The sequence below is a fragment of the Lynx canadensis genome, chromosome B3 (assembly GCF_007474595.2).
Source record: "Lynx canadensis isolate LIC74 chromosome B3, mLynCan4.pri.v2, whole genome shotgun sequence".
NCBI classification, from domain to species: domain Eukaryota; kingdom Metazoa; phylum Chordata; class Mammalia; order Carnivora; family Felidae; genus Lynx; species Lynx canadensis.
This window is the reverse complement of record NC_044308.2, coordinates 21,787,699-21,859,787: the sequence shown is the minus strand read 5'-3', so window position 1 is coordinate 21,859,787 and position 72,089 is coordinate 21,787,699.

The window sequence follows — 72,089 nt, the reverse complement described above, 5'->3', positions numbered from 1 at the left end:
AGATCACGACTCGAACTTAACTGATTGAGCCACCCAAGTGCCCCAAAGTCTACTTTTAGATTGTTTTAAGATTTTTGTAAAAATAAATCTCTACACCTAATGTGGGGCTTGACTTACAACCCCGAGACCAAGAGTCACATGCTCTACTGATTGAGCCAGCCAGGTGCCCAAAAAGTAGATTGTGTAATGTAAACTATCTCCCTCCCTCCTTCCCTCCCTCCCCCCTCTCTCCTCACTCTGCTGTGCGTGGTACACACAATGCTACCCTGGCTGATGCCTCAATGGGGGTAAAGCTAAAGGATATCTGGAAGTACCATGAGAAAAGAATTTGTTGTTTCTCTATCAAAATATCACCCTACAGCACATGTAAATATTTGAATGCCATCTGGAAAGGGCTTTTTGCATCTAACAGATTCATTGGAGGTGCTAATGATGGCTGAATTGTGAATTGTTGAAGACCACAGGCTGGGGTACCTTAGGAGACATGATTCACCAGGAGCTGTTGGAGAACACTGTGATGTGGTCTCTGGAGTGCTCAGTGCTGTGGTGGCTTCTCTGAGGACTCCTCCAGCACCATGGTGGAGGAAATCTACTTGGAAGAGAATGGGAGACTTGGAAAAACTTGGCTTGGGGATTTAATCACACAGCATGAGTACATTTGTCATTTGTCTCCCTCCTTATCCTGCCATAACGCAAAGGAGAAAATAAGCAGTGTGGAGGTCAAAGGGCATTCTAGGAGCCTCCTTTCTCTGGACACTCTCCACACAGGGCTTCCAGAAACTGGTGCAGACAGTGCTAGGGACAATGGCTGATTTATCTGGATACAAGTCTTCTTAACCTCCTCACTCTGCCCACATATATGCAGCCCCCAGCCCTCCACTCCCTTCAAATAAAGATATGAATGTTGATCTGTCTTTTTATTCCTTCAGAGCTAAACTGATACAAGAACTTAAGCTGGATTGTTTCCAGTTTAACTACAACTCTTCCAGGTTGGGATTGAATCTTCATCTTGGAATGTTGGAGTTTCCTCACCACACCTAAGGAAGGAATTTCTACTGCAGTCAGTAGGGGGTATTCTGGGCTCTGCCCTCAAGTCACATACCACCTCCTCTGTGCTTTTTCAGGATGGCAGTGAATGGTTAAAATCACCACGCTTCTCCATACAAAAGGAAAAGGGAAATAGAGAAGGTGGGTGCTAATGAGCCAGGCTTGATGGTTTCTGGGCTAACAAAGTCTAATATTTGGAAGGAATGTATAGGAGCAAGAAAAGTGTGGATGAAGTTACGGAATTTGGTATATATCAAAAGTACTTAGAATATTAAAAACAAACAAACAAAAACCTGGGTCTGTAATGTGAGTTTTCAGAGGCAGAGCATCCCCATGTCTCTGGGGCATTATGTGTGACCATCTGTACCTCACACATTAATCTGTTGTTACAAAGCACCACCACAACATATCGGTTCTGCTGTGTTTCCTCTAGCAGCTTGGTTCTGGGGCTTTTGACTTGGACTCAAGAAGTCTCTTAAAGACAGTGTCCATGCTGGTTCCTGTGGCAGAAAATGTCACTTTCAGATATCCTACTCTGTACTCACTTGCTCCAGAGAACCCTGGGCCATCACTGTTCAGATAGGACACTCGGCAAAGTGAGAAAAATGGTTTCCAAACACAGTTTCCCAAAGGTGTGATGAATATTTTTTTCTGGAGTTTGGAGGGATGATTGAACTGCCAGATTTTCAACAAGATGTTGACATTAGTTAGTTCTGTGTAGTCAAGTGATCTGAACTGATGACAGAGCCAAACATCTCCAATCTACAAAATGTTAGATTTTGGAAAGGACTGCAGAAATCATTTATTCTGACTCTTTTTTGGTGTTGAGAACTGTATAAGTCTGCTTGGGTTGCCATAACAAAGTGCTGTAGACTGAGTGCCTTAAACAACAAACATCTATTTTTTTCACAGTTCTGGAGGCTGGGAGTACAGGATTGAGATGTCAGCATGGTTGTTTCTCCTGAGGCCTCTCTCTCTGGCTTGTTTCTCCTTGGTCACTTTCCCAGTGTGTCCTAATGTGGCCTTTTCCTCGTGTGTCCATAACTGGTATTTCTCTCTCTTCTTATAAGGATACTAGTCACACTGGATTGGGGCCTTACCCTATGACCTCTTTAACTTTAATTACCTCTCTAAAGGCACTACATCCTAATATAACTATATTGAGGTTAGGGCTTCAACACAGGAATTTGGTGGGGCAAGGGGGCACAGTGCATTTCATAACAATGACCCATTCTGCTAGTGCAAGACTTAAAATAAGAAAGCATTACATTATCTTCTGGCTCTAACATAATCAAGAGTGTGAATATAATGGGCTAGACAGTACAGTGAAAATATTCAGGAATGAAATCAGACACATCCGGGTTGAAGCAGGCCTCTGTAACCCACTGGCTGAGACAAAGCAAGTCACTTCGCCTCCCTGAGTGTCTATTCCTTTATTTGGAAAATAGGAGAAATGATATATATCCTGCAAGGAGGGAGTTTTAGAAATCATTTTTGCAACATGAGTACTCACAGAAGGGTGGCCATTATTGTGAACCATTGGCATCATTCTGAACATTCCATAGGATCCCAAGGTGCAGGTAAGCTCTCGGCCTCCCTGTGAGAAGCATTTATCTGAAGAGTTCCTGCACATCATGCTATTAGACTGTGTAACCCTGAATACATCAGACTTGACACCTGAACCAAAGGCCAGACACATTCAAGGGCCTGACACACACTACTTCTCCTGTGAGAACATTATGGAAACTTTCTATGGATCCTAAATGAACATCTGACTTCCCACGAGGACTGGATCTGCTGCTGAGCATGTACTCCATGCTTCACCACATCTGCCAATATCCTAACACAAACTTCTTCACATGTGATCTCCTGAACAAACTCTTTCTGTACCTTACAGTCTGGAAAAAAATCATTTAAAAATAAATAGATGATAGATAGATAGATAGATAATAGATACCTTCCATAACAATAGAAAGGGCTACATAAGGGACTTACTCAAGATTGTAAACTAGAACATGGATTTTTATGGTACTACATTGAAATTCCTATCACTGGGGGAATGTTATACCAGGATGACAGGGTGAAGAAGGAGGCCAAGCAGAAAGGAGGAAGCTGGGGTGACTGGTAACAATGACAAAGGAAGCTACACAATGGGGAAGGAAGAACTATCTCTGGAAATAAAATCAGTGAACCTAAGCTTCCAGACAAAATAGAACAAAAGTCTATACATTCACTCTCATGCTTGAAACAACTGAATTTTTTTAAATAGACAAAAAAATGTAACAATGGTTTTATGTCACTAGACATGAGACAGCAAAGGATAGTGACCCCTGAGAGATGGGAAACGAAAGGAGCAGTCCATACAATTGCCTTGTGTTTCCAGTCTACAACACAGAGAGGTGCAACTAAGTCAGAGCCCAGAAGATTGTTTGAATGGAGGAGACAGAACTGATGTTTCAGGAGAACAAGGCACATAGAGTACACACCACAGAGTACCAGAGAAGAGAGAGCTGCAAAAAGTCCTTCTTGAGCGGTCAGTGCAATATGATCAAGGCAGGCATATGAAGAAACTACCAGAGGCTGTAGAAAGAGCCTCCTAAAATGATCAAAGGGAACAGTGAGTGCATTCGCATGGGCCAAAAATCATATCTGTTCCTCCCACCAGACTGATGGATAATTTATAGGGTATTAGGTAGAATCCTAAGAACAGACTGCCTCACTTATAGGTGATAATTATCCCCATATTAAACACTAGGTCCTGTCTAGAAAATCTTAAAAGTAGGGCCCTAAAGGATCAAACTGTTTCCATGTAACCTAATGGCAAACTGAACTCAATAATATTTGTAGGGGTGCCTAGCTGGCTCAGTCTGTAGAGCATGTGACTCTTGATCTTGGAGTTATGAGTTCAAGCCCCACTTTGGACATGGAGCCTACTTAGAAAAAAAAAAGAATATTTGTAGGAATACAAAAAAGTCAATCACATAACAAGATAAAATTCACAATGTCTGATAACAATTAAAAACAATCAGACATGCAAAAAAGCAGGAAAATGATCTTAACAGATACATTAGAATTAGCAGAAAAGAACATTACAATTGTTATTACAACTCTATTCCAGATGTTCAAAAATTTAGAGACATAACCCAAATAAAATTTCTAAAACTGTAAATGACAAGTTTGAGATGAAAAATGCAATACACTACATAAATTAAGGGCATGTTAGACATTGGAGGAAAACAGATTTATAAATTTGAAGACAAAATAAACCATCCAAGAACAAACACATAGAGAAAAAACAACCTTAATGCATGAAAAGAGTACCAGTGAGCTGTAGAACAAAATTTTAAGTGGTCTAAGATGTGTGTGATTGGTATTCATAGAGGGGGGAGGTATCTGAAGAAATAATAGCCAAAAACATTACAAATATGATAAAATCATAAACCCAAAGGTAAAAGATATTTAACAAATTCTAAGCACAGGCCACATGAAAAACAAACAAACAAAAAATTACACCAAGGCCCATCATAATCAAATTACTCCAAACCCCTGATAAAATCTTAAAAATAGCCATGAAAAAAAGACTTGTCATATAATGGGAACCAAAAGCAGGATGACAGTAAATTTCTCATTAAAAAACAAAAAAAAAACAAAACACACACACACACACACACAGACACACATAAACACCAAGGCAAGCAATAAGACAGGGGAAATCTTCAAAGCACTGAAAGAAATAAAAGCTGTCAACCTAGATTCCTATATCCAGAGAAAATGCTTTTCAAAAGTGAAGATAAAATAAAAACATTTTCTGACATATAAAGTCAAAATAATTCATTATCATATAACAAGAAGTCTAATAGGCAGAAGAAATATAGAAATATAGATCTACACAAGTAATAAATGGACCAGAAATGGTAACTACATTGGGTACACATGCAAGATTATTTATTATTTAATTCTCTTAAAAGAAAATTGTTTAAATAATAGTAATGTACTGTAGAGTTTATAAAAAATATAAAATCATATGGATGACAGTAATAGCACAAAGGCCAGGATAACTAAAAAATATATGGCTGTATGGTTCTTATGTTATATTTGAAGTGTATAACATCACTTGAAGATATTCTATGATAGATTAAAGAGGTATTCTATAAATCCTAAAGCAACCACTGAATAATAAGGACCTATAACTGATAATCCAATGGGTGTTAAAGTGTATCATAAATCACGCTCATTTTAATTACGACAGAAGAAATAGAAAAAAGAGGAACAAAGTACAGAAGAGAAAAACAGAAAAAAATAGCAAGATTTAAAGCTAATTATATCAATCATCAGAGTAATTTTAAAGTGTCTAACCACTCTGATTAAAAGTTAGGGATTGTCAGATTAGATCAAATATTTAAGACCCAAATATATGCTGTCTACAAAAACAGGGAGAAAGAGAGAAAGAGAGAGACCACATTTTACATATAAAGATGTACATCGTTTAAAAGAAAAAGGATAAATGATTACATACCATATTAAAAATAATCTAAATAATACTATATTTTTCAATTAATATCAGAAGCAGTTTATTTTAGACCACATAATATTGCTACCAAAAATAAGCTTAATTCACAATGATAATGGGGTCAATTCAAGAGGAAATGACAATCTTAAAAATGTATGTAACCACCAATGCAGCCTCAAAATACTTGAAGCAAACACTGATAGAACTGACTGCAGAGAGTAATAGACAAATCCACAATTACAGTCAGAGATTTAAATAATAATTAATATTTATTAATTCTTAGGAATTAATAGAACAAGTAACAGGAACTCAGTAAGGATATGAAGAATTTAATAACACTATTAACCAACTTTTGCTAATACAAAATACAAAACATTTCCTAATACAAAACATTCCAATAACCAACATCAGAATATTTTTTCATGTGCAGTGGAAAGAGAATATTAACCAAGATAGATTGTATTCTGGGCCCTAAAACAAGACTCAATAAATTCAGAAAGATTTAAGTCAAACAAAGTATGTCCTCTAGCCATAAACAATTAAACTAGAAATCAATAATAGAAATATCTCTGAGGGAAAAATCCCTAAATACTGGTACTAATTTACACATTTATAAATAACACATAGGTCAAAGAAAAAATAAGAATGGAAATTAGAAAGTATTATAAACTAAATGCAAATGAAAATTCAACATGTAAATTTTTAGGCTTCCACTTCAATTGTGTTCCAAAGGAAAAGGTCTCAAATCAATGGCCACAGAGTCCATCAGAAAGAAAAAAGAGCAAACAAAATGGAATATATACAGAAGAAATGGAATTAAAAAGTAGAAACTAATGTAACAGAAAACCAACCTAAAGAAAACAAATCAATGAAATCAAAAGTCAGTTATTTTAGAAACTCAATAAACTGATAAACCTCTAACCAGATTGATCAGAAAAAAAGAAAGTGCAGGTTACTAGCATCACAGATGAAACATGTGACATTGCTACAGATTCTATAAAGAAACACATGGATTATTAACAATTTTATATCAATAAATTAGACAAGAGGTGAAATGGGCAAATTTTTGAAATATTTGAAATATTTGAAACTAGAAAGTTCACTCAAGAAAAAGTAGGTAACATGAATTGTCCTCTATCAAGGAAACTGAAATTATACTTGACATCCTTGAAAAGCAAAAAACAAAATAATGCCTTCCAGACCTAAATATCTTCACTGAGGAATTTAAGCATTAAATAATATTAATTCTACACAAACTACAAACTCTTACATAAAATTAAAGAGGAAGGAATACTTCCCAATTCATTCCATGTGACCAGAATTACTCTGATGCGAAAACCAGGTGAAGACATTACAAGAAAACTACAGACCAATGTCTTTCATGAATATGAACACAAAATCCCTTGACAAAAACAAGAAAACTGAACTTAGCAACATGGAAAAGAGAGCAGATGCATAGCCAGTTTGGACTTATCCTACCAATACACAGTTGATTGCACATCTGAAAATCAAGCAATTAATACACCATGCATTCCAGTTATTTCACAGCTAGGTATTTATTTACCCAAGAGAAACCAAAGCATATATCCATATAAAAATCTGTACATAAATTTTCATAGCAGCTATATTTATAATAGCCAAAACCTGTAAAATCCCAAATTGTTACCAATAATTGAATAAACAGGCTGTGGTATATTCATACAAAGGATATACTTAGCAACAAAAAGGAACGAATTAATGATACATGAAACAACATAAATGCATCTCAAAATAATTATGCCAAGTAAAAGAAAGAGAATTTTATTTAAATTCTACAAAACACAAACTAGTGTATAGTGATAGCTGATCAGTGGTTGCCTGTGGATAGGGGCAGAATGAAGAGGTATGGGAGGGAATGATTACAAAGGGGCACGAAGCAATTCAGGGGAATGTAATATATATTTACAATCTTGATTGTGGTGCTAGTTTAATAGGCATATTCATAGTTAAAACATATCTTATTGCATACTTCAAATATATACATATTACTAGATTCCAATTATACCTCAAGAAATCTATTTTATAAAGAAAATAATAATAACCTTTAAAAAGAGGAAATAAAGCATTTGAATCAGAAGTTAAATATCTACTAATAGGGAAAATATATCACATGCACTCTGTTTCTATTTAGGATATAGAAAGTCACCAGAAATATAGAAAGTACAATGAAGAAACCAAATAACCTACAAAATCAGTTTCCAAAACCCATGAAAAAATTAAGAATGCAAAGAAACCTAAATCAACTAGAATCCAAATATTAACAAGCTCCTCTTCTAAGCCCCTCCTTGCAAAAGAGAGATAATTTTGTTAACATTTAATATTATCAGGATACCAAATATCCCTAAATTGATCTATAGATTTAACACAATTCCAAATAAAATTCTAGAAAGCTTTTTGAGAGAAATTGACAAGTTAATATTAAAATTTACATGAAAATGCAATAGACTTTTATAAAGATAAACAAGAAAAAATTTTGGAAAACTTTCTATCTGACTTCAAGTCTTCATATAAAGAATATTAATCAAGACAGTGTGGCATTGGCATCAAGATAGACAAACAGATAAATAGAAGAGTCTAGATTTGAGTTCTGACACTGGCTCCAAGGCAATTAAATGTGGAAAAATATTTTAAAATAAAGAATGCTGGAACAATTGGAAAGCCATTAGCAATAAAATGAACATCAACCATTACCTCACACCATAAAAACACTAACTCCAAATGGATCAGACACCTAAAGTGAAAATCCAAAGTTATAAAACTTCTAGAAGAAAACAGAAAATCTATGTAGTGTTGGGATAAGAGAAGTTTTCTTAGATACAACACAAAATGTCGAATTGTAAAATATAAATACATACATATATGCACAGAATTTCACCAAAATAAAAATGTTTTGCTCTTTCCATACTTTGGCTGATGAATGGATAAAGAAGATGTGGTGTATATATATACAATGGAGTATTACTCAGCAATCAAAAAGAATGAAATCTTGCCATTTGCAACTATGTGGATGGAACTGGAGGGTATTATGCTAAGTGAAATTAGTCAGAGAAAGACAAATATCATATGGCTTCACTTATATGAGGACTTTAAGAGACAAGAGAGATGAACATAGGGAAGGGAAACAAAAATAATATAAAAACAGGGAGGGAGACAAAACATAATTTTCTTTGCTTTTCAAAAAGCAAAGAAAATTATTAGGAAAATTAAAAAAGCAAGAGAGAAAATATTTGCAATAAATACATCAGACAAAAGACTTGTATTCAGAAAATAGAGTTTTTAAAAAACAGTAACAAAAAAACAAACTAATATAATGTAAGGAAAATATTTGAACAGGCACATCACAAATAAAAATATAAATAGCCAGTAAGTACATAAAAATCTGCCTAATAATATTACTTTTCAAGGAAATGTAAATTAAAACCATAGTAAGATACCACTCTATGACCATTAGAACCACTAAAATAGCAAATAATAATTAAAATTAAAAAAACTGACCTTACCAAGTGTTATGAGAACATGAATAAATTCGGATATACTCATATAGTGCTGGAGGGACTATAAAATGATACACCTTTGGAAAACAATTTGATGGTTTTCTAAAAATTTAAACGTACACCTACCATATGAGCCAACATACTACTTTTAGTTATTTAATGAAGAGGAATAAAATTATAAGTTCACACAAAGATCTACAGATAAATGTACATAACAGTTCTACCTGCAATAGCCAAGTAAATATTGGCAATAACTCAAATGCCCATCAACAAGTGAATGGATAATAAATTGTGGAGTATCTATACAATGGAATGTTAGTAACTTATGCATACAAATGAATCTCAAAATTATTAAGCTATGTGAAAAAGCAAATGTAAAAATGAATATTGTAAATGCATATATAAATTCAAGAAAATCCAAACTCACATGCAGTGACTGAATGAAATTAGTGGTTGCATGGGGGCAGTGGTGGATGGAGAATTTGTGGGGAGGTAATGGTTTCATAGGTGTACATATGTCAAAACTGACTTTAAGTAAATGTACTTTAGTAAACTTCAATTTCACTTTAAGTGCATGTATTTTAATATACTTCAATTATTCCTCATAAGAAAACAAAATTCTACTTATAAAAATAACACAAAGAGCTCCCAATGGCCAAAGGTTGGAACAATTAGGGAAACAAAATATTCTTGGATTATAGCCAATAGATAAAATGTGCCCATGTGTCTACACAGACATAAATAAATGACTAAATAAATTAATTATTGGAAGACAAGAGAAAAATATTCTGTGCAAAAGAATTCCAAATAAATTATGTAGATACTCTACCTTCAAAAAATAGCTCCCACTCCCTATGTGTAGGCTGTACATAGTAAATTTCTCCCAAACAGTATAGTACAGTATGGAGAGGGAGAAAAATAATAGTAACTTTTCAGTGGAGAAACCTAACAAAAACTAACTCAGCCAGGTGATCAAGGTCAACATTAACAGTGAGAAATCATGTTGATATTATGTACCCTTGACCAGATATAATAAAATTGGTGCTTTATCTCTGTGCCTTTTCTTTCAAAAATCCACAACTCCAGTCTATTCAGGATGGAAAATAAAAACAGAAAGCTTCCAATAGAGAATCATGCTATAAAATACTTGACCAGTGGTCAAAACTGTCAAAGTCATAAAAAACAAGTAAAGCCTGAGGAAATATCACAAGCAAGAGAAACCTAATGAGAACTGAAAATTAAATATAATGTGGCATCTTATAATCATGGGATCCTGGAACTAAAAGTAAATAAATAAACAATGGACTTCAATTAAAAATAATATATCAACATCTATTTATTTATAAGAAATGGTCTATATTAATGTAAGATGTTAATAATTGAGGAAACTGAGTTTGTAGTGTATGGGAACTATAGTAATATCTGTCTAAAATGAAATCAGGGGTGCCTGGGTAGCTCAGTTGGTTGAACATCTGACTCTTGATTTCAGCTCAGGTCATGATCTCAGGGTCATGGGATCAATCCCTACATCAGGCTGACAGTGAAGAGCCTGCTTGGGATTCTCTCTCCCTCTCTTTCTGGCCCTCCCCCACTTGCACTCACTGTCTCTCTCAAAATAAATAAACATTAAAAAAATAAAATGAAATCATAGCAGAAGTTAAGTTAATGATAATGATGTGGGGATTGCTGCTAAGGATGTACTTAGAAGAAGATGTATCTGTTTAAATATTTACATTACAAATGGTATCTTTTAATTACAAAAAAACCGAGTAAATAAAATATAAATTAGGTGGAAGGAAGGGAATAATAACAAGAGCAGAAATCAATGAAATAGAAAATGAACAATGGAAAAAGCTAACTCCATGAAAAGACTTTTAAAAATTATAACCCCTGTGGGATAGATCAAGACCAAAAAAGTGCAAAAACAAAAATTACTAGTATTAGTAAAGAAAGAGACATCACTATAGATTTTACAGACATGAAAGAGATAAGGAAATATTATAAACCTTAGTTTTTATTTTTCAACTGAGATGAAACTCTCTAAAGTAAAAAAAAAAATTACACAATAAGAAATATAAAGTCTGGAATTACTGGATTACATGGTGTTTCTATTTTTTTTTGAGGTATCTCCATATAAATATAGAGAACAAATTGATGATTTCCAGAGGGAAGGGAGGGATGGGTAAACAGAGTATGGCTTCATAAGAGCTAGAAAAGGCAAAATATATGTTTACCACTTTAATGCAGTATTATACTGAATCTCCAACCTAGTATATTAAGACAATAAAAATAAATAACATAAATAGTGGAAATAAAAAACTAAAATTGGGGCACCCAGGTGACTCAGTCAGTTAAGTGTCTGACTTGATTTCAGCTTGGGTCATGATATCATGTTTTTGGGGATCAAACCCCATGTCGGGCTCTGCGCTGCCAGCACGCACGCTCTGTCTCTCGTTCTCTCTGAAAATAAATAAACTTTAAAAAAAAACTTAAAATTGCCTTTACTCACAGGTGACATGATCACCTTTGTAGAAAATCCTAAGAAATCCATAACAAGAAGGAAAAAAAAACCACCTAATGAGTGATTTTAGCAAGGTTGCAGCAGTACACCAAGTCAATGTATAAAATCAAGTGTATTCTTTATACCAGCAACACTCAATTGAAAAATTAATGTTTACATACCATTCACAATAGTATTGTAAGTATATGTGTGTGTGTGTGTATATATATGTATATATATATATATATGTATATGACATATACTTTGAAAACTATATAGCATTTTTAAAATATATTGTCAAGTTGGTTTCCATACAACACCCAGTGCTCATCCCAACAAGTGCCCTCCTCAATGCCCATCATCCACTTTCCCCTCTCCCCCCCACCCTCCATCTACCCTTAGTTTGTTCTCAGTCCTTAAGGGTCTCTTATGGTTTGCCTCCCTCTCTCTTTGTAACTTTTTTTTTTCCCCCTTCCCCTCCTCCATGGTCTTCTGTTAAGTTTCTCAAGATCCACATATGAGTGAAAACACATGGTATCTGTCTTTCTCTGCCTGGCTTATTTCACTTAGCATAATACTCTCCAGTTCCATCCACACTGCTGCAAATGGCCAGATTTCATTCTTTCTAATTGCCAAGTATTATTCCATTGTATATATAAACCACATCTTCTTTGTCCATTCATCAGTTGATGGATATTTAGGCTCTTTCCATAATTTGGTTATTGTTGAAAGCACTGCTATAAACATTGGGGTACATGTGCCCCTATGCATCAGCACTCCTGTATCCTTTGGATAAATTCCAAGTAGTGCTATTGGTGGGTCCTAGGGTGGTTCTATTTTTAATTTTTTGAGGAGCCTCCACACTGTTTTCCAGAGCGGCTGCACCAGTTTGCATTCCCACCAGCAGTCCAAGAGGGTTCCCATTTCTCCATATCCTTGCCACCATCTATAGTCTCCTGATTTGTTCATTTTAGCCACTCTGACCAATGTGAGGTGATATCTCATTGTAGTTTTGATTTGTATCTCCCTGATGATGAGTGACATTGAGCATCTTTTCATGTGTCTGTTGGCCATCTGTATGTCTTCTTTGGAAGTATCTATATACCATTTTTAAGAGAAATTAAAGAAGACCTTAATAAATACATTGTATATCATATTAATGTGTTGGAATATTCCATATAGTTAAGATAACATTTTTTTCTTCCAAAGTAATCTATAGAATCAAAGGCAACTCTAGTAAAAATCCTAGCAGTCTTTTGGTAGAAATTAACAAACAGATTCTCAAATTATATAGAAATATGAAAGACCTCAGATTGGCAAAATAAAATCTTTAATTAGAAAAAAGAATTTTCAGGGAACATGGGTGGCTCAGTTGATTGGGATCTGACCTGAGTTCCCATAGACGCCCTGATATGTAGCAAGAGCCAGAAATATACAGCTGCATTTAAACTCTTGAGATTTTTATCCTCCTTTGTTATGCCATACAACCCAGCCTATCCTGATATCCTCCAACTAATTTTATGAATTCAGTATAACTTTGATACTGTAAACAGGGAGATCATAAGGAAGAAACATAGGCCAATCTCATCCATGAACATGGATGCCATTATCCTAAACAAAATGTTAACAAAAAAGATCTAACAGTTTATGGGTTAACATTAGAAAAACTATTACCTATTAAAGTAGAGAAAACAATTCAATGAAAACAGAAAAGGTATTTTTTTAATGTCAGCACCAGAAAGCAAACCAGTGTTTGCCTAGGGAAAGAAGAGGGAAGAGCAGGGAGGACATGAGGAAGAGACAACCAAGGGCCACAAGGAAATTGGGGATGATGGAAATATTCATCTTGGTCATGGTGATGGTTTCTTGAGTATATGCATATTTCAAAACTTGTCAAATTGTACTCTTCAAATATGTTCAATTATTTTATGTTAATCATACCTCAGTTAGACTGTTTTAAAAAGTCATGCATGATAAACACTCTTAGTACAAAAAGAAATAGAAGAAATTACCTTAAACTGTAGGTCACTTTTATCTTTCCTTCAATTCCACACATAGTTTCTAAAATTGCACTGGGTTATTATCTCTTGATAGATCACCCCCACCATTTCTGACACTGGTTTTTATGAGATTATCTTATGTCCTAAGTTAGTTGCACATATTGTTCAGGTGTTTTCAGTTTATGATCTTAGTTGCCCTGTTTTTATCAGGAGATTCAAGGAGGTTCCAAATCTATGCTGCTGACTTCTTCCCGGTCTCCTCTGCTCACCTGGCAGTTGTTATTGAGTGCCCAGCGTCAACGGGTCAAAGACACACTTGTCAATGGCATCTATACATGACCTCTCATATTCTGAGAATGACTACAATGCAGGGTCACATCTCTGTCCTTCCCAACACATTGAGGATGAGGAGAAGATATGTCTTGTTTTCTCACCCTCTGGGATATTTCACTCATATGAAATAACTTATTTCCATTCTTTTGAATTGGGGATTCTTTTACAATTCTTTTGGTCCTCCTTTCCTACCCCAGCCCCCAAGCAATACTACAACATTGTGGTGGTGACAGCAGAGGCAACTGAGGCCAGGCAAGCACCTAAAATGTTCATACAGGTGACTCTTTGACAAGAAGAGACATGTTCTCAAGAGTGTGTAGAAGGTCTCCGTTGCTACTTTTTTCTTTCTCTGTACTCCTGCAAGCTGGCTCTTAACGTAAATGTAGTTGTGGGAAGTATATGGCAGAAGAGGGAGATTAGAGTCCTAGTTTTATCACTGGAAGACCAAGAAGGAAGGCCCCAGAAAGTTGGACAGAGTAAACAAGATTGTGCAGAGAAGGGAGATCAAGAAGAGTAAACTCATAAAGTTGTATATGAATTCCTGAATAGTCCCATATCTACCTATAGCAAAAATGAATTTATAGCTAATTTAATTCTTGACAAGATTGGGTCCTCCAATCCATGGATATGAAATATCTATACATTTATTTATATCTTTTTTGAATTTTTCAACAATGTTTTATAACTTTCTGTATAAAAGTTCTGTACATATTTTATTAGAGTTATATGCAAATATTTTTTGGAGTTATTATAAATGATATTGTTTATTATTTTTAATTTTAACTGTTCATTGCTGGAATATAGGAAAGCAGTTGGCTCTTGTATATTAAGCTTGTATCATGTAACCATGTAATACTTGCTCCAGGAATATTTTTGATGATTCTTTGGAATTTTCTACATAGAATATTGTCATCTACTAATAGAGACAGTTTTATTTTTTCCTTTCCAATCTGTATATATTTTGTTTTCTTGTCCTATTGAACTAGCCAGGATTTATAGTATAATGTGGAATAGGGGTTATATAAGAGAATATCCTTGCCTTGTTCTTGATTTTAGGGGGGAAACATCCAGATCCTCACCATTAAGTATGATGTTAGCTATAGGTTTTCTGCACATATTCTTTACCAAATTGAGAAAGTTTCTATTTCTAGTTTCCTATTGTTGATAATGCTGCTATAAACATTGGGGTGCATATTTCCATTTGAATTAGTATTTTTGTATCCTTTGGGTAAATACCTTGTAGTTCAATTGCTGGCTCCTATGGTAGTTCTATTTATAACTTTTTGAGGAACCTCCATACTGTTTCCCATAGTGGCTGCACCAGTTTGCATTCCCACCAACAGTGTAAGAAGGTTCTCCTTTCCCCACATCCTTGCCACCACCTCTTAGTAATACTGGCCATTCTGACACGTATGATTTGACATCTCACTGTAGGTTTGATTTATATTACCCTGATGATCAGTGATACTGAGCATCTTTTCATGTGTCTGTTGGCCATCTGTATGTCTTCTTTGGAAACATGTCTATTCATGTCTTCTGCCTGTTTTTTTTAATTGGATTATTTGTTTTTTGGGGGTGTTAAGTTTTATAAGTTCTTTATATATTTTGGACAATAACCCTTTATCAGATATATCATTTCCAAATGTATTCTCCCATTCCATAGGTGGCCTTTTAGTTTTGTTGACTTTTTCCTTCACTGTCCAGAAGCTTTTACTTTGATGAAGTCTGAATAGTTTATTTTTGCTTTTTTTTCCCCCCATTGTCTCAGGAGAAATCTCCAGTAAGAAGTTGCTGCAGCTGATGTCAAAGAGGTTCCTGCCTGTGTTCTCCTCGAGGATTTTAATGATTTCCTGTCTCGCATTTAGGTCTTTAATCCATTTTGAATTTATTTTGGTGTATGGTGTAAGGAATATTACTCAGCCATAAAGAATAATGAAATCTTGCCATTGGCAATGACGTGGATGGCACTAGAGAGTATTATGCTAAGTGAAACCAGCCAGAGAAAGACAAATACCATATGATTTCAATCATATGTTGAATTTAAGAAACAAAACAAATGGACATAGGGAGAAAAAAGAAGAGAAAAACCAAGAAACAGACTCTTAACTATAGAGAACAAAGTGATGGTTAACAGGAGAATTGGTTGGGGGATGGGTTAAATAGGTAATGGGGATTAAGGACTGCAACTTGTTTTCATGAGCACCAGGTGTTGTACATAAGTGATGAATCACTAAACTCTACATATGAAACTAATATTGCACTATATGTTAATTAGCTGGAACTTAAAAAACTTGGGTGATAAGAAAAAGAGAGAGGCAAACCTAGATGCTGACTTTCACCTATAGAGAAGAAAATGATGGTTACCAGATGGGATGTGAGTGGGACCATGGGTTAAAAAAAAAAAAAAAAAAAGGAAAAAATGAAATGAAATGAAACACAGAAAAACAATAGAGAAAATTAACAAAAACAAAGCTGGTTCTTTTCAAAGGTCATTAAAATTTGTAAAACTGTGCCGGGCTTACCAAGGAAAAAAAGACATTGGGCATACTGTAACAATATCAGAAATGAAAGAGGGCTCATCCTTCTTGACTTCATGAACATTAAAAAAAAAAAAAAGAATTACAATGAACAATCTTATATCCATAAATTTGAATATCTCAAAGAAATAAACCAATTCCTTGAAAGACACAACTACCAAAATGTATGCAAGAACAAGTACTAAAACTAAATGAGTCTATTTTATAAAGAAATTGAAGCAATAATTAATGGCTTTCCAAAATGATCACAGCACCCAGATGGTTTCACCAGTGAATTTTACCAAACATTTAAGAAATAAATTTTACCAATTCTCTACAATCTCTTTCAGAGGTTAGAAGCAGAGGGATCACTTCCTAACTCATTCTATGAGTCTAGCATTACCCAGATATCAAAGCAAGATACAAATTTTACGAGAAAGGAAAACTACAAACCAATATCCCTCATTAACGTGAATACTAAAATCTTCAACAACATATCAGCAAATTGAATCCATCCAGCACTATCTAAAAACCATTATATACCACCACCAAGTAGGATTAATCCCAGGTATGTAAGATTGAATCAACATTCAAACATCAAACAAGTAATCCATCATATCAATAAGCTAAATAAGAAACATCATGTGATCATATCAATAGATGCAGAAAAAGCATCTAACAAAATTCAACACCTATTCATTAAAAAAAAGAAAAATTTGACAAACTAGAAATAGAAACTTCCTCAATTTAATAAAGAATATGCACAAAAAACCTATAGCTAACATACTTAATGGTGAGGAACTGGATGTTTCCCCCTAAAATCAAGAACAAGGCAAGAATATTCTCTTTTATGACTCCTATTCCACACTATACTGGAAGTACTGGCTAGTTAAATAGGACAAGAAAAGAAAAGAAAATCTATACTAATTGGAAAGGAAAAAATAAAACTGTCTCTATTAGTAGATGACAATATTCTATGTAGAAAATTCCAAAGAATCATCAAAAATACTCCCGGAGCAAGTATAGCATGGTTACATGATACAAAGTTAATATCCAAGAGCCAACTGCCTTCCTATATTCCAGCAATGAGCAGTTAAAATTAAAAATAATAAACAATATAACTTATAATAACTCCAAAAAACAAAATACTTACATATAACTCGAACAAAATATGTACAGAAATTTTATACAGAAAATTATAAAACATTGCTAAAAAATTCAAAGAAGATCTAAATAAATGTATAGATATTTCATATCCATGGATTGGAGGACCCAATCCTGTTAAGACATAAATTCTTCCAAACTTGATACACAATCAGTGGAATCTTAGTTAAAATCCAAACAAGCTATTTTGTAGGTATCTATAAATTGATTCTAAAATATATATGAAAAATCAAAAAAAGCAAGAATAGCCAACATAATACAGAAGAACAAAATCAGAAGAATGACACTACCCAACTTCAAGACTCACTAAAAGGCTATAAAAATCAAGACAGTGTGATGTTATTGGTCAAATAATAGACATATGGATCAGTGCAACAGAATAGACCAACACAAACATAGTCAGCTGATCTTTGACAAAGGAGCAAAAGTAATGCAGAAGACAATAGTTTTCTTAACAAATGATGATGGAGCAACTAAATATCCACATGCAATCATCATCATCATCATCATCATCATCATCATCATCATCATCTTGACACAGACCTTATACCTTCACAAAAATTAAGTAAAAACAGCTCATACACCTAAATGCAAAATGTAAAATTATAAAACTTCAAGAAGAAAACAGACTTAAATCTATGTGACCTTGCATTTGGTGATGTTTTAAGACAGAATACCAAATGTATGATTTTTCAAAGAAAAAAATTCTGTCAGGGTTTTATTAAAATTAAAAAGTTCTAGTCTGCAAAAGACACTGTTAAGAGAATCAAAAAACAAGGCTCACACTGGCAGAAAATATTTGCATAACACATATCATATAAAGCACTTCTATCCAAAATATACAAAGCACACTTAAAACTCAACAATAAAAAAATAAAAAAATAAAAAAACTTAAAGTGGGCAAAAGATGTGAACAGATACCTCCCAAAGAAGATATACAGCTAACGAATAAGCAAATGAAAAGATGCTCAACATTATTTTTACTAGGGGATTGAAAATTAAAATGACACTTAAGTACCTCTCCACAACTATGAAAATGCCACATATGCATATATACACATATATATTTGCTGTAAAAATTATACACATATACGTATCAAATACCAAGCAAGGATGCAGGAAAGTGAAACTCACACACTCCTGGTGGTTATGAAATAGGTATACACACTCTGGAAAACTGTAGCATTACTACAGTGTTGAACAATTTTTCCATTAGCACTCCAAGGTATTTACCCAACTAATTTGAAAACTTTTGTCCATACAAAACTCTGCATGCAACTGTTTGGAGAATATCTATTCACGATTGCCCAAAGCTGGAAATCACCCAAATATCTTTCAATGGATGAATAAACAAAATGTGATACAAATAATGGGATAGCATCCAACAATAAAAAGAACTATTGATATACACAACATGGGTGAATCTCAAAGGCATAATGGTGAATGAATAAAGTCATACTAAAAATGTTGTATATGGCAATTCCATATACATAACATTCTCAAAAATGCAACACTACAGCTACGTAGGCTAAACTATGTCACTGGTTGCATGTTAGGGTGTGGCTATAAAAAGGACCAGAGACAATTCTTGGGTATCCTAATTGTACCGGTGGCTACAAGAATCTAAACAAGTGTTTTAAACCCCTTCCTCCCAAAAAAGTCAATTTTACTGTATACTAATTCAAAAAGTCAAATAAATCACTAAACATTATTAAACATATACATAATGTTTAAAACTAAGCAAGTGGTCCTAAAGTAAGAGTAAAATAACAGTTGTCAAGAAACACAAGAGGATGGTACTAACCTGTAACAGAACGCACTAGTTGGAGGAGAGGGGTCTGATTACATACACCCTGAGAGTGATGTGAGAGTGAACAGAAAGCAGTGGGCAGGCCTTAGTATCAGTGACAGGAACCATTCGAAGTGGTGGCATGAAGTATTAAGAAGAAGGCAAGAAATGGGGAAAGGTCAGAACCCTAGTTTAGGAGGCAAAAGGAGCAATTTCGCATTAGAATGATGCATTGACCCCCAAGCAGGGCTTGGAAAAGGAGCCGAGACAGGATGGGTGAGAGAAAGTTTGGGAAGAGTGAGCAGGCGGTCAGAAATGAGAAAGGTGGACGCACACACTGGGAGGCCAGGGAAGGCAAAGGCAGGCTATTTAAGTAGCTCTTCCTGCAGTCCCCCAGGTGCCAAGGGGCAACGCAAAAGGCGAGCACATCGGCGAGGAGAAACCGTGCAACATTCCGGGAGGTCTAGCCCGGCGCGGACCGTTTCCGCGAGCACGCGCGCTCGGAGGACGGCGCCGGCGGGGCGGGGGCGGGGAGAGGCGCGCGCTCGTCCACGAGAGGCGGGGGCGGGGCGCGGCAGCGACCGGTGACGTCAGGGCAGGGCGCGCGCCGGCCGGCTGCGGGCGGAGCCGGGAGGCGGGCACTGCGCGCGGCCGCAGGCGGAGCGGAGGGGCGCGAGGGGCGGAGCGGAGCGCAGGAGAAGGCGGGGGAGGAGAGGCCCCCGGGACCGCGAGCGGCAGCTGGGGAGGGGGCCGCGGAGCCGGAGAGCGAGCAAAACAGCTGATCTGATTTTCCCTTAAAGCGAGAGAAAATGGAAGTCGGGTAGCGGCGACTGCGGCGCTGCAGGCTGGCGGAGCGGAGCGGCGCGGCAGGTGAGACGGCGCTGGCCGCGGTGCTGCTGGCGGCGGCGGGGCCGGGGCCGCGGACGCGGACGAGGCAGGTGCGCTGTTGGAGAGCGGGCGCCGGGTCCCTCCGCGCTTCGCGGAGAGGCAGGTGGGCGCAGGCACAGGGGGCGACCCTGGGGCCAAGGCGCAAAGGCACAGGGGGCGCGGGGGTCGCGGGCACCGCGCAGGGCTCGCGGCGCGCTGCATTGCGGGCTCCGCTCTGGACCCCGCGGGCGCCGGCTCCGGCCCGGCGCTCGTCTCCTAAGCAGGGCGCGGCGCTCCGGCTGGGTCGGGGCCGGCATCTCCTCGGGCCCCCTTAGCTGTCTGCACTGGAACGTGATGACAGGCGTGAAGGGACCGGCCCCTCAGTTCGTGTGGGCGCGCAGGGGGTCCCGCGGCGCCGGCAGACTCCCAGGCACGGTGGGGCCCCAGAGAAGCGCGTGAGGCCGCTAGCCGGGTGCCCGGGCTGTGGCTGCGTGGGCCACCGTGGCCCGGCGCACCGCCCGCTCGCTCGCTTGCTCCTCTGGGTCTGGCTGGACAGCAGGGGAACCGTTAATGCAATTTGGCTGTGAACCCCAGAGGCCTTCCCTAGTATCTTCTCACTGGAGGGGAAAAAAAATTGCCTCTGTTGTGCTTTAAGTGCTCCTTTAAATTTGAGAAATGTCAGTGATGTCATCATTAACAAAAACTTTCCTTCATTGGACACAACCTCTCAAGTGTACCCTCCTCCCGGTGCAGCTATTGCAGCCCTTTGAGAATCTTTGTAATAAAATGGATTTGCTTTTGCTTTCTAAACTCAACAGCATTACAGAAATGAAAACGGATTTTATTTTTATTTATTGGCTTGAGAATCAATAGATTTGAGAGTAGCTGAAAGGAAACTTGTTAGATCCTGGTGGATCTGGGAATCGCTTCATCCACACCACAAGGATCCACGGGAAAGTGTCATGCATGATACTTACATGCTTATTGCCTTGCCTTATCTCTGTAAATGAAAGTGAGCTGTGAGATGAAAAATTTTGTAAAAGATATTATATTTGATGTGGCAGATGATGTGTCCAGGAAAAGGTGGACAGTGTGGCCTAAATTTTTATAGGCCTTGATTGCTTCAGGAGAATCTGTAGGTTTTCTTCCTTCAGCACCCCCCCCCCCCACACACACACACACCCTCCAGGATGGGTCTGGGAGCAGCCTGCCCTGGGGAAAGGAGTGGCAGCTTCTGTAGGGTCCTCCCTGCCTTTCATTTTCTTACTATAGCAGCTGTGTGTCCCACCAGCCTCCAAGGCCAATTCAGCACCAGGGAGGGTGGAGAGAGTGCAGAGGCTGGAGACCTACCAGCCCAGCACACCAAATTTTGCGGGAATTTCCCCCCTAAATGCAAGCAATAGGCCATTATTCTTGTGTATGTGTGAGCATTCCATTAGTACTGGTTATTGTGGTAACAAAAGTAAGCAAGTTCCCCAGATAGTCTGCATATCTACTTAAGACTATCATATCGAAAGGATATTCAATAAGGGGCAAAATATTGACATTTTTGCATTTAATAATTAATGACTACCCCTAATTGCTTAAAATAAGCATGCCTTAAATTATTAGTGTGATCACGTTGGATCTGTAAAGAATTTAATACCATATGCCATGTAAAAGTTTGAGTCTGAGCAGGAATGTGAAGCTTTGAAACGCTGGATGGGAGTGAAGGAAATCAGGAAGCAGTGGTTTACTTTAGGGTGATGTTCAGGATGGCAGTGGAGAGAACCCATTGCTTCATGGAATCTTGCCAGGTGTGGGTCTCAGCCTGGATCTTATATGGCAGGTGTCCCTTTAGGAAGTGACTGCTGAGGACCTTAGCCCTAGTGGAGACTAGCAGTGGAATTGTCAAGAAGCTGAACTGTCTGTTCTCACCTTGTGGAGAAGGAAAGGAAGCAAGCAATGTGTCCATGGCCTCTCACCTCTTGGGAGTTGCCAAATGTATTCACAATGGCAAGGCCAGGTGAGACAGGAATGTAGCAGAATTGTCTCCTACTTTTAGGTGACTTTGGTCTCACTGCATGTAGCTGCTTTAGAACTTGAGCTCTTTGGTCATAGCTGAGTTTTTCCTATAATTGAAGTATTTCCAGTTATTACGTGGAATAGTATGAACATTTTTTTAGGCTCCGAGCTATGAACTCTTTAGAAATTGAGACTGTGAAACCATTTCTGTCCACATATCCATTGTTTTTAACCTGTAGACCTTGTGAAAATATTATATAATGTTGTTTTATGTAACTCACCACAGTATTTTAAAAATACAAATGTGTTTCCAACAATCATTAAGTATATGTCACTTATTTCTTAAAACATTTCAAAATCAAGCACTTTAAAGCATTTTACATCCCATTTGTATGCTTTAGAGTATCACGTGTTCTGTTTCAAAGAAGCCAAATTGCCTTGCTTTTCTTTTTGCTCCCTTTGGATCTTAAGTCATTTACTCCTGTGTTAGGCCCACAGAATAAGGCTGAGGTCAGCTCCTGCAGGACCAGCAGGGGGCGTGCTAAATGCAGGTTGGCAAACCTCTACCTGAGCTACCTTGGGAGAGGATCTGGGATGACCAGGTTGGGGGTGTGTGTGGGTGTGTGCATGTGAGTGTGCGCCTGTGTGCACCGCCACTCCGTGTGCCTGTAGCCTAAGGGATGGAGATTAAAGGAAGGATGGGCAAATTACTTGAATAGCCAGAATTTGTGGCCTTCCAAAACACAGGCCTCCCTCAAAGAGGCAGAGAGATTGCTTTAACTGTAAGTGCTTCTGATCTTTGGAGGGTGGCAGTTGGTTCTAGTCTGAAGATTCAGTGCCTTCTCAGACCGCAGAAGGGAGAGTGTTGGCTTGGGGAGGATCTGCTGGCCTCCTAGAACTGCTGGCCTGCATCATGGTCCTGGTGAGCACGTTAGTGCCAGCCAGGACAGCAGGTGGAAATGCCACCAACTCCCTGTAAAGTTTCCTCTTGGGTTTGACTCCTATTGACATAAACCCTAGGACCCTGTGTCTGTGGCACTTCCCGAAGGCTTTATTTACCTGCCTTACCAGGGTTATTGGCCTCAGGATTTCTATCATGGAATAAAGCAAATGGTTATTCACTGTACATTTCTTGTCTCATAGAAAATGGAAACAGAAGAGGCAACTGTGCTTTTGCTTAAATGTGCTTAATCGAACTTCAAGCATGTGCAGGTTTTTCATCAGCAAGTTCCTTGGGAGGCTTCTCCTTGGAGGAGCTGAGCTGCTGCGTGTATGTCATTTTGCTCAGCCGGGATGGGTGTTTCCCAGGGCTTTTGTGATCACTGCAGTGTGTAGAGTGATACTGAGAACCAAAGACTCTTCTCTCTTCCCCAGGTTCCTCCTGGAGCCCACATGCAAAAGGGGAAACAATAATGCTTGAAGGGAATAGACTTTCTACTAGAGAACTATCCAAATGCTATGACTGGATATTTATTTATACATTTTCTATCAAAAATGCATGTTAACTGAATATTGATTTCAAAGGGGCAAATGAGAATAATTTGTTTTTCAGCTTTGTGCTGAACCATGCTCTTTGCTTGGAGCTCTCTAAATGGCTATAGGGGGATGTGCCCCTAGATAAAATACCAGGTTGACACCTCATCCCTTTAGAAGAAGTCCATCCCTGAGGATGACCACAGAACATCCTACTCAAAGAGAACCCTGAGATCCACAGGCATTTAAGTGGAAATAAAACATGCTGGTTTCTATTGGTAATAAAGCTAATTTGAAAATATTTTACCTCTGAAAGTTGGAGGTAGAGTTTTATTTGCCCTTGATTAGTCTGCTGTCTCCCAGATAGTCTTTATGTCTAACCCAGAATAAGATGGCCTTAACACAGATGAGAGAGAGTAGGCAAGGTGGGAGCCACTTTCGCCGCACTTTGGGGATAGAGTTCTTTATTGTTCATGGTAATAGACTGGAAAAGTGGGTTGAAAATAGTCTTTAAATTCTGAAATTGAGGAGAAAGGCTGGACGCAGCCTTTTTACCTGCCTGTGTTGCGGCGCTGTGTTTAGCTGGCTGGTTTGTGCGTTATATCTCTTGACCAGAAAGTGGGGTGGAAGGATAAAACCCTTCACTTACTCCCACATCAGCCACAGCTGACCACCTGGACAAGGCACAGCGTGGTCATGCTCTAGAATCCTTATGGAAAAAGGAGAGAGCTATCCTCATGTCTCCAACACCTTATCTAGTAAAATCACTTTCTTGCATGAAACCCCAGTCCTTGCTATTATAGATTTGCACTGCCCACCAATGCATATTCTGAGAAGTCAAATTCACATTGATGCTGATGGAAATTCTAAATTCATCTCCCTTGGTTTCAGCAGTAAGTCTAAAGTAACTCATTTTCTAGGTTTGAATGATTTTGAGTCTCCTTCCAGGGAAATATTTTCTATTTAAACTCAGTTTACTCTTACATAGTTTTCCTTATAAATATAATGGAAATTTGATGTCTGGATGAATATGTATGAGTAGGATGTGGTATTAATATTGGTATTTATATTTATGAAATGTAAAATGAGACCTTTGCAATTAATTTCCTTTTCTGTTCCATGTTTCATTCAATTGTTTTATTAAGTTACTGCAGTTTCACATGGCACTAATGATTGGTGTGAATAAACCACCTACCCAACCCTTGGTGAGATTAGATTAAGTTTCTTAGTTATGAGACAACAGCTTGGGAGTTGGACCCAGAGAAGGCAGACGTTTTGAGCTGGAGCAGATACCTCAGGTCCTGTCCCTGCCAGGTTGAGCCTTACTGCCTCTGAGAAGACCTTGATCTGCTGCCCTTGGGCTGACACATCCATGATTTACCTCAGTCATCTCTGTGCTTCCATTTTAGGAATTGTCCATCACATGGGGCTCTCCTGGTTCTTAAAGTAAGCTCAGGGTTGGCTTGCGTGTCGAGGAAGTGACTACACAATGCCCCATGTCCTGGACATGATGTGCCCCTTGTTTTGCAACCCACCCCCAACCCCAAGCTGAATTGTACCCTTTTATCTTGGGGATCCAGAGGCCATGGTGATCATCCATTTCCCTACAGTTTCTCTAGTGATGATTTGAAGTTGGAAAGAAATGTATATTATTAAAGTATTGAGAATTCATCTGCATGTGTCATATTTTCATACCTTTTAAAAAGGTCTTCCCACTTTCAAGGTGTACATAGTTAACTTTCTCTTTTTAAAATATATGAATGGATTTTTTTTTTTTGCCAGTATTTTAAATTACATCATGCTGCTGTTGAAGGAATCACCTCTGAGCAATAAAAATAAGTGGGACAAGTTGCCAACTCTGACTTGGACAGGGTGACCAGCTGTGTGACCTTGGGCACCAGCCCTAGGCCGCCCCCTAGGAGAGAATATCTGCTCTGCCCCTTCTACAGGCTTTAGGTCAGGAGCAGGTGGGAGTGTATGCAATGAGTTCTTAAATCATAAGGAGCCATCAGTTGTTCCAATAAAAGGAATCGGAGATGGAGTATGTCTGTCTCAGTCATCACTAGCCCAGTTTCTCTTCTTGTCAGTTGAGGATTACAATTGTACTTGTAACTCAAAGCATTGCTTGGTTGAATTGCTTTGTGTTTTTTGTAGAGGAAGAAGGAGGCCTCAGTAAGGATAGATAGCCTCCTATGACTTAGTGACTTTTACAGTTTATCTACAATTGTGATCCAGCTCTGTTAAAAATACTAAAGGGAATTCCTCTAAATCCAAATAAATCACAAACTTCCTCCAAATTGGGCTGTGTCTCCTATATCTTGGGTGTTGCTGAGCCCCCAAGGGCTCATTGGATATTAAAACACGTTTTCTTACTCTTGGAATTGATGAAAGATTAGTCGCTTGCATGAACAATTTGGGGATGGGGGAAAGGAAAGAGAAAAGCATTCCCAAGGTGGAGTTCTGCCAGTCAGTGTCAGTGAGGGGCACTTACTGTGACCTGAGATCCTGACAGCGTGGCTAGTCCTGGCATTTACCCCTGTCGGGAGTGTGTGGCCAGATCAGTGTCTATACCACTCTCCCCACCCTGAACACGCTCCCTTGTAAGACCTGCTGGCACTCTCAGAACAAATCTTTGGGCCCTGAGACCATGGAGTATCCTTGTCTTTGGCATTGACTGGCGAGAAGGGTACGAGGTTTCTGTGCCATGTCAGGGATGATGCAGTCCCACGTGGAAGGAAGTGGCTCCTTCACAAGCCCTGTCATTTATTAGGTTGAGTTAAAGCTCTGTGGCTATTTAACTTGGCACCATGGATGTGCACTTATTGGTAGGCAAATTAAAATGCCAAACTGGATCTTTGGAGAATCTGTGGCATGGAAATGCAAGGATGGGTTGCAGTTCACATACACTTGACTCTTCTGTTTGTAACGTCTATCTTGTCTGAGGTGCTGATTGGGAACTAAGTCCTGAGTCCTACTTGGTTGGAGGTGGCCAGTTGACTTGGGGTTGTCAGGTGTGGCATGTATTGTCAGCCTGGGCATCTCCTCAGGGTCATCTGCCTGCACCTGGGTGAGGTAGACAGGGTTTCCTTAGATTTCTTCTACCAAGAGTGACTTATCCCTAGGGGGTTGGGAAATGGGCAAAACAGGGGAAAGGGATTAAGAGGCACATACTTCCACTTAGAAAATAAATAAGTCATGGAGATGGAGAGCACAGCATAGGGAACATAGTCAATAATATTGTAATAACATTGTATGGTGGCAGATGGTGGCTACACTCACCGTGGTGAGCACTGAGTAATGTATACAACTGTCAAATCACTATGTTGTACATCTGAAACTAATATAGCATTGCATGCCAACTATACTTCAATAATAAAATAAAAACGAATTGACTTATCCTGTGAACAGTCTGGCAGGCAGTGTATTCAGAAATGCATCATCACAAAGGGCATTTAAAGCTTCAGGACCCACCTTGGGAGGGGTTGATATGGAGGATCATTTAGGGTTTAAATGCTTAACATTTAGGGTTTATTAGTAGAAGATTAGTGTATAGTTGCATTTAAATTAGATTCTTTCCATTCCCTCAGAGTGACTGGAGGGCCAGGCTACAACCGTGGACATGAGTGAGTGTCTGTGCGTGGCCTGCCACCTGCCGTGGTAAAGGATGGGTCCAGCCTGCTAGGGAGAGAATTCCCAGCCCAGAGATGGCCTCCTTCTTGCTTTATCCCCCACTCTGGGCACCTTCTTTAGGTCTTAGTTTCACATGTAAAATGAAGAAATCTAGCTGCCTGACCTCTGATATCATATTAACTCTATGATTCTGTGCAAAATAACTCCCTAGTTCTAAGTGCTGACTAATCAAGGCCAAGAAAACCCTACTCATTGTTCTGCTAGAACAGATAGGAAAACTGGGATGTCTCTTTGCAACATATGTATCCATTTCTCAGGTGGAGGAGAATTTTAACAAGTGTGTATGTTTTAGAAATGAGTTGTGTGGACAATATTCCTCTTTCTGACCAACAAGTTCATGGAGGAAAGGGTTGTGCATTAGCCCTTATTACATCTCTGAGGTACCTTGTTCAGAATAGGCTCTCAATTCGTGTTTGTTAAATGCATTTAATAGTCCTGTGGGATTAAAATTAGACATTTAATTATTCTTTCTAGAACTGCTTAGCTCCCATGAGTTCAAAAGTATTGTAGTTGAGAATGTGGCTTATGTAAAATTTGAAACATTTTCCAACGTTAGCTCCCAGTTTGGTAGTATGCAAAATAAACAAAACCCAGATTATTTACTGATTCTCTGTAATGGGACCTGCTTGTCATTCAGCAGACAGTACATTCTGAGAAGAGTTATAATTTCATATTTTCCATTATATATATCACATACACTATATGCAGTCTTAGGGAATATTAGCTACATCTGTTTGATAAGACAAGTTATTATACTCTAGAGTTTTAAAAAATATCCTCCAGACCTCGCTTTTCCCTGCCTGGGGTTGCAAAGGAGTCGAGAAAAATGAAGTGTTCTATGCCATCCATGCTGCAGAGCAAGGGGCATGGAACTTCAGGGCTAACTCCTTCTTTGGGCCTCCCTCCACATCCTGAAGACTCGGGGCCAGTGACTGTGCTGTCCACTCCTGTTCCCTGCCCTCTTGCTACCTGCCTATGCCTCCTTGATGAGCTCATCCCCCTGCTCTAAAGGGTCCCCATGGAGCTGCCAGGACCCTCCGACCTCAACTGTCTGCTGATGAGCAAGATTCCTTGTCACCTGCCTTAATGTTATTTCAGTTCTTCAAGAGAATAAGATTGACCCAACTGGCAGTAACAGAACACAGCCATGAGACTGTGATGTTCAGGTCTGTCCCCAAGGTATGGAGAGAGAAACGACATTTCTGGATAAAGTACTGCTGGGAAATTTTCCTTTTAAGTAATTAGCCTTTTCTGTCATTGTCCCCTTTTAGTGTCTTTCTCCTGCAAAAGTTGCCCAAGAAGGAATTGAACCACTGTATCCATGATGACAAAGTGAGGGCTCATAGTTAAATGTTGCCATCTCAGCAGAAAGGCCCTTTATCAGAATGGGAAGTCTGTGGCCCTTCCTCCCTGTCCCAAACTCTGGGTGCACTTGCCAGGCACTATGGAGCTCAGGTGTGACACCCTGGAGGACGTTAAGGATAGGCATTACTAAGGAAGGGAATACAGTCTACTATTAACCCTCTGTGGTACAGGAATGCCCAGGGTACCAGACAAGGGAAAGTCAAGTGTTTAAGGTGTGGCTGCGCAGCCTGGAATCAAATCCACACCTCCAGACCCCAAAGTGTGTGCTCTCCATGTCACACTCTTCCTAAGAGGGAGGAGGGGAGGTAGGCACATTTTCTTATTAGGAGGGCATGTTGGCCACCTGCTCCCTGGTGTGATGGGACAATTCACACCGCTGCCAAGCCTGCTATAGGGAACCCCTATATAGGAACCCCTAGGTTCCCAATGGCCCTACCCATCAGTTCTTCATGTTGCCCAGGAAGCAGGGAGTGACCTTTTGCCCTAGATTCCTGGTGGCATTCCATGACCAACAGGGAAGGACCTGAGAAAACACCTCTGGAATGGACACCTGACTGCTCCAGGGGAACTCCATCAAGGGCCTGGGGTGCAGACCTGGGCTAAGCATGGATGACAGAAGGAAAACTGGGACCCTGCACCATCTTTGGGCAGCTACCAGGGTGATGGGGAGGCCACATGTGAAGGCAGCCCTTTGGAAGAGTACGGGCAGGGGCCACGTAGCTCCACAGCTGAGGCACGTTCTCCGGGAGCCAGAGCCCTTTAGACCCAGCTTTAGTTTCTTCATCTGCACCATAGGCTGTACTCTGTAAGTTGTGTAAGACTGTACAAACAGAAGAAGTGTTTTTTTTTAATGTTGCTGTTGTGATCACATGACTCTCAGTGGCTCATAGAGAATGTCCCTCAGATTTTGCTGCTGGATCTGCTAGACTTGTGGACCGAAGGTAGGTGGCAGGTCATTTCTCCGGGGATCAGGTATGTGTGAGGCTGCCACCCCCTTCTGAGGCCATCCCATACCCTTCCAATGGATTACTGTTTTCCCCAAATCCCTGGGCTAATGAAACTTGAGGAGCCTGTTTCTTACCCCTCTGCTCACCCTGAGTGTTTGCAGGCACTGGGCCCAGGCCAGCCCCATGAGTGTCAGTCAAATGGATCCCCATGCTGAGGGCACTGAGCAGAATGGGTCCATGTTAGCCCCTGCCCGGACTGCTCAATGGCCTTGCACTTGCTCTCTCCAGCTACTCCTGTGGGATTCTGCATCTTCAGCATGCTCTGCTTTCATGAGTGCCCACAGGGGAGGATGTGGGCATCTGAATGTCCCGAGAGGAGCCCCTGAGTGCCCAGGCTGGCTTGAGTGAGACAACTCAAGCCCTGGGGGCCCCTGGGGGCCTGAGTCTAGGAGAGGCTGTGCTTTGGGCCTGGACACACTGGGTTCTATATTTGTTGGTGCTGCCTCCTGCAATGAGTCTCCGGCTGAGTCAGGTCCTCTCCCAGCCTCAGGGTCCCCGCAGGTGACATTTGCCTCACAAGTGATGGCAGGTCCCAGAAACCTGTTGGCTCCCTATGGCTTCTCCCCTAACCCCTCTTCCATCAAGACTGAACCTAAGCCAACTGTGCATTAATTCCTTTCCAGTGGAGTTGGGGAGAGGCCAGTCCCCTCGCTGGGGATCTTGGGGACCTTAGTGAGGGTTCTTACTACCCTGATCCTCTGTGTCCTCATCTTGGAATGACAGTGAGTTGGGATACTTCACGGGGTTGTTGCAAGGACTACAGAGGCCAGATGTCAGGTGCTTGCTGTCAACTGTTAGAGGTCCTCTGGGAAAGGGAAGGGGGCTTGTCCAGGAGTTCTGGAGAAGTCTGGCAAGCACCTTCATGAGCTCACAGGTGGCTGTAGACAGAAAATATCCTGGAGCCAGAGAGGGAAATCTAGGCCTTTTGGGCACACATCAAAATTCACTCATGTGCTTTCCTGTTAGGTAGTGCACCAAAGAATCATTCAAACCTTTGTTCAGTGTGCATCACTGATATTTTTTAAACAGACTATTGATGAACTTAGTTAATATGGGGGCAAAGAGGGCAAGTTACGAAGGCAGCCCTGAGTGAGCTCCACTTTGCTCTTGGTGTTTTGAGCATCACCATCTGTTTTGGGGAAACTTATAAAACATGTTCCTTAAGAAATACTGAAATCTTAACAAAAAAAATAAAAATAATAATAAAAAGAAATACTGAAATCTAGAAAGATAAAACTAATACAGAACTTCCCTGATCTGCCCCCAGCATCACCATGCTTCCTGGACATACAGAGAGGTAGAGATCTGGGTATTATGCCATAAAAATAGGCCCATACTATTTTTGTTCTTTTATTTTTCCTTATTCAGTCCTTTTCCTTTTTAATGAAAAATCTGGTATTTGCACAAGTTAAAAGAATTCAAACAAAAGAAGAATATGTAGTAAAATGTGTCATTTTCTAGTCCCAGACCCCAATCTCTCTCTCAGGAGGCACCAATGTTAATTACTCCTGTGTATCCTTCTAGAAATATTCTGTAAATATCTAAGTACATGAACATCTTTTTTTTTTATATGTATATTTAAACACATAGGAGCATACAGTACCCATTGTTCTCCATTATCCTTTTGATCATGTTGGAGATTATTACATTTGTAGTCTATAAATATATGATATTTAAAAAGCACTCATTTAAATTTATTTTTGTTTAATAATGAAGGATTTACTGAATTTAAGCCAAATATCTTATTTCTTACAGTATGAAACTTCCTAAAACATCTCTTTCCCATTTTGGGTAGGTCAGCCTATGATTACTGACATATCCCCAGATTATTCATTGGCCATCCCAGGTAGTCATTCCAGTAGGAGGGTCCACCCTCCGTTCATTCAGCACATGCCATATGGGGGGAAGAAGATGATGTGGATTTGGGGAGCAGCTATAGCCTCATTCAGTTCCTATAAAGTTATGGAAAACTGGAATACAGGTTTGCTAGCCACCTTGTGTTTAATTTGTGTGTGTGTGTGTGTGCGTTTACTTTTTTTTAATTTTCTTTCTTATTTTTTTAAAATTTACATCCAAATTAGTTAGCATATAGTGCAACAATGATTTCAGGAGTAGACTCCTTAGTGCCCCTTACCCATTTAGCCCATCCCCCTCCCACAGCCCCTCTAGTAACCCTCAGTTTGTTCTCCATATTTATGAGTCTCTTATGTTTTGTCTCCCTCCCTGTTTTTATATGATTTTTGTTTCCCTTTTGTTATGTTCATCTCTTTTGTCTCTTAACGTCCTCGTATGAGTGAAGTCATATGAGTTTTGTCTTTCTCTAATTTCACGTAGCATAATACCCTCCAGTTCCATCCACATAGTTGCAAATGGCAAGATTTCATTCTTTTTGATTGCCAAGTAATACTCCATTGTGTATGTATGTATGTGTGTATATACATATATATATATATATATATATATGTAGAAATGTGTAGATATATACCTACATATATGTATAGATAGATAGATAGATAGATAGATACCACATCTTCTTTATCTATTCGTCCATTGATGGACATTTGGGCTCTTTCCATACTTAGGCTATTGTTTATAGTGCTGCAGGTGTGCTGTTTAATTTTTTTAATGTTTTTATTTATTTTGAGAGAGAGCGAGCATGTGAGCAGGGAAGGGGCAGAGAGAGAGGGGGAGAGAGAATCCCAAGCAGGCTCCTCGCATCAGCACTGGACTTGACATGAGGCTCGAACCCACTAACCACGACATCATGACCTAAGCAGAAATCAAGAGCTGGATGCTTAACTGAGCCACCCAGATGCCCCAGCTACCTTGTGTTTAGATTTGGTATCAACTCCCTGCTGCTTTGAAAGATGACTAAATTGCATGGACACTTCCTTCAGACCTCTCCTAACCCCTCTTCCCCTACCTAGTTTATGCTAGAATTCCTGACATTGCCAAAACGCACACCATTTGCCCTCTCCTAGGTAACCTCAGTTTGCACAGGTCCTTGGTCTTAGTGCAATATTTAAATGTATTCTAGGATCACACAGTATCAGTGCTTTTATCAGTAATTCTAGAGGAATTCTCAAGGGCTTTCTTTTCATTCCTCTTTCAATTATCTGAAGTTCATTATAGAGTTTGTTTTGATCCCCTGTTCCCTTCCCACATGGCTCATGACACCCACCTGCAGAATTCTTGCAAGTCTCAAAATATCTCTTGAAAATGAAAAAAAAAGTGCTCTTGAATATATATGTGAATATAAAATTCTTGAGTCACACTAGTCCTCTAAAACTGTATAGAAATATTTCTTCTGTCCTTTAGCACTGAGCATTATTGTGGAGAAATTTGAACTCAGTCTGTTTTTGGCCTAGTTGTTCATATGATTCTTTTAGTTTAGTAATTTCACCGGGCTGTTTCTGGATGCTGATCTTGCTGTATCACTTTCTGTTAAACAAACACAGTATACCCCTTCATTAACAGAGACAAGACCCTTTATTTCAGAGGTTTTATTTTATTCTATCATTGACCTTTTTCTGTTAATAATTCAAAAATGTTAATTATATAAGTACTATTTCTTCTATGTCCTGTCATCTCTTTAATTAACTTGATATTTCATATCCTTTCCCATTTCATTTGCTTGTCTCTTTGGTTGATTGTTTTCATTCTTTTATTCAATTGGTTCTAGTGTGGGTTGCATCCATACCCCATTTATCTTATTTTTTATTTCTCCATTTTTCCCCCAAGCTCTCCTTCTCTTTCTGTCCTTGATTTTTAAAATCTTTTAGGAGAGTGTGGTAGGTAGGATAATGGTTCATCAAAGATGTTGATATTCTCCTGATCCCCAGAATTTGTGAATGTGTCACTTTACAAAGAAGGAGACTTGGAATTGAGAAAAAAGAGGGGCGCCTGGTGGCTCAGTCAGTTACGTGTCCAACTTCAGCTCAGGTCATAATCTCATGGTTCATGAATTCTAACCCTGCATCAGGCTCTGCACTGGCAGTGTGGAGCCTGCTTGGGATTCTGTCTCCCTCTTCCTCTCTCCCTCTCTCTCTCTCTCTCTCTCTCTCTCTCTCTCTCTGCCCCTTCCCCACTTGTGTGCTCTCTTTTTCAGTTGCTCTCTATCTCAACATAAAAATTAAAACAAAATCTTAAAAAAATAAGGAATTGGGACAAAAGAAAGGTATGGAATTAATGTTGCTAATCAGACTTTATCCTGGATTACTGGGAGGGCCCAGTGTAATTTGGAAGGGCCCTTGAATGTGGACAAAGGAGAGCCAGAGAGGTATCATTGTGAGAAAGACTTGTCCTGATGTTGTTTTAGGCAAGGGGTGGCCTCTAGATGCTGAAAAAGGCAAGGAAAAAAGTTATTCCTGTGGTAGGCACAATAGGGACTCCCCCCACAAAGATGTTCACGTGCTAGTCCCCAGAACTTGTGAATATGTTGTTTCATGTGGCAGAAGGGACCTTGCCAGTATGATTAAGTCTTGAGATGGGGATTTTATGCTGAATTATCCAGGTGGGCCTGCTGTAATTTCAAGAAAGGAAGGGGGTGGTCAGAGTGAGAGAGGAGATGTAAGGATGGCAACAGAGGTTGGATGATGCAGTTCCTGGAAGGGGACCACAGGCCAAAGATAGTGGTGGTCTCTCGAAACTTGAAAATACAGGGAGCAGATTCTCCCCTAGAGCCTCCTGAAGGCAGCTTTGCAATACCTTGATTTTAGCCCAGTGAGACCCATTTCAGACTTCTGATCTCTAGTACTGTAGGACATTTCTGTTGTTTTAAGCCACCATGTTTGTAGTGATTTTCTGATAGCAGTAATAGGAAACTAACAGAGACTAAGGGGGATATTTTGCTGAAAAGACTCTTCACCTATTTCCTTATGAATATTTCCTCACCCATCTCCATCTGCTCATTCTTCTCTCCCTCCTTTTCCATCCACGTTTCTGTGCCCGATTCCTGTACTGGTTACTTTGTGATTTTAGTCATTTTTTTTTAATATGGTGGGTTATTCGTTGAAGAATGGAGGTGGGGGTAATGCTGGGGCAGGTGTACATTCAATCCAAGTTTGTGGCCTGGAATACACTTTCTCCAGATGTATTTTCTTTGCCCAGTAGGGTTGTGTTCCCTAGATTTTCATGGTTAAGTCAGGTGTGGCTCCAAGCAGACCTTTTGTGTTCCTGTCTCATATCTGCTGCCTTCTTTTCTTTCTGTATGAAGCCAGATTCACAGGTGGAGGTTTACTCAGTGTCTCTGTTCCCACGTCCGTAAGATCTTTCATGACTAGCCACATCAATGCCGACCACTTCTCCCAGAGGAGTCTGACTCCCCCCCAGGGGTCAGCAGGTAGGCACTGGCTTGCTGTGTCTATTCCTGACCACATGGGTTCTGGAGCACTTGGTGGTTTGCGCTTTGTGCTTGTGTCTGTCTCTGATTCACTGAGGGTAGAATATGTTTCTCTTTATAGTTCTTACTCTGCCTTTCCATTGTTTTGGGGGCTTTCAAAGAAAGTATGGATAAGTAAACCCTTCAGGAGAAGCTTCTGTCTCATCACACCATGGTTGTGTGGATGCTGAGGGATTTTGCTTATAATTTTTGGGAACTCCTTATGCTTTAAGCAAGTGAAACAGGTCAGTTTTTCACAGGGGCTGAACATTGTTTAGTGTTTGCAATTTGGGAGCTCCTTTTCTAAGAAGAGGTTTTATTTTACTCCATAACACTTTTGCACAAAAGCTTTACTGTTAGAGAAGCTATCATATTAGACATTTAGCATCCCCAAGGCCCTCCCTTGCACAGCAGCCTGGAGGAAGGAGACAGACAGGTACTGCACTAGACATCTGGCCTAGGCCTCCTCCACTTGTGTGACCTGATCCCACACCTGCTGTGTCTCAATGGACTTGGGGTGACCAACCACCTGTATCTCGGAAATCTGATGGCCTTTTGGACATAAATCAATAAAGGCTTGAATGAATACTTCCTGTGTTAATCACTAATGAATATTAAAGAAATGCTGTAATCCATAGCAGCAAGAGCAAGTGTCACTGACTGCCATGTGCTTTATTGACGTTATTTGGTTTACATTTCACAACCACTCTGGGAGGCAGATGTCCCTGTTCGGGTGAGCCAAGTTAAAGGGGCACGCAGTTTGCTAGTTGTCTACCTCATGAAGCAGAAACTGTCTTTACAAGCACCCAAATTAGTTCTTCACACCCAGGAGGTGTGCCCTAGCTTTGTTGGGTTGAGTTGAAGCTTATGAACATTTTGCATTCTCTTACAAACTCTTAGTGCATGCAAATCTGTTGATTTAAAGTACATTTTGGAATAGCTTACTTGCAGTAATTGAGGATATATTTGCTCGTTATAAACATTACGTTTTGTTACATGTTAACAACCCTCAGTTTTGCACTTTCCCCATCTTGCTAAACTTAAAATCAGGAAGTCCTAAATCCTAAGGAATATGAGTTGGTGAGGACTTCGCCCCAGTCAGGCCCACTTCAGGCTGTTCTCTAGGGCACATCCTTCAGCCTGTTGTACCTGGGGCACCTGCCAGCCACATGGTGTAGAAGGAATAGAGCTCACACATCATTGTCTACACTTGCTTGGAGGGGGGGCATCCACCATGCACAAAAAGACAGTAAGCTGAGACCGAATACTTTTTTTTTCTCTTTATCCACCTGCCTACTGTTTTATAGAGTACACAGGGGTTGTCAGTCATGGCGATGAGTAACCAGTGGTCCATGGCTTCAGAGAAGCCATCAGGGTTGAGTTCCACAGCCCTGTAGACAGGAAGTCAGTGGCACCCAAGAATCAGTTGAAATGATCAATACCATCACTGTCCTGTTGCAAATATGGAGAAAAAGCAAAATATACCTGGTGTTTGGGAAGGACTACACCCTGGGGTCACTTATACAACCAGAATGAGCAAGATCTTGGTGAATGTAGCCTTCTGGAAGCTTCCTCGGATACCTGGGAAGATAAGAGAATGAGATGTCCATCTAGTGGTTTCTGGGGGCCTCCCCCCATAGATGACTCATGGCTGGCATCAATTCTAGGACATTATTAGCCACTAGCTCTTCAAAGGTTGCTTGTTACCACTACCCTCCTTTCTTTTCTTTTCCAGTTACTCATTTATCAGTCCTTTTTGTTCCACTCTTATTTTTTCGACCTTCTCTCACATTATCTTTCTTCTAGTGTTCTATACTTCATTCTGTATAGTCTGTTCAGCCTTGCCTTCCACTTTGTGAATCTGCCCTTTGTCTAGTGTATGTCAACTCACTATAAAACCCAGCTGCTTGGCTTTTTATTTCTGTGACTAAATTACTCATTTCCATGAATTCCCTTCATTTCCTACATCCTTAGTCTTTTAAAAAGTGTCATACTGTTTACATAGAGTTTTGATCACTTTAAAAAAATGCTTGAATCCATCTCTTGAAACAGTATGTTATAGTTTGTGAGTAATAATCTGTTACCTGAACATCTTGGTGATGGTGGGCTTCGTGGGGGCGGAGGGCCTGGTCCTGCTGTTCTCCTGGGTCTGCCGCCCTGTTTGAGGGGAGTTTGTTTCATGTTTGTGTTTTCTCAGGCTCTAGGTGGCTATCTGAGCTGAGGACCATCTGAACCTGTGCCCTTTATCTGTAGTCATGCAGTCTTCAGTGAGGGCTGGGGAAGTGCTTTGCATGAGACAGGGATGTCCTCAGTGTGGCGGTCAGGACAGAGCTAGCCACAAGGCACAGACACCATGGGTGTGTTGAATAGGTGTCTTACCCTGAAGTTGGAACAGCTTGGAAAGAGAGCCACCAAAGGACAAGGCAATGACCAGTCTGTTTGTGGGCCAAGGCTTAGGAATTCCCAGTGAGCAGTTTTCTTGACTGAGTGCTCATCGTAAATGGAGCAGTATTGGTTGCACTGGGGGAACCCTGTCAGCTGCTGAGAGGCACAGTACTGACTGAACCTTTGCAACTGACTGTGTTGTATTTTCTGGAAGTTTTGTTGTTTGCTTCTTTTTTTCCCTATAACAAGATTGAAAATGCAAAGCTTTGGTGTAGAGACCACACACAGTACTTTAGGAGGTGAGTGTTGGGTCAATGCAGAGAAAGGAGGAAGGCACTTCATACATTGATGGCTGGGATATTCTCAAACCTGTTGGGCAGATGATATGCAACTGAGGTTCTTTACCAAACTCCATTGGAAAAGACTTTTTTTAAAAGCACAGAACATTTTTAGAGTGTTGCCTACAATTGGGAAACTATTACTTGAAGTTCAAGGTTAGACACTGCACCCATACAGACTGTTCTACCTCGTCAGCCATTATTCCAGATACACCACAGCACATGACTGCCTTGCCCCCATCTTGGCTGCTAGCTTCCCTGCCCCTTTCTGGATACCTCATAGGGCCTGCCCTTCAAGCATCCCAGCCTCTCTCATGACACATTTTGGTTTCCCTTCTTCAAGCCTTTCTCTGCTTGCCCCTCAGTCACTGTACCATTAAACTATGCCCTCCCATCAAAGAGTGTGTGCTTTCCTGGGAACCCTGTAGTTAGAGTCCTACCTCCCAAAGATCTGCAGGTGTTTTTCATGGTCATGGCATAGGAAAAATTCTTTAGATCTCCAAAAGAAGATAATTACCTGTGTTTTACTCCTTTGTACCATTAACCCCCCCAAAAAAGTCTTGCAGTAACCTCACCCACCCACCAAAGAAAAGACCATGCACCCAGTAAATTTGGAGTCTGAGGTCACTTTACTTCCTGGGAGTATAGAACCTGTTACCAAATTACTATGACCTGGAGTCTTCACAGTTAGCCTCCTTCTCCTGGTAATCATGGCAACAGTGAGTGGGGACACCATTAGTTGTACTTAGCACTGAACAGCACTTGTCTTGCTGTTCGACGTGTTACTGCACCCCTTTGTGCATTTCTGTCTGTACTCACATCAGTCAAGTGTTCGCCGTGGTCCTGCTCTACATGCTGTTCTTCTGCATCCTGGGAATGAGGTGGAATTGTCCCAGGGGCACACAGTACCAGTTGCCCGTATTTACTCCTGGGAGGATGTTTGAAGTGGTCGTGAGTTTATGTTAAATGTCCCCAAATATCCCCCTGTGACATCTTGAACTTTGTCTGCAGTCATATCAAACCATGACGTTCAGCACTCATACCATGCAGACTGATCCAGCCAGCAGATGACAGACATGGCCGACCCATTGGGCATCTTGCTTCCTCATCTCTCGGCATTTTATTGACTCTGTCTCTACATTTAATCTTGGCTGAATTGTGCTGCCCTTGGCTTTGTGTTATCTCAGTTCAAAAGACGTTTTGTCTCAAACTTTCTTCTTTGCAAAAGTAGAAAATACTCTTTGGAAAAATACCCATTGGAAAAAAGGTAATCTTGTGTGCAAAGAATATTTCATCTGGTTTTGTTTTCCTCTTTACCTGGTGTTACTTCTTGAGCCTTTTCCACAGTATTAAATATTCCTCTTAAACTGAGGTTTCTGTGGCCACATGGCACACATCAACTGAATGTGCTGCGGTTGGTGAACTGATTATTGATCGAGGGCTCCCTGAGGGCTGGGCACCATGGCTTTTCTGTGGACCTGTTCCAGGGCAAGCAGGTGAATAGTTCCAGCACAGCATGGCAGATCACCAAAACTCAGAGAGCTGCACTTCTTGCCCATTTTTTTCCTGAGTGCCATTGCCAGCGCTTTCCCTTTATTCCTATTCTGTTGGTTTCCAGTGAGCCCCCTTTGCAATTTTGCCCTGGTCTGTGTCATACTTTCTCATCCCAGCTTTCTCTAGTGGACGTGTACTCAAAGACGTTATGATTCCACATCCTTTCTCCAAACCTCCACCAAAGAAAATAAAGACAGTCTGGGCCCCAGGTATACCAGTGATTGCTTTTGGCCTAATAGAAATTTTTCAGCCAACCAGGAAGGAGTTTGTGGATCCAGTTCCTAAGATCAGGATTCCTAGTGGATCAGAGCCACTCAGAGGCAGAGAGAGGAGCAAGTAGAAGCAGGAGGAAACAGCCCCAGGAACAGCTGAATACCAGGAGTTCTGCACTCTGGGGACCATGTTCTGAGAATACATCTGATGCAACCCCAGGTCTGTGGGCCCACTTGTGATCTGGCATTCCAGAACAATGTCTCCTCTTCTTCCTCCTCCCCCATCCTGCTGCTGCTTCTCCCCTGTGGAGTCTACTGAGCTTCTATTGCTACACTCAGAACACTTGCCTCTCTAGGCCTACGTAGGCCTTTCCTCATCTGTGTGTAGGGCCAGCTTAGAACATGGGGTTTTTGGGGCAACCTGGGTGGCTCAGTCAGTTAAACATCTGGCTTCAGCTCATGTCATGAATCTCATAGTCCATGAGTTTGAATCCCATGTTTGGGCTCCATGCTGACAGCTCAGAGCCTGGAACCTGCTTCAGATTCTGCATCTCCCTCTTTCTCTGCCCCTCCCCTGCTCATACTCTGTTTGTGTCTCTCTCTGTCTCTGTCTCTCTCAAAAGTAAATAAACATTGGGGCGCCTGGGTGGCGCAGTCGGTTTAAGCGTCCGACTTCAGCCAGGTCACGATCTCGCGGTCCGGGAGTTCGAGCCCCGCGTCAGGCTCTGGGCTGAATGGCTCGGAGCCTGGAGCCTGTTTCCGATTCTGTGTCTCCCTCTCTCTCTGCCCCTCCCCCGTTCATGCTCTGTCTCTCTCTGTCCCAAAAATAAAAATAATATAAAAAAAAACGTTGAAAAAAAAAGTAAATAAACATTAAAAAAAATAGAACATAGGATCCCACAAGGTCTTGGAGGGTGTGGGAAGAGCAGGAAGGGAGGCAGTATCTCGAGAGGCTCTAGGAGGGGCCTGGTAGGGAGAATACTGGGTGGTCAAGGATGGTCCCAGGCTGGCCCCATCTTGGGCCTTTCACCAGCTGGGCTACCTGCCCGTGCTCACTGAGTTCTTAGGATCTATAAAGAGGGGCCTATTTTGAGAAGGATTCTTCTGCCCCAGGCTGGCTCCTCTGTCCCCATGGGACACATCACGCAGAGCCAGAATGCAGCCAGCTTCATGGGGACAGAGGAGCAAGAAGGCTGCCCCTTCCAGCATTGCCATCTGGTTTACCATGAGTACTTGTATCCCTTCACCTGTTGGAAATATTTGGACAGAGCAAGGGCAGGAAAACCAGAGGCTCAGCAGCCTCTTTAACTTCACTTCTCCTCGAGATAGAGAATCTAGGGCATGGAACAAGGTGTGTGCAGATGTCAGGAAAAATGTACAGGTGTATGCAGTCCAACCCCAGTGAGGGCATGGCCAGTACCATATGAGATAGGAAGGTGATGCGTTACAGAATTCTGCTTTTACATAAGAGACTCTTAAAAACTGAGAACAAACTGAGTTGATGGGGGGTGGGAGGGAGGGGAGGGTAGCCGATTGTATTGAAGAGGGCATCTTTTGGGATGAGCACTGGGTGTTGTATGGAAACCAATTTGACAATAAATTTTATATATTAAAAAAAAGAATTCTGCTTTTAAAAAATTACTATTGTTTTTTTTTTATTTTTTTAAGTTTATTTATTTTGAGGGAGGCGAAGAGGACCACACAGGCAGGGGAGAGGCAGAGAAAGGGGAAGAAAGGATCCCAAGGAGGTTCCGTGCTGTCAGAACAGACGCTTGAACTCATGAAACTGAGAGATCACGACCTGAGTCAAAACCAAGAGTCAGATGCTTAACTGATTGAGCCACCCAGCAACCCCAAAATTACTGTTATTTTGTTTTATTTTATTTTTAATATAATTTATTGTCAAATTGGCTAACATACAGTGTGTAAAGTGTGCTCTTGGTGTTGGAGGAGATTCCCCATGGTTCATCACTTATATACAACACCCAGTGCTCATCCTAACAAGTGCCCTCCTCAATGCCCATGACCCATTTTCCCCTCTCCCCCACCACCCCCATAAACCCTCAGTTTGTTCTCTGTATTTAAGAGTATCTTATGGTTTGCCTCCCTCTCTCCTTCCTCCCTCTTTTTCCCCCCTTCCCCTCCTCCAGTGTCTTCTGTTAAGTTTCTCAAGATCCACATATGAGTGAAAACATATGGTATCTGTCCTTTCTCTGCCTGGCTTATTTCCCTTAGTATAATACCCTCCAGTTCCATCCACATGGCTGCAAATGGCCAGATTGCATTCTTTCTCATTGCCAAGTAGTATTCCATTGTAAATATAAACCACATCTTCTTTATCCATTCATCAGTTGATGGACATTTAGACTCTTTCCATAATTTGGCTATTGTTGAAAGCGCTGCTGTAAACATTGGGGTACATGTGCCCCTATGCACCAGCACTCCCTGTATCCTTTGGATAAATTCCCACTAGTGCTATTGCTGGGACCTAGGGTATTTCTGTTTTAATTTTTGAGGAGCCTCCACACTGTTTTCCAGAGCGGCTGCACCAGTTTTACATTCCCACCAAGTACAAGAGGGTTCCTGTTTCTCCTCATCCTCACCAGCATCTGTTGTTTCTTGAGTAGTTAATTTTAGGCCACTCTGACCAGTGTAAGGTAATATCTCAATGTGGTTTTGATTTGTATTTCCCTGATAATGAGTGACATTAAGCATCTTTTCACGTGTCTGTTGGCCGTCAGGATGTCTTCTTTGGAAAAGTGTCTATTCATGTCTTCTGCCCATTTTGTCACTGGATTATTTATGTTTTGGGTGTTGAGTTTGATAAGTTCTTTATAGATTTTGGATACTAACCCTTTATCTTATATGTCATTTGCAAATATCTTTTCCCATTCCATTGGTTGCCTTTGAGTTTTGTTGATTGTTTCCTTTGCAGTGCAGAAGGTTTTTATCTTGATGAGGTCCCAATAGTTCATTTTTGCTTTTAATTCCCTTGCGTTTGGAGCAAGAAATTGCTCAGCTGAGGTAAAAGAGGTTGTTTCCTGATTTCTCCTCTAGGGTTTTGATGGTCTCCTGTCTCACATTTAGGTCTTTCATCCATTTTGAGTTTATGTTTGTGTGTGGTGTAAGAAAGTGGTCTAGTTTCATTCTTCTGCATGTTGCTGTCCAGTTCTCCCAGCACTTTTTGTTAAAGAGACTTTTTTCCATTGGATGCTCTTTCCTGCTTTGTCAAAGATTAGATGGCCATACATTTGTGGGTCCAATTCTGAGTTCTCTGTCTATTCCATTGGTCTATGTGTCTGTTTTTGTCCCAATACTATACTGTCTTGATGATTATAGCTTTGTAGTAGAGGCTAAAGTTAGGGATTGTGATGTCTTCTGCTTTGGTTTTCTTTTAAATATTACTTTGGCTATTCAGGGTCTTTTGTGGTTCCATACAAATTTTAGGATTGTTTGTTCTCACTTTGAGAAGAATGCTGGTGCTATTTTGATTGGGATTGCATTGAATGTGTAGATTGCTTTGGGTAGTATTGACATTTTAGCAATATTTGTTCTTCCAATCCGTGAGCATTGAATATTTTATCCATTTCTTTGTGTCTTATAAATGGGATCAGTTTGTTGATTTCTCTTTCTGTTGCTTCATTATTGGGGTATAGAAATGCAACCAATTTCTGTACATTCATTTTGTACCCTGCGACTTTGCTGAATTCATGTATCAGTTCTAGCAGCCTTTTGGTGGAATCTGGGTTTTCCATGTAGAGTATCATGCCGTCTGTGAAAAGTGAAAGTTTGATGACTTCTTTGCCAGTTTTCATGCTGTTTATTTCACTTTGTTGTCTGATTGCTGATGCTAGGACTTCCAACACTATGTTAAACGACAGTGGTGAGAATTACTGTTATTTTAAAGTAAGCAGTAAGATGGGAACAGGAAGGCGTTTGGATGGCAAGAAACCAACTTATTTATAGGAAAGTTGTAGAAGGCATTTGAAATGATGAGTGACTAAGGGTCATAATAATCCTCCCCTGATTTTCAAATTCACCACCAAAGTGAATATGTCATTGCAACTTTGGGTAGACTTCACAGGGAGGATGAATAAACTCTGGTTTGAAAGCTCTGGTATATGACTCCACTCACGCCAGGCCATGGCGCTTCTGTCCCAAGGGCAGTCCTCACAGAGTCTGCATGCATTGGCTGGGAGATACCCTGCCGTTGAAAGGACTGTTTTGGTGCAGAGCTTCAAGCCCATCCCACACGGGATGGAGGGGCATTGCCAGGCCTCATACTGTATGTGACAGGCTAGCCCTGCCTGTCCTTAAACTATTTGGTTTGAGTCATAGAACAGAAAAAAATATATGTGTAAGTAAACAAGCCAAAAAGAGTAAGTGACCCAGCTAGGGTTTGTGCATTGTCACCAAGCTCAGCAAGGGCTCATCTGAGATGCTGCCACAGATGTTTGCAGAAAACATGGGCATTGCCTGCTGTAATCCTGTTAAGTGGAAATGGTACAGACTTTCATTTTGAAGTTGTAAGTTTTTAAAGAAGAACTGAAAACATAGCACAGGTGGAAAAAAAATCACTGTCAGGACATGTTTTAAAGAGACCATGTTAATGAAGCCTTGATTGGAGTTTTTATTTTTGAGAAAATATTTAAAACATTTTGTCACACGTGAGATGAAAGATTCCCGAGAGCATGGGTGACAGTTTTGTTTCTGGGTGTTCGAGGTACTTTTTGAGGATGTTGTCCTCCTCAGCCATCAGGAGGGTTGGTCCTGGGGGGCAGTGTTGCAGTGGCCAGGCCTGGTTGGCTTCCCTGTTGTTCCTTTTGTGGAGTGGGGTTTGCGTAGTGGTGCTGTGAGGTGGGACATGTGGACCCAGGGCTCATGCTCAGCAGTGTCTCACCCTAACCCTCAGCCCTTGCCTTCAGGGTATCCAAAGCATTGATTACCATGCATGTCACATTAGCATTTGGGATCTTCAGGGGCAAGCAACAAATGTAAAACCGTCTTTCAGAATGCAGTGAGTTTGGATTTTCTCTGTATGCTCTTGCTTAGTCATGAAAGACATGCTTTAAATAGGGAAGCAGCAATGTCATTTACAGACACTTTCCTAGCACTAAGTAGGTCAGAGTTTTGTCACGGTTTTGACGAGATCACAGGTGAGTCACCATAAATTTGGAGAGAGTCACGAATCTTGTCAGAATTCAGAGTGCATTTGCAATCCAGTTAATGGCATACCTTAATTCCTGGCCTGCAGGACATCCTCTTGCCCTGCCCCTCCCCCCTTACACAGTCTGTGCTGAAACCAGCCATCAGAGGGCCAGGTGCCTGCTGGGCCCCCCGAGGGACTCACCCTCACAGCTGGCTGAGGAAAATCTGTCCTCTTGCTGACTTGACTGGTAGGAAAAACCAAGTCCTGGGATTGGCATGAGAGAACCATTTCCTCTCCCTGGCTTACATCTTTTTATAGAAGCATGACCTCACACAGAAAAAAGGTGCACATCGTAGTGTACAGCTTGATAAATGTTCGCAAACTAAACACACCCTTGTAATCCATACGCAGGTCAAGATGCAGAACACGCCAGCACCCCAGGAGCCCACCGGGAGGAAGCACTATTATCACTTCTCACACCCTAGGTTGGTGTGGCCTGTTGATGCTTTACATGCGTGCATCACACAGATGCATGCATCTCTGGCTTCTTTCACCTCCCATTATGTTGACAGAGTCTATCCAGGTGTTTGTGTGTGTTTGTAGCTCATTAAGTCTCAGTCTGTACGATATTAACTCTTTAAACAATATATATAATAGATATAGATATAGATATGGATATAGATATAGATATAGATATAGATATAGATATAGACATAGACATAGATATATATTACTGTTTTTATTTATTTTGAGGGAGAGAGAGACAGCACGATGAGCAGGGAGGGACAGAGAGAGAGGGAGACACAGCATCTGAAGCAGGCTCCAGGCTCTGAGCTGTCAGCACAGAGCCCAATGCTGGGCTTGACTTCACGAGAACCGTGAGATCATGACCTGAGCCAAAGTCGGAGGCTTAACCGACTGAGCCACCCAGGCACCCTGGATATTCACTCTTGGTGGGCATTTGGGTAGTTTCCAGTTTGGACTCTTCTAAGCACTGTGGCTTTGGTCACTCTAGAACATGTCTTTTGCTGAACATTTGGATGCATTCCTGTTGGGTGCATACCTAGGAGTGGAATTGCTGGGTCATAGGGATCCTTAGCTTCTATGTATGAGAGACTTGAGCTTTTCAAAAAATACAACACTTTCCAGTCAGGGAGAAGCCAGAGTGAGGTTTTTCAGGTAGGGTAAATAAAGTTACAATGGCAATAGAGTGTATTTTGGGTTGATATTGGGTCAAACAGAAATCTAAAGGCACTTTAATAAACATTCTTAGAAATCTGAGAGAAGATAACTGGTTTTTGTAGAGGCAAATTCTGCATTTAAATGAGGAATTTTTATTCCTGTGTCAGCTTGTGCAACTTGGTTAAGTTTTTCTCTGGGCGCTTAAATTATATCATCCACCAACAGAGCATGTCCTAGCCCTGATGAACTTACTCTGTATGGGAGTAAGGAATGGATCATGTAGACAGGCAGAGGCAGAGCAGACCACCAAACTGTCACTGTCTGTTTGTCGCATATGCTCCTGAGGCTACATCTTGTGTTAAGATATGGTCAGAAAGGCCCTCAGATGCCAAGGAAACCTTCTATGCACATGAGTCACATTTCCATGGCACTTCATGATTTAAGCCAGGCTTCCAACAGCATCACCTCTCAGACCTTTTGAAGTGGGGGAAGGGAGATGCAGGGACAGTGTTACCCTCTTATCACAGATGATGAAACTGAAGGTCAAGTTAAGTACCTTGCCCTGGGGAGAGGGGGGGGTGTCTCAACATGACTAAGAAAAGGAGTCCTGCTCATGTGTTTTGGCCACAAACCCCATGACATTCTCCCACCCCACAGCCCCCTTCTCTGTTTATGAAGCAGATAAATTAAAGGTGGTGCTTTATTTTATAGCGACTCTTAACACATTTACCTGAGTGACCAGCCCCTTTGGGCTTGGTGGAGGTCTGCCTTCCAGCCTCTGTCTTGCACCGATGATGCTGAATGCTCTTCAGCAGCAGGGCATGACTGCCTGGCAGATGTCCTGTCAGCATGAAACAACACAAGCCTGTTACTTTGGGTATCCTTTTGATGTGCTAATTCGTACGGATTCTAAAAAGTCATTTGGGGAAATTTGGGTAATGGGATGTAGCGAATCAGGTCACGTGGAATCTACATCTTCAGAAGAACATTTTGGCAGTAGTATAGATTTTAATGTTTCCTTTTCATGTGTGGTATTTTCTGAAACCTGAGAATTAACTTGAAAAATGTTTTTTTCCGAAACTACTGATAACTATTAAAGGGGGAAAAAAATAGACCGGAAACTCATCTGGTTAACTTCAAGGGATGTCTGTCATTAAAGGAAGTTTGATAACCTCCAAAGGTTTGATGTTACCTTTGATAGTTCTAATAGAAAACAGACTGCTATTGTCTGGAGAGTAAGCTTTGAGCTTTCGTTGTATAACATCCTGTAAAATTATTACAGAACCTGTTGCCTGTATCTTGAAATTGTTAATGGGGAATACTGGCCAAAATAGGTAAAATTTTTATTAGCAAAGATATTTTATTTTGTGTAAATAGTTTAGTTCACATCTGACCAAATTAAAGAACTTAAAACAAAACAACAATAACAACAACAAAAACCCTAAGTTTATTTATTTTTTTAAAAAATTTAATGTTTGTTTTGAAGGAGAGAGAAAGACAGAGTGTGAGCTGGAGAGGGACAGAGAGAGAGAGGGAGACACAGAATCTGAAATGGGCTCCAGGCTCTGAGCTGTCAGCACAGAGCCCAACTTGGGGCTCGAACTCACAAACCCTGAGATCATGACCTGAGCGGAAGTCAGATGCTTAGCAACTGAGCCACTCACGCTGCCCCCCCCCACCTCCAAGTTTATTTTTTTAAGTAAGGCAACTTTTTAACTGTGCCATTTATATTTTGCATCTGTGTCAGTGACCCCTCACAGCATTGCCCCAGAAAGTGATTATGAGTTTTTAGGGTTGTTTAAGAATCCCAGCCTTGACGTGAGGGTTTTATCTCCCAAATCAGCCCCATGTGTTTTTTGTCCTAGGGGTGGATGCTGTTGTTTGTACCTAAGAGTCCTGCAGTGGAGACACCCCCACAGAGCTTGTCTGCATCCCCTCACGTGTCAGTGCCTCTGTCCAGTGACGAGACAGATGCTGCATGTTAGCAACTGGGCTACCAAAGCACAGGGTGGAGCTTCTTCCTTGGACTTTAGGTCCAACCACATACGCTGAATTTCAGATTTCTCTGCTGTAATAGTTGTAAAACACAGTCATGGTGATGGTAAGTTCCTCTCAATCATCGCCATCTGTGAGGAGGGGTCTGGCCGTGCACTGTGCCCCCCCGGCCTGCCATCGCCCATGTTCCTGCACCTGTGCCGAGTGGGTGCCAGTGCAAGCAAGATGTACTAGGTGTGTCTTCAGAAGCCTTTGTCTGGCTCCACTGTATCAGAGTCTCAAATTAGGATCTATTCCCTGTAGAGTTCAGGTTAAAATCACTTTGAGGCCTCATTCTGCTGGTCACCATAAGTTCATTCTTTCATTTGGTCCAAGAATCCACATTTGTGCTTGAAGTCCTGCCAATATGCAAATGGAAGAAGAGGAGGAACATGAACAAGATGGTCCTGCTCCCCACAGTGGCCACCTCCTAGTGGCTTTATTGCTATGTAGTGGTGACATCCAGTTGCTAAGGCCAGTGCCCACCCACTGTGAGAAGCAGCATAGTCACTGAGGCCCCTGGCTGCCCCTGGTCCAGGAGGAGGAGGTGGAGGGGATGCCCTTTGCCCCCAGTGTTGTTCTTAAAGGTGGGCTCCAAGCCACAGCTGTCCCTGTGGGAGTGCCATGGAGCCAAGGGCTGGGAGAGCAGCCCACTGACATCGGAGAATTCCTGCCCCAGTCCAGCTGTCTGGTTGAGTGAGTCACCCCAATCCATCACATCTGTTCTGATGTTTCAGGATCTCAAACAATAAGGCCTGGATCATGGTCAGATGTGCATTTGGCGAATGTCCTCTGGCTGTTCAGTGGATTATAAGGGGGGGGCATAGAGGTCAGTTGAGAGTAGTGGGTGCTCCACTGGATGCCTGTGTGGCTCAGTCATTAAGCTTTCAACTCTTGATTTTGGGTCAGGTCATGATTTTGCAGTTTGTGAGTTCGAGCCCCGTGTGGATTGGGATTCTCTCTCTTCTTCTCTCTCTCTGCACCTCCCCAGCTTGTGTGCATGCTCTCTCTCTCTCTCTCTCTCTCTCTCTCTCTCTCTCTCAAAATAAATAAATCAGCATTAAAAAAGAAGAGTAGTGGGGCTCCATATCACTGAAGAAGAGAGGTTACTCCAGCTCACTGAGAAGGCATGGTCCTCCAGATCACTGAGGAGGAGGAGGGGTTTCCTCTAGATCATTGAGGAGGAGCGGGAGTTCCTCCAGATCATGGAGGAGGAGTGGGGGTTCCTCCAGATCACTGAGGAGGAGTGGGGGTTCCTCCAGATCACGGGGGAGGAGTGGGGGTTCCTCCAGATCACTGGGGAGGAGTGGGGGTTCCTCCAGATCACTGGGGAGGAGTGGGGGTTCCTCCAGATCACTGGGGAGGAGTGGGGGTTCCTCCAGATCACTGAGGAGGAGTGGGGGTTCCTCCAGATCACTGGGGAGGAGTGGGGGTTCCTCCAGATCACTGGGGAGGAGTGGGGGTTCCTCCAGATCATTGAGGAGGAGTGGGGGTTCCTCCAGATCACTGAGGAGGAGTGGGGGTTCCTCAGATCATTGAGGAGGAGTGGGGGTTTCTCCAGATCACTGAGGAGGAGTGGGGGTTCTTCCACCACTTAGGAGGAGTGAGGAGCCAATGGGATTAGGTGTATTGAATGAGAGGTAAGGATGGAATAGAGGATGGTCTCTAGCCTGAGCCGCTGGGAGTGCCTGTTCCTGAGGTGATGATGACCAAGCTTTCACTTTCTGCTGAAGGGTTTTCTGCAGAACAAAAAGGTTTTATTTTGGCTTTTATTTTGATGAAAGACACATTGTTATTTTTAACTTTTGGTGTCATTTCTAAGAATTTTTACCTAGGCCTAAGTCCTGAAGATTTCCTGTGGTTTCTTCTAAAATTTTATAATTTACATTTGAACTTAAGATCCATTTTGGTTAATATATTTTATAAGTTGTGATGTTTAGGTCAAATTTCAGTTTCTCTTTCCTGTGGATGTCCAGTTTCTCCAGCAATACTGCTTAAAAAGATTATTTTGATTATTTTTCCTCTGTTGTATTGTATTTCACCTTTGTCAAAATCAGTTGCCTGTACTTGTATAGATCTGTTTCTATTTTGTTTTGTTTTCTGAACCCTATCCCACTGATCTGTGTCTATCCTTCTAATACCTTAGTGTTTTGCTCAATTCACACCTAAGCATTTTATTTTGAATGTTCTTATATTATAGTGTCTTTTAATTTCCATTTCCACATATGCATTGCTAATACATGGAAATGGGGTTGCTTTTGTATGTTGATGTTTATCTCCTGTGACCTTGATGAATCATTTAGTTCGAGATTTCCTGTAGGTTCCTTAGGATGTTCTGTATAGACTGTTCCATTATCTATAATTAGCTTTATTTCTTCCTTTTCAGTCTCTGTGCCTTTTATTTCCTTTCCATGCCTCACTGGACTTGCTAGATCTTCTAATACTCTGTTGAATCACAGTGATGAGAGTAGATGTCCTTTCTTGTTCCTCATCTTAGGGAGACAGCATTCGGTACTTGGCCATTAGTTGTGACAGTAACTGTAGTTTTTCACAGGCACCCTTAATCAGTTTGAGAAAGTTCCTTCGTATCCCTAGTTTGCTGAGTGTTTTAGTCATGAATGTATGTTGGATTCTGTCAGATGTTTTCCTGAGGCAATTGGTATGATCATGTGGCTCTGATATTTAATCTGTTAATACAGTGGATTATGTTGCTTGATTTTTTGAATATCAAAGTAGCCTTGTATCCCTGGAATAAAGCCCTCTTGGTCATGGTGTATAATTCTTTTCATATATCACTAGACTTCTATTTACAAATGTTTTGTTGAGGTTTGTTGTGTCTGTCTCTGTTCATGAGAGTGCTGGTACTTTTTTTGTACTGTCTTTGGTTTTGGTATCATGGTATGCCTCATAAAATGAGTTGGGATAATATTCTTAGTATGCATTTCTATGGAGGAATCATGAATTAAATGTTGCATTGTAATTTTTTTTTTAGATATTCTCAATCTAAAATAACATGTTTATGAAAAGTGCCAAAAGGAGGGGGAAAAATGCTTCAGAAGAACCAAAAAGTAATTAAGTTATGAAAGTATCTTCTTCCACGTTCTAAAATGGCCTGTCCCAGGGAGAAATGTGAACGCCTACATCTGTACTACAGTTCTCCATTAGAGAGAGTATCTAAATATTTTAGTGCCAGATATCACCTTTGGAGTTTGCCTGACACATGTATTTTGAATAAGAGGCAAATTATGTAACAGTGGTGAATTTCAGGGGGAAAAAAAAGGTTGTTTTTTTTTCCTTTGGTTTTGCGGTGGTATGGTCATGTGGAAATACTTGAACTGTTGAGTTAGTTCCTTAAACTCATATATGTAATATTTAAATCTGGGCCCCCAAAATAGGGCAGCTTGGAGGATAAAGAGGCAAATATAATTTTTTTAAGTTGACTAAAGCAGAGTGGCTGCACTTCTTGTCAATGGTGGCCAGTCCTGGCTGCCTTTTGCTGACCCTTTGCATTGAAATTCCGTGATAATTCTGCCTTCTTTCACATTGCTTTAGCATTCCCTGTGGTGACCAGTACAGAAGGTTTTAGGAAGGTCAAACTAATTTGTGCTTCCTTTACAGTTGCCAGATGTAGCAAATGGAAATACAGGATGCCCAGTTAAATCTGAATTTTGGATAAATAATGGATCATGTTCTAGTTTTAGTTTGTGCCAAAGAGTGCATGGGGCATACTTATATAAAACATTTATTGTTTATCTGAAATTCAAATTTAAGCAGATGTTCTGTATTTTATCTGGAAGCCCTCACTTTTTTCCATATTTTTTCCTGTACTTTGAACCTTGCTCATTTTCATTCAAGATAAAAGCAAAAGAGGTTCTAGAAGATGTCAAAATTCTATAGCTGTTGTTCTGTTTAATATAGGACAGCTGTCTTTTCCTGGCAGGTGAACATGATGGCAGACCTTGTGTAATATTTTTTTTTCTCTTACGGAAGCCTGTTGCTGGGCGTTCAGCCCCTTCCAGTGCGGGTTTGTGCCTCGTACCCCAGTGCCCACTCACACTTTCTATTTGCAGTGATCTCACTTCATTCGTCTTGCCAGTGTCTAATTTTTCAAAAAAGCTTCTTACTCATCCCCACTTTCGCACCTCGGCCCTATTTGCAATTACCCTTTTAGAATGCTCCCTAAATTAGTGTCCCACACTACAGATACATAATATTTTTTACATACTTCCTGGGTCAGGTATATAAGTAGAAACAGATTGCAGGCTTTACTTAAATGATCTACCATGGTAAGCTTGGTTCTGACATTAGATGATTTGCCTAAAGAAGATACATAGAATTTCTCTGTCAACACACTGAGGTTTTAGATATCAACAAGAGGTTGTCTGCTTGGGAGAGAACTTAGGGAGGTCATCCTTCTGGCTTTCTTTACAGCAGCCCTGGTCCATAGAAGCACCCTGCACTGTTTCCTTCCACTTTCATTCTGTTGCAGGCAGCTGACAAAACCACACTATGAACTTGAGGACTACTTTGCTATGAGCAGTGTTCTTATATCTGTTAGAATTTGTTTCAACTCAGAGAAAGGAAATGCCCCTGACTCTTGTTTGTATTTCTGGCTGGTTTTGGGGCACTTGTGGCTGTTAGAAACTATCACTGTGGCAGAAACAATGCTGAAAAGTATTTCTCCTGTAAAGGCCAAATACCCTTTAATGTCAAGTCAAAAAAAAAAACCTGGTAGGTGGTTTACCAGCAGCTAAAATAAAGGCCTTCCATGGCTTTCCTGTTTCATTCGTAAATCCCCAAGAATGTGGGGCCTGGATGGGGACAAGTCGGGGAGCACTTCCCAAAAGCAAGTGGCAGCTTCTAGGGTCATTGTCTTCGTGCCATATGAAAACTGAACTTGCTATTACCAAGTTTACTATTGACTCTCAAATTTCTACAATTCCAACTAATTATACAGGTTAAAATGATTCTTTGCGATGGCTATTTATTCACTCAAAATATAGAAGAAATAGGATAATTGCTAATATCTCTGGAATTTTGAGGATACTAATTCTGGCCCAGTTCTAAAAGTGTCAAAAAATTGTAAGTGTAACATTTTTGTGTTGACTTAAATATGTTTTATTGGTTAATTTATGTAAGTATATATTTGCTAAGAGTTGTTTTTTTAGTGCACAGAATGGATATTTTCCTCCAATTTTGGTGTTATACGAAGGAAAAAATTGCTGCAAATCTATTCACTTTTTGAAAATGTTTCTACAGCCATTAAACCTGAATAAAGATTTTTCCAAGTGAAAATTGTTTCTTTTGTAACTATTTTCTGTTTCTTAACTTTAACACTTAACATAATGAAATCTCCTTGGTTTCTTTTTTAATTTTTTAATGTTTATTTTTTGAAAGAGAGAAAGAAAGTGGAGGAGGGACAGAGAGAGAGGGTAGAGAGAGAATTCCAAGCAGGCTCTGCACCGTCAGTGGAGAACCGAATGCAGGGCCTGAACTCATGAACTCTGAAATCATGACCTGAGCCTAAATCAAGAGTCAGCCACTTAACAAACTGAGCCACCAAGTGCCCAAAAATATCCTTGGTTTCTAATGACATGGGATTATATACACACTTGCATCAAATACATGTAGTATTGGCCAAACTGTGCGTGCAGATATACAAGGCAACTTATCATAGTCAGCCATTTTGAGGAGACAGGGCCCCTGTTTTAATCACCCAAGCCTTCTCTGCCTCTGTTCCTAACTATAAAGCTTGGTGCTTTGCTGGGAAATCATACTGTAAAGTATGCCCTCTATTTTTCCTATGGGAAAGAAGCATAGAATTGCTTCTTTCTTTAAAAAGTATTCAGAATGTCACCTCACATCTATTAGGATGGCTACTATCAAAAAGAAAGAAAAGAAAGGGAGGCAGGAGGGAGGAAGAAAGGGAGGATAGAAGGAAGGGAGGAAAGGAAGAGGGAAGGGAGAGGGAGAGAGAGTGAGAGAGGGAGGGCGAGGAGAAAGGAGAAGAAGGAGAGGGGAGGGGAGGGGAGGAGAGGAGAGGAGAGGAGAGGAGAGGAGAGGAGAGGAGAGGAGAGGAGAGGGAGGAGAAATGTTGGCCAGGGGATATGGAGAAATTGAAGCCCTTGTGCATTGCTGGTGGGAATATAAAATGATACAACTGCTATAGAATACAGTATTGTGGTTCCTCAAAAAAATTAGAAAAAGAGGGGTGCCTGGGTGGTTCAGTCAGTTGAGCATCTGACTTCGGCTCAGGTCATGATCTCACAGCTTGTGAGTTCGTGCCCCACGTCGGGCTCTGTGCTGACAGCTCAGAGCCTGGAGCCTACTTCGGATTCTGTGTCTTCCTCTCTCTCTGCCCCTAACCCGCTCACGTTCTGTCTCTGTCTCTCTCAAAAATAAATAAACATTAAAAAATATTTTTAAAAAATTAGAAAAAGAATTTACCACCTGATCTAGGAAACTTCCTCCTTGGTATGTACCCAAAAGAGGTAGAAGCAGGGACTCCAAAAGATATTTGTATACCCATATTCATAGCATTATTCAGAGTAGCCAAAAGGGGGAAACAGCCTAAGCATCCACTGACAAATGAACATATAAACACAATATGGTGTATACATCAGATGAAATATTAGACTTAAAAAGGAAAGAAATTCTGACATGTGTTACAACATGGATGAACCTTAGGACTAATCATGCTTAGTGAAATAAGCCAGTAACCATAGGACAAATACTATCAGATTTCACACAATGAGATACCTAGAGTAGTCAAATCTATCTATCAATCTATCTCTAGATAGAGAGTAGAATGGTGGGGCACCTGGATGGCTCAGTTAAGTGTCCAACTCTTAATTTATGCTCAGGTCATGTTCAGCTCACAGTTTGTGAGTTTGAGCCCTGCATTGGGCTCTGTGCTGACAGTGTGGAGCCTGCTTGGGATTCTCTCTCTTCCCACACTCTCTGCCCCTGTGCTGCTCTCTCTCTCTCTCTCTCTCTCAAAATAAATAAACTTTTTAATTTTTTTTTAAAAAGGAAAAAGATAGTAGAATGGTGGGTGCCAGGGGGTGGCAGAGGGGGTAATGGGATGTTAGTGTTTAATGACTGCAGTTTCAATTTGGGAAGATGGGAAAATTCTGGACATGAACGGTAGTGATGGTTGCACAGCAGTATGAATGTACTTAATGCCACTGAACTATACACTTAAAAATGGTTAAACTGCTAATTTCATATTATGTGTATTCTACCAGACTTTTAGAAAGTATCCAGGATGCATGTCTATCTGGAGAACTAGGGACCACTCATTCCTTCCTGTGGATTACATATGACACCCTTGAGCCCTTTAGGTTCTATTTCAGGTTAGTGTGCCCTGAGCCTCCATTGATTTGTCCTAGCTCCCCATCACTCTGCACTGTGTGTGGCCAAGGATGTGCCAGGATGAATGAAGTACCTCTAGTTCAGGCTGCAGGGAGGGGATCCTCAGCCTAGCAGCCAAACCTTTTCTTTCTTTTTTTAAAAAAATTAAAATGAAATGCACAAAATTTAAGTATACTTATAGATGAGTCTTGACAAATATATGCGTCTTTGTAATCCATATCCTTAACAAGATACGGAACGTTAACATTACACCAAAAAGTTCTCCACTGCCCTGCCTCCAATGCCCATTCCCAAGCAGCCACTTTTTTGATTTCTCCATCAGAGATTATCTTGCCTATTCTAGAACTTCGTATAAAAGGAATCAGGCAGTAGGTACTCATCTCCGCTCAGCTTAATGTTTCTGTGATTCATCCATGTTGTTGCTTTTATCAGTGGCTTGTTCCTTTTCCTTGCTGTGTATATTCATTGTTTCGCTGTGCTAGGGGCTGTTTGGCTACTTTCTTGTTGCTGAACTGCTGGGCCGTTTCCAGTTTGGGGCTGTTATGAATAAGGCTGCTGTGAACATTTTGGTACAAGGCTTTTTGTGGACAGATGCTTCTATTTCTCTTTGGTTAATACCTAGGAATGGAATTACCAGGTCATAGAGCAGAATTCTAAAAGACCACCAGACCATGCCATACTCCCACCCAGAAGGTGCGAGGTTTCTGGTTGCTCTGCCATCCTTGCCATCCTTGTGGTATTGTCAGCCTTGCTTTCTTTAAGACGTTCCGATAGGAGCAGAGTGGTATATCACTATAGTTTTAATTTGTATTTCCTTGGTAACTAGTGATGTTGAAGTGTCCGAGTCTTTTATTCATTTTTTGCTAAGTTGTTTGTCTTTATATATTGAGTTGTAGTTGTGACTTTTGACAGGCAGAATTTTAATATTTTATGAAGTCGACTTAGCATTATTTATAGTTATTGCTTTGTGTGTCCTAAAAAGAGTTTTGCCTACCCCAAGCTATGAAGATACTCTCCTATGTTTCTTCTTGAAGTTTTTAGTTTAGCTTTTACAGTGAGGTGTGTGATTCATCTTGATTAATTGTTATGTATGGAGTGAGGTAGGGGTTGAGGTTTATTTATTTTCTCTTTGGAGATCCAGTTTTTCCAGCGCCATTTGTTGAAAAGACTGTCCTACCCATGCTGAATCATAATGGTGCCTCTGTCTAAAGTCAAATGGTCAAGATAAGTCAGGATCTATTTCTAGGTTCTTTGTTTTCTGACATTGATTGATTTTCATATCATTATGCTGATATCACACCACTTTGATTATTGCACCTGTATAGTAACAACCTACACTTTTACCCATTACATTTTGGTGGCTTTGCTCCAGTGTGGTAAAGTAGACAATTTTAACATTGTTCGTTCACATTCACTTTCCTTATGCAAAAGATGGCAATGATATCCCTGAGTGAAGGTGATAACTATGTGAATTACCTGTGGTGACATCTGACGCAGTGCCCCATACAGGACACGTTCCATAAATGTTTATCCCCCGTCTGATTCTGTAAGTGGCTCACACCTTTGTGTACCCTCACCACATCTCTGACCTATGGTTGGGAGGCCAAGGGAGGAGCAACAAGATGCAGTGATTTTAATTATGATCTTTGATTCTGTGGCCGAGGAAAAAACTAAGCTACAGTCTGCTTAATTTCAGTGTTGACATTGGCTATTTCATTTTGCAGTGTTCTCCAGTCTTTCAAAGTTTATTCTCTAAGCCTTGGTTTTCTCATATGTAAATGAAGAGAGTACCCCCAAGCTAATTGTCAGACACATTTGCATTAAGACATGTGAAAGCACTTTGTAGGATATAAAACATCGTAATAGCATAAGATGACATCTTCTCCATTGTTTCTCCCTTGGGACGGAAATATTCAGAGGGCGGGGAATATTTTTTTCCAGTTTGTGGATGTGACTCAGATATGAGGGCTCACATCATTAATTTGGCACCTATATCATTTTTTTCATTGTTATTAAAGTAATTGCATCTATCTGGATTTTCTCAAGGACTGTAGGTAACAGAGCATATTTGAGTCCCTGCTACTTGTTGTCACTCTTTATGAACATCACATTTGAAATCATTTACTAGAACTGTTTATAGACTCAAAGAGCAACCTCTTGCCTTTTTGGAGATTTTAAGACACAGAGCAAGGCAGGTCTGAACAAGAAGTAGCAATTGTGGAATGTAGACACTCACACTTGAATAAACAGCAGATGTTGGCGATGCGACTGACCATCCCCTCTCATGCCATCCATGCCTCTTGGGACATGTCCATAAACTCTCTTAATCCCTTAAGCAAGAAGGAGAGTAAGAGCCCCAGGCAGGGGGCAGGGTGGGTATGGGAAGGATGCAAAGAAGGACAAGAAGTGGCTCCCGCCAGAAAGAGGATCTCTTTTGCACTGCTGGTGGGAATGCAAACTGGTGCAGCCAATCTGGAAAACAGTATGGAGGTTCCTTAAAAAATTAAAAATAGAACTACCCTATGACCCAGCAATTGCACTACTATGTATTTATCTAAAAGTACAGAAGTGCTGATTCAAAGGGGCACATGCACCCCAATGTTTATAGTGGCACTATTGACAATAGCCAAAGTATGGTAAGAGCCCAAATGTCCAGCGACTGGTGAATGGAAAAGGAGATGTGGTATGTGTATATCTATATCTATGTACATACAGTGGAATATTATTCAGCTATCAAAAAGAATGAAATCTTGCCATTAACAACAACATGCATGGAACTAGAATGTGTAGTGCTAAGTGAAATAAGTCAGAGAAAGACTTGGGGGGGGGACGGGCTAAATGGGCAAAAGACATTAAGAGGACACTTGTTGGTATGAGTACTGGGTGTTATATGTAAGTGATGAATAACTAAATTCTATTCCTGAAATCATTATTATACTATATGTTAACTAACCTGGATTTAAATTTTAAAAATAATAAAAAAGTCAAGTTATGTCACTAACACTAGCAGATACTCACCTGTAGATCAGATTATTAAAATAAAGGCACCTTATTTCAAAATTGAAAAAAAATTGAAAAAATAAAGAAGTAAAGAAGTGATGGTACACCACACACACACACCCACACACACACACACACACACACACAATGGAACATTACTCAGCCATAAAAAAGAATGAAATCTTGCCATCTGCAAAAATATGGATGGAGCTAGAGGGTATTATGCTAAGTGAAATAAGTCAGTCAGAGAAGGACAAATACTATATGATTTCACTCATAAGTAAAATTTAGGAAAGAAAACAAACATGTGGGGGTGGGAAGAGAGGAAAACCAAGAAACAGACTCTCAACTATAGAGAACAAACTGATGGTTACCATTGGGGAAGTGGGTGGAACACGGGTGATGAGAATTAAGGACTGCATTTGTGATGAGCACCAGGTGATATATAAGTGTTGAATCACTATTGTACACCTGAAACTAATATTACACTATATGTTAACTAACTGGAATTTAACTAAAAACTTAGAAAAAAAGACAAAGTGGCCCCCTGGAGTCAGAGATTGCCTGGGGTCACTTTGAACCCTGGTAAGTGGCTCTAATGATGGTTTAGGAGAGTTTTAGGTTAAGTGTGTCTGAATCCCAGTCAACAAACGCAGGTGTGAAGAAACAGCCCTTCTCATTTACTGTAAGTCTGCTTAGATCCTGATCCTGAGTTTCCATTTCACCAGGCTGACAAGCCCCGTGCCACAGTTATTTGGGAGTCCTCTGCTTCCCTGGCTTGTGCTAGAGGTAGGATCCTTGAAACTAGAAGGTGATCTGCATGAGGGAATGGCCACCTTCAGGCCAGTGGACATGGGCCCACACAGATGAACTTTGAGGTGTCCAGGTTTCTGCTTGCCTAATGCTTACAGATATGTGTACCTGGTGAAGGTCAGGAATGTCTGCCATGTTTATGGTGACAGCCTGACTTCTAGTGTCCTCCTGTCATTCCATGGTGGTCTCCACTCCCTGCAGCTGTCACACTGCAGTAGGCAGAAGCCTACAGAATCAGTAGCGGAGACTGCAGAAGCCTTCCTTCATCTACTCAGGGTGTAATTTCCAGAACAAAGCTAGCATGGATGAAGGATAAAGTGTTTGAAGCCTCTCTGTGTGGAACCCTTCTCTTACTTTATTGGTAGTTCCAGGCCAAGCCTGAGCCAGAGAATTTTCTGAAGCTGCAGGAAGTGCGAATGCATCAGCCAGCCCCCCCCAAACTGGAGGAGAGAGGGGGGTGATTTTGTGCCTCTAGACTGACTTGCAGGCTCTGCTGCTATTGTCTTCCAGTTTTCTGTTTTGCTGGTCATGCCCTGCTCTCCACTGTTAGTCACCCTGGTTTTTTTCATCTGGGTTATTTGTTGGCACAGTCATTTACTCATTTAACAGATATTTACTGTTTTAGCACATACTGTGGACCAGGGAATCCAGTGCAGGAGTGAATGTGCACTTTCTCTTTCTCAGATGGAGCCAGTTTAATGCCACTAGACATCCAGAAGGATGGCAACGAAGAAGGGACCATGCCTTCCTCCATTTGTGTGGTATAAAATCTGGCTCCTGGTTTAGGGACCCACCCCAAGTGAATAGGTAAGAGAGAGGTGTGGGAAGTAGCAATGGCAAATCTCCACCCAGAGAGCACATGGCAATAAATGCTTTGTTTTTATCCAGCCCTACCCTTGCAGTCTGAAAACCCAAGGAGACAGGTTCCCAGGATGGAAGAAAATGCCTATGGGTGAGAAAATATTCCGGACTTACACTTTCTCAGATTAAACCCCCAGTTTATTCCACACTTTATCTCCCCATAATAGTTGATCTCATGTAAAGATGATGAAGGACTACAAAAGAACTAGCTGAAGGCAATTAAGAACACATTTATCTTGATGAACACTGAGAAATGTATAGAACTGTTGAGGCATTATAATGTACACCTGAAATTAATATATGCATGTTAATCATACTTGAAGAAAAAAATAATAAATAAGGAAATAAATAAGAGCTAGCATACAGGGAAAACATGAAAATAAGGAAAGTAAAAGAAAAATATAAGCAAAATGCTTAGGGAAAAAATGCAGTTGGTTCAGAGATCAGCTTAGGAGTTTAGAAAAGTAAGTTCTCAGACTCTTGAAGAAAATGCTGGCAACATGATCTCTGAAGCATAATTTGAGCATAGAAGATTGAGAGAAGTGAGTGAGACAGAAGAAATCAAGGCCAAAGCTGGCAGAATGCACGAGGAAAAAAAAAGCAGACAAGAAAAAAAAAGTAAAAATGATACGGACACAAAGACTAATTCAGAAGCCACAAAATAGGAAGCCTCATTGAAAAACAACCATCGTGGACAGCCACAGGAAACTACACAAAAGGAAGCCAGTATCACCAAAATTTTATTTCCTAACAAAGAGTTTTAGAAAAGAAGGGGAAAAATTAAGTATATGGTTAAAGAAAACTCTGTAAATATTCACACCAGACTTGACTCTACTATTCAAACGGAATTGTTGCATTTAGGTAAGCATTGAAAAGAATGACCAAAACTGGGTTCCTGACTTACACAACATACACAAAAATCAACTCAAAGTAAATTAAAAACTTGAATGTTAAGACCTAAAACCATAAAACAGCTAGAAGAAAACACAGAATATAAAGTCCTTGACATTAGTCTTAGCAATGATTTTTTTTTTGATTTGACACAAAAGGAAAGGCAATAAAGAAAAATAAACAAGTGGGACTACATCACTGAACGCTTCTGCACAGCAAAGGAAACCATAAGAAAATGTAAAGGGAACCTGTGGAATGGGAGAAAATATTTGCAATATCTAATAAGGGGTTAATATCCAAAATATGTAATGCACACAAATCAATAGCAAAAAACAACCAATTAAAATGGGTAAAAGAATAGACATTTTTCCAAAGAAATTATACAAATAGTTACCTGATACATGAAAAGAAGCCTGACATCACTAATCATCAGGGAAATGCAAATCAAAACCACAATGAGGTATCACCTCACACTTGTTAGAATGGCTATCATCAAAAAGACCATAGGTTAAGTTTGAGCAAAGATGTAGAGAAGAGCAAACGCTTGTGTTCTCTTGGTAGGAATGCAAACTGGTGCAGCCACTATGGAAAACAGTATGGAGGTTCATCAAAAAATTACAAATAGGGGTGTCTGGGCTGCTCAGTTGGTTAAGCATCTGACTCTGGATTTTGGCCCAGGTCATGATCTCACAGTTTGTGAGATCAATTCCCACATTGGGCTCTGCACTGACAGCACGGAGCCTGCTTGGGATTCTCTCTCTTCCTCTGTCTGTGCCCCTCCCCACTACACTCTCTCTCTCTCAAAATAAATAAACATTTTTTAAAAAATTAAAAATATAGGGGACACCTGGATGGCTCAGTCAGTTAAGCATCTGACTTCGGCTCAGGTCATGATCTCATGGTCCATGAATTCAAGTCCTGCGTCGGGCTCTGTGCTGACAGCTCAGAGCCTGGAGCCTGCTTCAGATTCTGTGTCTCCCTTCTCTCTACCCCTCCCCCACGCTTTCTCTCTCTCTCTGTCTCTCTTCTCTAATAAATAAAAATTAAAAAAAACTTTTTTAGTTAAAAGTGTAACTATCACAGGATTCAGGAATTGCATGTGGGTAATATGCAAAGGAAATGGAAACAGCATCTGGAAGAGATGTCTGCACTTCCATGTTCTTTGCAGCATTATTCACAATATCCAAGATGTAGAAACAACGTGAGTGTCTGTCAACAGATGAATGGATAAAGAAGATGTGAAATATATGCATGTATCTACAATGTATTATTCTGCCATGAGAAGGAGGGTAATCTTGCTGTTTGCTACAACATGGATGACCTTGGAGTACATTATGCTAAATGAAATAAGCTATACAAAGACAGATATTGCATGGTATTACTTACATATGGAATCTTAAAAAAAAAAAAAGTCCAATTCATAGGAACAGAAAGAGAAATGTGATTGCCAGGAGCTGGGTGTGTGGGAGAAATAGGGAGGATTGGAAAAAGGAGAAAGGAACAACAGAAGAATGACCGATGTTGAGTCATAGTGACATTCTTCATTTCCATGGTACTCTTCACCTGGTATTGAGGCAGAAGAGGTAAGGGACAGAGGTGGGGTGGAACTCTGGTTCTGCCTTCCCAAGCTACATTTTATGAAAGAATTACCAGTGGATTCTGAGTGGAAACATTGAGTGTCCCAATAATTCTTATTTAACCAAACTGCCGTAAGTGTAAAAACAGAGACAAGACAAATGGACAGATATTCCCATGTGCCAGAAATCAGAGCACTTAGCTGCTCGGAGTCCTTTGAATAAGGGTTTTGAGTAAAACTATTAAATGTTGAAATCCAGCCAAAATACGAGTGAATAAAAGTACAGAGCTTGGTAAAAGATGGGTGGTGAACCTTAAGTCTGTTTAAATATAAGAAAAAGAAAGAGTGGCCATCTGTGTGAATTATAGTGGCAGCCAAATAGTAAAATGATATAAAGCTTACAATTAGTAATATAAGTTAGGAAAATCATTGGGTGAGAGAAGGGAGAGGCTATGCAAGTATATCATGTCCTTTTTCTTAGCGGAAGAGTCAACAGTCACTAAGTCGAAAATGCTATTTTTAAAAATGAGGCTGTAACTTCGGAGTTTTTCATAATATTTTTGTTACCCTTAGAGCAGTCTTTTAGGAAGCCATCTCTTATAGGGAAGAAACATCATTTCTCTGAACTTTAGGAATTCTGTTTGCTGTTTTGCTATCACATCTTTCCTTCCTTTTTTTTTTTTTTTTGTTGCTTTTTGTTGTTTGTTTGTTTGGTCATTAATGAAAAATGCCACTTACCAAGCTCAGTGTGCTCTGGGGATTGGGTATACCTGGTGAGCTAGTATTTGTGAACAGGTGGAATGTTGCTGTGGAGGTGGAACAGGTGAAGTGATGGGGAATCAGAGGTGAGATGCTAAGGCAGGCCTCTCTATGGAGATGCTTAGGTAAGGTCCAGATGCTAATTCAGAGCCAGCCAGGTTAGAGAGCACACTGCACTATGCTGAGCAGAAAGAGGCCTGTTCCAGAAACAGAACAAAGGCCTTGTTTTGGAGCCCTGCTTTGTTGGTACTCTAGCAGATGGCCTGCCTACTGCAAAATCCTGTTCCTACTCTACTCTTCATGTCTTGGAATAGGTCTTAGGTTTTGCCTACTCAGCAAGATTGTAGGACTGTCTGGAAGATGCTCAGTGAATATGTAAAGATAGATGAAGGAATGAACAAGTGAATGAGTGGATACTTTGAGAGTGTCAGATTAATGACATATCACAGTTAATGGTATTAGCTGCTTTTTATGTTAAAGTTGAGTATTTTTAAAGTAGATTTCCTTTGGAAACACTTTATAGCATGTGATTTAGGCTGCTGCTAATGACAGCCCATGACCAGCCAGTTCGATATTCTGGTGTCTTCCAGTGAACCACATGAATTTGCCTTCTAAGAGTTTTAGGTTCTACATGTGAAGTCAGAGAAGTTAAATTCATGGTTAAGATCCTCATGTGTATTTATTTGAGAGTAAAGTAAGTTGAGATGTTTTCTGTCAGGTTCAGGAGGCGCTTCTGGAAGCAACACCTTTGCTAACTTCATGCTCACCTCTTCTTTGCCATATGGATATTGAAATCACAAATATGACTCTTGAAAGCAGGGTAATAAGTCATTTTAGTTCCTTTAAAATAAATGTATCTTGGGGCGCCTGGGTGGCTCAGTCGGTTAAGCGTCTGACTTCAGCTCAGGTCATGATCTCGCGGTCTGTGAGTTTGAGCCCCGCGTCGGGCTTTGTGCTGACAGCTCAGAGCCTGGAGCCTGCTTCCGATTCTATGTCTCCCTCTCTTTCTGCCCCTCCCCTGCTCATGCTCTCTCTCTCTCTCAAAAATAAATAAAAACATTAAAAAATAAAATAAATAAAATAAAAAATAAATAAAATAAAATAAAATAAAATAAAATGTATCTTTTCTGCTTGGTGGGAATTTGAATCTTGACAAATACATAGATTCGTTATTTTGTTTAAGTTAGCTGTGATTTACTGCTTGTATGTGGAATGCTCTAAGTCTAAACCCCAGGAGGGAGGGGGCAAGGATGGTCCCCACCCTAGAGGCCTGGTTTAGTAAGATTAGTGGGAGGTGGCTGACACAGAAGTGTTTGAGAGAGATCCCAGGAGTGGGGCTCTGTGTACAAGTTGCTTTTTGTCTTTGAAACACAGGCTGGAGCGTCCTTTGAACCAGTGTTTTTCAACATGAAATCTCTACCCCATTAGCCAAGATTTTTGTCTCATTTCACTTTCTGTAGTTTATATATGAAACAATGGGTATTTCAGAGTTTCCATACAAAAGATTTACAAAATCAAGTTTTCTCTTGACTAGTTATGCTTTATGGAGACTTTGGCAGCTTCCATTAGGGCAGTAGTCTTGCCACTACCTTGACATCCATATGCAACTGTACATTTCCTGGATGCTTGTGTGACTGCATTGTCCCTGAGATTGTCCTTTGGTCCTGATGGCCTGCTCTTCCTTCTGAGTGATTGGACTGGCCCAGCAAGTAGAGCATGGGCACTGCCCCTAAAAGAGCCACTGGCCTCCTGTATTTAGGATGAAGTCTCTTCTAACTCTGTGACTCCTGATCTTTGTTATGTAAGAAAGTTCAGGCAACTGACACAGTGTTGTTTAAACAAAGTTTTCTGTGAATCTCTTTGCAAGTAAAAAGAAGCTTGTCTGCTTGTTTGTGATGCTCATTCACTGCTCACAGAGAGGGTAGGAACGCCAGGCATGAGCCAGCACTTGAATCCCAGTTCCTACATGGCACCTGCTTTGTGACCTGACCCCCAGAGTCTTTTTTTCTCACTTCTAAACTGGATGCACTAGTCATATTTCTTGTTTTCTTTGTTGTTGCTTCTTTGTCCTTTGGCCAGAATATACCTGAAATTGGACAGCACTGGAAAGCAAGTCTCTAGGGTCCTCAGGAATCCTTGTCAGATACACCTGGGTCTCAGGACAATGCTGGCCCAAGTAGGCAGTGCTGTGGGGAGCCCAAGTCTGTGTCTCCCCAACATAGATCCTTTTCTTGCTGTGTGACTATCATTCTCTCTTCATGCTGGCTTGCAGGCTTCCTTCTCAGTCTCTGCATCTGCACGGGGGCATGTGGCCACCAGCAGCTCCCTCACTTCAGAGAGCTACCACCTATGACTCCAAAAGCCCTAGCAACTAAAGGGAAAAAAAAATAGATAAGTTGGATCACATGAAAATTGAAAACTTCTGTGCCACAAACAGTACCTTCAAGGAGGCAAAAAGACAACCCAGAAAATGTGAGAAAATATTTGCAAAATCATACCTGATGAAGGACTCCTATCTAGAATATATAAAGAATGCTTACAACTCAATAATAAAAAGACAAATAAATAATAGCCCAATTAAAAAATAGACAAAAGAACCTGAATAGTCTTTTTTCCAGAGAAGATATACAAATGACCAACAAGTACATGAAAAGATGTTCCACATATCAGTCATTAGGGAAATGCAAATCAAAACCACAATAAAATATCACTTCACCCACTAGGTGTGTCTAGAACCAAAAAAACAAGCAAACAAAAAAAAAAAAAGAGACAAGTGTTGGTGAGGAGGTGGAGAAATTGGAACCATTGTACATTGCTGGTGGGAATAGAAAATGGTACAGCCTCTTTGAAAAATAGTTGGCAGTTCCTCAAAAAGTTAAATATAGAACTTGCATATGAACTAGCAATTCCACTCCTAGGTATATACCGAAGAGAAATAAAAAAAAACATGTCTTCACAAAAACTTGTACATGAACGTTCATTAGCATTTTTTTGTAATAACCGAAAAGTAGAACCAACCCAAATACCTATCAACTGTTGAATGGATAAATAAAATGTAGTAGACATTTGTAGGCTATATTTTGTGGTATATGACAGCATATTATGCAATTAAAAAATGAGGTAACAATACATACTACAACACGAATGACCTTTGAAAACATTATGCTGAGTGAGAGAAGCCAGTCACAAAAGACCAAAATTTTTTTTTTAATTTATTTTATTTATTTCAAGAGAGCACGTGTGTGCATGTGCACATGCAAGCAGGGGAGGGGGGAGAGAGAGAGAGATAGAGAGGGAGAGAGAGAGAGAGAGAGAGAGAGAGGAGAGAGAGAGAGAGAGAGACTCCTAAGCAGACTCCATGCTATCAGCACAGAGCCTGATGACGGGCTCAAACTCACAAACTGTAAGATCACGACCTGAGCCAAAATCAAGAATCAGATACTTAACTGACTGAGCCATCCAGGCGCCCCAAAAGATCACGTGTTTGATTCCATTCTTATGAAATATCCAGAATAGGTAAAGTTATAGTCACGAAAGTAGATTAGTAGTTGTCTAGAGCTTGGGAACTGGAGAGAATGGCAAGTGGTTGCCAGTAGGGGCAGAGTTCCTGTTAGGGGAACAAAATGTTCTAGAATTAGATTGTGATGATGGTTGGATATACTGAAAATCACTGAATTGTAACATTAGATAGGTGACTTGTATGGTCAGTGAATTATATCTTAATGCTCATTAAATTTTTTTTAATTTAAAAAATAAAAAGAATTTTTATTAAATCCTGGTTCCAAATTCCTGGGAAAGAAGCCTGATCCAGTTTGTAGGGAGACCAACTCCTGGCCCCAGTGTTGGGTCCTGTTGTAAGAACATGGATACCATGTGCCCGTGTACCACCACCTGGCCACTCAGGGAGGCAGAGGGCTATGTAGAGAGGATAGTGTGTCCGTATATGAAGATAACAATAGCATCTGCCTCATGGAGTGATACTAAGAGGAAAATAATAACTGTATGTGAGTCATCTAATACAGAGCCCAGCACACCCTTCATGCTGACTGCAATGGCCATGTTAGTGTCGTGATGCTTCTGGAAGAATGACAAGATACAATGCACACATCAAAGCTCAAAAATAGTTGAATAATGAACTTAACCTCAAGGAACCTGGAGATAAAGTCAAAAATGAAAAGGATCTTTAAATTTTTTTTTTTTGCAACGTTTTTTTATTCATTTTTGGGACAGAGGGAGACAGAGCATGAATGGGGGAGGGGCAGAGAGGAGGGAGACACAGAATCGGAAACAGGCTTCAGGCTCCCAGCCATCAGCCCAGAGCCCGACGCGGGGCTCGAACTCACGGACCGCGAGATCGTGACCTGGCTGAAGTCGGACGCTTAACCGACTACGCCACCCAGGCGCCCCTGAAAAGGATCTTTAATTGGTATATCCGATTGCCTGCTTGCCTGAGAACTGTTACAGGTTTCTGACTGTATTGTACTGTCATTAACTTTCCCTTGTTGCTGCCTACGATATTACATATTAAGGGCTGCCAACGGAAGTGGGTAACAAGACTGTTTGAGGGCGGAGTGAGACAGGAATGAGCTTTCCTAATGAACCTTTGTATCTGACACTCAGAGCAAGAGCTTTATTCAACTTTTTGGGTTTCATCATCAACCGTGTGAATGGTACCTACTTCTCAGCGTTGAAATAAGGATGAAAGGAGAGCAGACATTTAAAACACCTGGATAGGGGCACCTGGGTAACTCAGTTTGTTAAGCATCTGTTGATCTCAGCTCAGGTCTTGATTTCAGCCCACACTAGGCTCTGCACTGGATGTGAAGCCTATTTAAAAATAAGTAATTAAGTAAGCAAATATATAAGTAAATGTAAATAAATAAATAAGAAAAACAAAAATTAAAAATAAATCACCTGGATATGTAACAGTCACAAAGCCATAAACACTGTGATTGTAGTCTTAATAATCACAGCGTGTGCTAGTAATATCTATGTAGTATATACTTATATATAAGTAATAAAAATTTATATGAAAATTAAGTTTTTGTATTATGCACATAATGTCTGACCACATTTTTTTAGAAGTTCATGTTTTAATTTTTTTAACTTTTATTCATTTTTGAAAGAGAGAGAGAGACACACAGAGCATGAGTGGGGAGGAGAGAGATGGAGACACAGAATCTGAAGCAGGCTTCAGGCTCTGAGCTGTCAGCACAGAGTCTGATGCAGGACTTGAACCCACGGACCACGAGATCATGACCTGAGCTGAAGTTGGTCGCTTAACTGACTGAGCCACCCAGGCGCCCCTGACCACCTTTTTAAAAAGACTGTGCAAATAAAAGAAAATAAATTGAAATTCCAAAGTTACAGACTCCCAACAACTACTGTTGGTGTACATCTGGAGAGATTTTATTTATTTATTGCTATACAAAAGTATGGATCAGGCTATCTTTTCTTTTCCCCTGAACATTTGTTCAGTGTCCTTATCAGGTAATAAATGCAGATTTATATTACCATTTTTGTTTTTTCTTTTTTTTTAATGTTTATTTTTGAGAGAGAGAGAGAGAGAGAGAGCAAGTGCACATGAGCGGGGGAGGAGAGGAGAGAAGGAGACACAGAATCTGAAGCAGACTCCAGGCTCCAAGCTGGCAGCACAGAGCCTGATGTGGGGCTAGAACTCACAAACCACGAGATCATGCCTGAGCGAAAGTCAGATGCTTAACCAACTGAGCCACCCGGTGACCCCTTTATTGGGCTTTTTCTTACTTTTTGTTTTCAGATAATTTTAGACTTACAGAAGTTTGCCATAGTAGTACTTAGCGTCTTCCTAGCATTCAACTTACTGGCAGCTTCCTTGGGCCTATCAGGCTTCCACAGAAGTGTCTTACCCATAGTTTCAAGATTTTTTTTTCCCCTAAGCCATTTTTCCAATTTAAAAGTATTGTTAGACTTTGAATCCACCTATGATTTATAACAGTTGAGGGCTCTACCCTTCATTAGATCCTTGCCCTTAAAATTTAGTCTTGTAGCTCATATCCCATTCTTGGTTTAATCTCTTATTATTTGAAAATTAGAAGCTGTTCCATCTTCCAAATTGATAAATCCCTAAGTTTTTGGATTCTGTCTCCCTTCATTACTGCTTGGAAACCAGACAGTTCTTTTCTGAGCTCACCTCTTTCTTGTATCACCTTACCAAACCTTGCTAATGGTGACCGCCACATATCAGTGACATTCTGCCCTGCACCCCTTGTTAAGTGCAAGGTCTGCCCTCCAGGTACTCACTGGGAATCGTTTTAATGACTCTTTCCTCATTCTCCTGACCTCAGATGAAAGTGTCCTTACCACTCTTGGCCCAACCCCTGAGACCAGGTCCACATAAATTAATATGTTTTACAAAAGCAGCCCATTTCTGTATCGATTATCATAAACTCTTTCATGCTTTAGTAACCAACAACTTCAAATCTCAGTGGCTTACAAAAGTTTCTCTTTCCCATTCTGTGTCCATCCTCACTCAGCAGGGACCTCTGGGATGCAGGCTGAGCAGTGCCCCCACAGAACATTGCAGGTGGCAGAGGGAAAAAGGAGGTATGGGGAGTTGGCAGTGGTTCTCAGGCTTCCACCAGGAAGCAGCACCACACCTCTGCCTGCTGTTTATCAGCCAGAGCAAGGCCACTGGCCTCATGCCCAGGGACAAGGAAGCCACTGTCACCAGTCACCCGGAAGGAGGGAAGCCAGACACGCTTGGTTGGCAGCACCAGGGGCAACCTCAGAATCCCTTTGTTGAAAATGTTAGCTTTCATTTTTCTCCTTATAAACAGAAATGCAGTGAACATCTTTTCTCCATACTTCTGTTTGTTCCTATCCTTTTGTTTTCTAAGAATACATTTATAACATAATTACTGTGTTAAAATGTTTGGTGCTAAGGCTGCTACTACCTCACACTGTGTCTCAACATACAGACTAGCAGGCAGGTGCCAGCTTGCGGGGGGGGTAAAAGCTTGGGGTCAATAAGACTGTACACTTTGCAACCCAGGCCAGGTGTGGCTTGGCAGATGGGTGGTGGATCCTCTTGCCCCTTATCCAGAGGGTAGGGCAGTACACTGTCTTGCTAGCTGTGGGCAGCACTTACCAAAATCCCAGAAAGTGCACATTGCCATCCAGAACTAGCTCATGCTTTTAAAAACTACTAATGCGTCCTGACTTGCAGGGCCCACAGAAGAACCAAAACTTTCGGTTTTTCATAGATCAGCAAAGGAAAGACATCCATTGTATAGAATTCATTCTAGTCTGTAAATTATATTGAGTTTCTGGATAGAGCACAGCACAACAGATAAACGTGACTAAAATGCACCTTATCTCCTGGTGTTCGATTTCTCATTTGCGAAATGGGAACTGCCTTCCTTAGAATTCTTTTGTTAATCCTGACAATAGAAAAATTCTCCAGACTTTTAGTAAAATCTCACTGGTAAGCTGTGGGTGATGGGGAGTATGAATACAAAAGGGAGAAAATGTAATGACTTAAAGAGATAATAAAGCTCTGGGCAACAGCCTGAGTGATCTTGAAAGAGATAGGGCTTGGAAAACCCACCATACTGGGGACCCGAGACCCTGCTCCCAGGCAGCAGCTGGAATATTCCCAGCCTCAGTCCAGAAACATGCCCAAGAGCATCACTTTGTGATTTTATTCTTATTCAAGTTCTGAGTACAATTCTGCAATCTCTTGTCATCGTGAGCTGAGCTAGCTGAGGACAGTGTTCTGGGGATTTTCATTTGTTTATTAGTCTTTCTTTTTAGATATGCTGTCACATGACAGATGCCTTCTTGCCATTCAGGATCAGGCCCCCTCTGAAGCATCCCTTCTGAGAGTGGGTCAGTGGGGGGACCCTGTCGGCCATCCCCCACGATGACTCCCCGAGGGTGGGCCTCATCTCCACCTGTGTGGACCCTCCTCTGTATGCCTCTCTGCACCTTAGTAGGTGTGTGTTGCTTTGATCTTTCACATTTCACTTATATGCTTCATTTTTTTTTAAAAACAGCACTAGGTCACTTATAAATCTAACATATAAATTAAGTTCTGGTGGATATTTGCTTGCCAAAGGATTTGCTCTAGGATTCCTTCAAGTTATAAGCATCTCAACATCTTACACATGATTCTCATTTTTAAAATACTTTTCTTTCATATAATAGGATCAGTTGTTAAGAAAAACAAACAAAAGCACACACAAAAAAATGTAGTGGTTGAGATGGCTTTTTTTTTTCCTCTTCTTTTCTGGCCTTACAAGGAAAGAATAAAGTATCTTTGTGTATTCCAAAAAGGGCATGGCTGTGTCTGGGCCTACTACCGAAGGCTTAATGCTACCTTGGATTAAGTCAGTGAGTAGACTTTCCCAAGGCATGTCACTTGTAATCTTCCAATTGGAAGTAGGAAAGTAGCTGAGTGCACAGAGTGGTGCCCTTGCCTCGGCAAGGGGTGGCCTCTCCCCTGGAGGCCACTGGGGGCCCACACCAGGGCATGTGCCACCCCTGGTCAGGCACTGTTGGCAGGAGGAGGAGGAGCTGGTTGACAGCATCAGCTGCCACCTGCCCTGTGGGCTGGGAACATAGGAGGGACAGTTCTGTCCTGCGGGCAGGGAGAGGGAGTCTGCAGATAAATGTCCATGTGAAAGAGACTGCCCCATCCCTGGGGAAGCTTCCTGTGCATTATTCTTACAGATTGTGTGTCATGATACAACTTATGAACAACTGCCTGTAGGAGTTTGGGGAGGGAATACTGTCCCTTTTCC